This window comes from Lactuca sativa, chromosome 5 (genome assembly GCF_002870075.4).
Source record: "Lactuca sativa cultivar Salinas chromosome 5, Lsat_Salinas_v11, whole genome shotgun sequence".
NCBI classification, from domain to species: Eukaryota; Viridiplantae; Streptophyta; class Magnoliopsida; order Asterales; family Asteraceae; genus Lactuca; species Lactuca sativa.
Window position 1 is genome coordinate 145,176,299 of NC_056627.2, and position 72,089 is coordinate 145,248,387.

General features: G+C 36.2%; 3 protein-coding genes across 3 annotated transcripts; all 3 read left to right on the forward strand.

The window, feature by feature from the left end:
• The first annotated feature begins 32,282 nt into the window (after positions 1 to 32,282).
• LOC111895030 (receptor-like protein kinase HERK 1) lies at positions 32,283 to 33,989 on the forward strand. The gene is made up of 2 exons (XM_023891118.3): positions 32,283 to 33,357; positions 33,446 to 33,989. Exons 1-2 carry the CDS (start codon positions 32,443 to 32,445, stop codon positions 33,875 to 33,877), a joined length of 1,347 nt encoding a protein of 448 aa, XP_023746886.1. The 5' UTR covers positions 32,283 to 32,442; the 3' UTR covers positions 33,878 to 33,989.
• An 18,440-nt stretch (positions 33,990 to 52,429) lies between these two features.
• LOC111895020 (uncharacterized) lies at positions 52,430 to 52,980 on the forward strand. The gene is made up of 2 exons (XM_023891107.1): positions 52,430 to 52,633; positions 52,711 to 52,980. The coding sequence occupies exons 1-2, from the start codon at positions 52,430 to 52,432 to the stop codon at positions 52,978 to 52,980; spliced, it is 474 nt and encodes a 157-aa protein (XP_023746875.1).
• Positions 52,981 to 70,019: 17,039 nt separating this feature from the next.
• LOC111895025 (probable serine/threonine-protein kinase PBL23) lies at positions 70,020 to 72,004 on the forward strand. The gene is made up of 3 exons (XM_023891113.3): positions 70,020 to 71,019; positions 71,196 to 71,262; positions 71,392 to 72,004. The coding sequence occupies exons 1-3, from the start codon at positions 70,111 to 70,113 to the stop codon at positions 71,811 to 71,813; spliced, it is 1,398 nt and encodes a 465-aa protein (XP_023746881.1). The 5' UTR covers positions 70,020 to 70,110; the 3' UTR covers positions 71,814 to 72,004.
• Positions 72,005 to 72,089: the final 85 nt, after the last annotated feature.

Below are 72,089 nucleotides of genomic sequence, written 5' to 3' on the forward strand. Positions count from 1 at the left end.
TACCGAGAAGATTCAATAGATTTGGAAACGGCTGCAAGCCGCTCAGAGTCGACAGAAGAATTAGGCCGACCGGCGCCACTCCGAGTTAGAGTTTCAGGCCGGTGATATGGTACTCCTGAAGGTCTCGCCTTGGAAATGCGTGATCCACTTCAGGAATAGGTGAAAATTGGGTCCCTGATATATTGGGTTGTTTAGGATCATTGCCAGGGTTGGCATGATAGCTTACATGCTAGAGCTACTGGAGGAGCTTAGTCGGATACACAACACTTTCCACGTTTCGCAGCTGCGAAAGTGCATTATGGATCAAGAGGAGGTGGTGTTGCTGGATGATATTCAGGTTGATGAACGCCTGAATTACGTAGAGTAGCCTGTGGCCATACTGGAGAAAAAGATAAAGATTCTGAGGAATAAGGAGATACCTTTGGTGAAAGTATAGTGGGAGCATCGGAGGGGGTCCGAGTGGACGTTGGAGATGGAGGCTGAAATGCGAGAGCATTACCCGGAGTTATTCGTTGCAGCAGACTTTGAGGACGAAGTCTAGTTCAAGTAGGGGAGAACTGTAATGCCCCGATTCTCAAGTATTGATTTAATGTGTGAGTTCTTGATTTCAAGGGCTACTTGACGAGTTGATTGCCCTACTCGTCGTGTAGCAGTGGGTTGGTCCACGTATTTTAATGACCTACTCGCCGAGTCCAAGAAGGGACTCGACGAGTAGGAGCTGGCAGATGAAACCCTAAATCTAGGGGTTTTGCACCCTATTTAAAGGATCATTGGCCTCCCCCAGCCTCCCCTTTACTGCTTCTTGTCCATCTCAAACACTAATTGAGTGTGTGTGTGTGTTCCATTTGTGTATTTTTGAGCTTGGAAGAGGATTTTGTGGAGAAGGGAGCTTGGAGAGCAAGTATTTAGAAGCAAGGAGCTTGTGGGATCCGAAATCTACCTTATTGGGCATCTTCTGGAATATATAAATCGTTACCATGACCTCATTTCATTCTAGATCCCTTATTTGGACAAATTCTAGGGTTTTCATGGTATGATTGGAAGCTATTCTTGTGTGCAAGCTAAGATCTGAAGTTGCAACTTCAAAACTGAGCTCCCTTGGGCTTCTTAGTCCATAAAGTTTCCAGCTTGTGCAAGGATGAGACTCTCCCAAGGTGTAAAGCTCCATTGGAAGCTTAGATTGGTCATTTAGGGTCTTTAGAGCCTTGCATGTGTGTAAATTTTGCAACTTTATGTGATAAACATGCCTTAGAAGCTTGGATCTGTAATCTGGAACCTTGCCATGGCTTAAAAAGCATCTGGATGGATAAAGGTCTGGAAGGACTCGGTGAGTCGGGTGAACAACTCGGCGAGCCCGTTGAAGATGGTCATGAAATCGACGAGTTGGATGAACAACTCGCCGAGGCCATTGAAGATTGCCTTGAACTCGCCGAGTCGGCTAGGTTTTCTCCCAATTCTTGGATACTTATGAACTCGACGAGTTAAAGGGGAACTCGACGAGCCAAGCAAGGATTTCACGACTTCTCGAGTTCTGGAAGGACTCGACGAGTCAGTGAACTGCACTCGATGAGTCGAGTCAACATGGACTGTTGACATTGACTGTGGACTTTGACTTGGACCAAGGGTTGACCAGTTGACTTCTGAAGGTATTCAGGTAATTTGGAGATTTATGAAAAAGGGTTTTATGGTAACTATAGGTGGTGGAGCTCGTGTTGGTGATCCGGGAGTTGAGATTTCTAGTTTCAGACGATAGTTGCAAGGTGAGTTATCCTCACTAGGGATGAAAGTGGGTCCAAACCCGGACCCGATGGACCCGGACCCGGAATACCCAGAACTGGTTAACGGGATTTTATAGAACCGGAAACCAGACCAGTATATAGGAACTGGTTCCGGTTTGGTTCCGGGTATGGTTCCGGGTAAAGTGGGTCTAGAACCGGAAAACCCGGAAACATCAAAGTGGGTAGGTTTGAACCGGATAAAGTGGGTTTAGACCCGGAAAACCCGAAAAAACCGGAATTTTTTGGTAATTACTTACAACTTAGTGGGTTGAACTTTGAAAATTTTCATATTGATATCCCCACTTTGGTGGGCTGTAACTTATTGAATAAAAAACCACAATTAACAAAATTAGAGTCTAAAATCATGTACAAACTCTAAAATACACTCTGAAAAAACCCGCATGTCAATTCGAATTTAAACGAATGAGATATACTTGTGTTAATATTTTCACATAATACAAAGTACAAAAACAAATAGCTGAAAAGTTGAAAATTTTCAGTTTTGATATCCCGACTTCGGAGGACTGTAAATCATTGAATGTTAAACTATAAGTTGGAAAAAACCACATGTCAATCCGACTTCAAACGAATTAGATATGCATGCTTTAAAACTTTCACCGAATACAAAAAAACTAAAAAACTAAAAACTTTTAGCTTTGGTATCTCAACTTTTGAGGACTGTAAGTCAATGAATATAAAACTAAAAATGAAAAATTTATAGTATAGAATCATGTACAAACTCTAAACTACATGTTGAAAAAAATCGTATGTCAATTGGAGTTGAAACGACTAAGATATGCATCTTGTAAACGTTTCACAAAAAGTGGTTTCGGCCCTAAAAGTGATTCCGGTTCCAAAAACCGGTTCCGGATTTTAGACCCGGTTTACCCGGACCCAATGGACCCAAACCCGGATTACCTGGAACCCAGATAAAGCCAATTTTCAAACCGGGAACCGGACCCGGTTCTATATATTCCGGTTCTAACGGGTCCGGTTCCGGTTCCGGTTCGGTTCCGGTTCCGGTTCCGGTCCGGTTTTCCGGTTCTAAATCTCATCCCTAATCCTCACTATACTAAGGGGTCTAAGGTACCAAGACCGGCCCATTGGATGTGTTATCCTAGCAGTATTGGATGTTGAGTATGAGTCAGTGTTGCATGTTAGTGGTTATTCCAGTTAGGTGGATTGGTAGGACTACCTATGATGTTATATGATTATTGCATGCTCAGTAGTTATGTTATATGTTACATGTTATGTGGGATGGATTGACGTTGTACCGCTCCGCGCGGTAGCCAACAAACCCTAGAGTATTCCAGATATGAGTTAAGGACCCGGTAGGCATTCCAGACTCATACTAAGGACTCAAGAGCATTCCAGATATGAGCTGAGGGCCCGGTAGGCATTCCAGACTTGTACTGAGGGCTCGATGGCATTCCAGATACGAGTTGAGGGCCCGGTAGGCATTCTAGACTCGTACTGAGGGCCCAGGGGTAATCCAGCTTGTAAAGTTGTGGACCCATTGTATGTTGTTTCAGTTTGCTGTGATATGTTATTACTGATATGGTTATGTGGACTGTATGTGTATCTGTATGTTGGGGGTAACTCACTAAGTGTTCGGGCTTACAGTTTCAATTTATTGTTTCAGGTACAGCAGGGGATCGCGGCAAGGTGAAGGCATGATCGTACAGCTCCTCATATTATGTTTATGTTTCTAAGAATACTCTAATAAAGAATATTTTAAAAACAAAGTTGTAATGTTTTTATGAACTTGACATGTTTTAAAAGTTTAAATTTGTTTGAAATTTTTGGGTGTTACAATGACCCGCTTCCTGAACCCGATGACACTCTTCCAAGGTGATACCTTCAGGAGAACCATATCTCCCACTTCGATCTTCAAATCTGACCGACACTTGTTGGCATAGCTCTTCTGCCGAATCTAAGTTGTCTGAAGCCTGCTCGGAACTTGTCGAATCATCTCAATAATCTTGATTACCACCTCGTTACTCCCCCATGTTTCGCTGACTGACCTCGCCCTAACAGACCGGGGTCCTACATTTCCTCTCTTAGAGCCTCTCAAAAGGAGGTCGATCAATGCTTGCGTGATAAATTTTGTTATACGAAATTCCGCTAATGGAAGATATGTATCCTAACTCCCACCAAAATCAAATATGCATGCACGCAACATATCCTCTAGAGTCTGAATCATCTGCTCACTCTACCCATCGGTCCGTGGGTGGAAAGTTGCCCTGAAATGGAGACGAGTACCCATCTTGTCATGAAACCCCTACCAAAATCTGGAAGTAAAGCGAACATCTTGGTCAGAAACTACTGACACCGACACCCCAAGACGTGCTACCACCTCTCGAACATAAATCTCGGCTAGCTTCTCTGCAGAATTACTCACCTGGATCGGAATAAAATGCAAGCTCTTGGTCAATCGATCCACGATGACCCAAATATAATCCACTATGTGCGCTGTCCTGGGGAGCTTCGTAATTAATCCATCGTCATGTCTTCCCATCTCCATACGAGAATATCTAATGGTTGCATCTTGTCGTGAGGTCGCTAATGCTCGGTCTTGACTTTCCTGCAAGTCAAGCACCGCTCCACAAACCATGCTATATCCCTTATTATGCTGGACCACCAATAAGTAGGGTGATATCCCTATACATCTTTGCCTCCCCGGGATGAATGGAGAATCTCGACTTTTGAGCTTCCTCCATCAGAATTTGGCACAAACCGCCCCAATAACGAACACATACCCTCTGATGAAGGGTCAATAATCCCTGGCTATCATAGTCAAAGGAAGTCACCTGACCCACAATCCGCTCACACTTCGACGCTCCTACTTCATAGCCTTAATCTGAGCTTCCCGAATCTATTCCAGCAACAGAGTAATCACTGTCATCCTCAAACATATATCCCTTATCGAAGCCGTGACCGCTTTGCAGCTGAGAGCATCGGCCACCATATTGGCCTTCCCGGGATGTAGAAGATCTCACAATCATAATCTTTCACCACATCCAACCAACGACGCTGCCTCATATTCAGGTTCGGCTGGTCCGTCAAATACCTCAGGTTCTTGTGGTCAATGTAAGTAGTACAATGAACCCCATAGAGGTAATACCGCCAAATCTTGAGGGCAAAAACCACATCCCCCGGCTCCAAATCACGTGTACGATAATTCGCCTAATGAGGTATCAGCTGCCTCGAAGTGTAAGTGATCACGCGACCCCGCTGCATCAAAACTGCACCCAAACCCATGATCGATGCATCATAATAAACCAAAAAACCAACAACACCCTCCGGCAGGGTCAGAATCGCCGCCTCACACAATAGCTGTCTAAGAGTGTCAAAAGTTGTCTGCTACTCTGTCCCCCAACGAAATGTCACCGACTTATTTCTCAGTCGGGTCAATGGAACAACAATCTTGGAGAAATCTTGGATAAATCTGCGATAATTACCCGCCAAACCAAGAAAACTCTGAATCTAAAATGGAGACCTCGAAACCTCCAACTGCATCATGACCTCGACCTTGTCCGGATCGACCAGAATACCCTTCTGATTGACAAGGTTCCCCAAGAACCGCACCTCTCACAACTCGAACTCGCACTTGGAGAACTTTGCAAAAAGTCTATCCCTCCTCAAAGTCTCCAACACCACCCTTAAGTGCTCCTCATGCTGCTCCTGTGTCTTGGAATACACCAATATATCATCAATAAAGACTATTACAGACCGATCCAGCATCGGTCTGCACACGCAGTTCATGAGGTCCATGAACGCGGCAGGAGCATTGGTGAGCCCAAATGACATCACCACGAACTCATAATGGCCATAACAAGTCCGAAAAGTTGTCTTCTGCATATCCTCGTCCCTGACTCACATCTGATGATAACCCGATCACAGATCAATCTTGGAGAACCAAGATGCACCCCAAAGCTGGTCGAAAATATCATCAATCCTCGGGAGTGGATAACGGTTCTTCACCGTTACCTTATTCAACTATCGGCAGTCAATATACATCGGATGGGATACGTCCTTCTTCTTTACAAACAAAATCGAGGATCCCCAAGGCAAACTGCTCGGTCTAATGAATCCGTTGTCTAATAACTCCTGCAGCTGTGTAGACAACTCCTGCATCTCGGGAGGAGCCAACCGATACGGTGCTTTGGCTATCAGAGCCGCACTTGGAATCAATTGATCCTGAACTCTACCTACATCTATGGTGGTACCCCAGGCAAATGCTCTGGGAATACATTCAGATACTCCCACCCAATCGGTACATTGTCCATGATTGCCTTAGCCTTATCTTGGGTATCCATGACATAGGCAACAAAACCTGCGCAACCTTGATGAAAGTAGTGTCTGGCCCTCACTACAGAACACATGACCGGCCAACGCCATGGTCTCTCACCCTGAATCACCAAATCTCCCTTATTTGGGGTCCTAATCTGAACCAACTGCTACTCACAGTCAATCACTTCCCCATTAGGATTCAACCAATCCATGCTCACAATACCCTTGTTCCCGCTCAAACCAATCCATGCTCACAATACCCTTGTTCCCGCTCAAAGGAATGGGAACCAAATCCACAAGATATTGTTCGCTTAACAACCGAAGAGTACAATCCCGATGAAACCTGGCAAACCTGACCGTCCTATCATCAATAATCTCCATATCAAAAGGATGATCTAGCTCTCCTAGAGCTCCAACAAATCTCTTGCTCAAGGCAAGAGATACAAAATATTGGGTAGCCCCCAAATCGAATAATACCAAGGTAGAAATACCATTCACAAGGAATGATCCTAAAATAAACAAATAACATAAGAAACAATTCCATATAATTAAAGAGATAAGGAGAAGCTATATACTTGTCACATAGTCGGGAGATACACGTGCCTCCTCTGTCGTCAGATGGAATGCCCTGCTCTTCGCGCCTGGAGCATCTGCTTATTCTCGAAGGCTGTCAGTAATCCTCAATGTCGTAGGAGTTGGTGCTGATAATGGTCCTGACGTAGCCAAACATGGAAAATGGACCTTCTTATGGGCCCTCTGATTGCACTGAAAGCAAATCAGATATGATATTGGAGTGATGGGGGTGGTAGCAGTACAATATTTGTTGATGTGACTAGTCCAACCGCACTTGAAGTAGCCAGAATCCACCCCTCTGCACATCTCCTCGTGCGTCTTTCCGCACTTGCCACAACGGCTACGGCCATGCTGGCCTCTATGCCTAGAATCAGATACCTTGGGCCTCTTTCCCGACCCCTCAACACTCACAGCAGAATCTGGCTTCCTTTTTCTCTCCATCTCAAAGTCAATCTCCCCGTCCCTAGCCCTCGCTATCATGTCTTCCAGTGTCTTGCAGCTGGATCGTCTCACAAACTGTCGGATATCGCTCCTCAACATCTCGTGGTATCAAGCCTTCTTCATCTCCTCGTCCGCTACATACTGTAGAACCAGGAGTACCCTCTCCCTAAACATAGTGGTGATCTCAGTCACCGTCTCAGTAGTCTGACGGAGATCCTGAAACCCTCGTGCCAGCTACTACACCTCGATCACCGGTGCAAACTCGGCTCAGAACTTGGTCGAGAAATCACTCTAGGTCATCGAATCAATAGCATCACCACCCACAATACACCCTACCTCCTCCCACCAATCACGAGCCCTATCCTTTAGGAGGTGGGATGCTAGTCTGACCTTGTCCCCCCTCAAGAAAACGATTGGTATGGAAGACATTGGCAACATCTGTCAACCACGTGTTGCTCGCAATGGGATACCTAGCCCCATGATAGCCTGGCGCTTCACATGCCCGAAACTCCCTAAATGTTAGAGAGCGCATCCCAATCAAAGCCACAATCTCAGTGAAAAAAGCGCTCAATCTCTCATCAAGAATCTCAATAAATACCCTCCTTAACCGTGCCAAAGATCATAGAATTTTGATCAAGGATACTGCGCGTAATCTCAGACGAGATAAACTCCCTCGTCTGGTCATTAAGGTGCCCCGCTCCATAACCTGAGCATGAACCCTCCCCGACACCGGAACTGCTCACTGGCCTGCCTCATAATACCACCACACTGACAATAGACCACAAAACTATCAGAATAAGCATCAATGCGCATATCGGGGAAATGGTAACTACACAAGCTTCCTGGCCTCATTATAACCCTCCTTTAATCGAGTCTGAATCCTATGCTTCCAATAGTACGGGCCCATACTACCTTCCACATATATTCGTACTTTCCTCAAGAAGTGCCTTCACTCAGCCAAGTCACTCTAACCAGCAGATCGCACACAACTAGAGCTCCCCGCACTAAATCTCATCCTAGGTTTTCCTAGCGTAGATTCCACACCACTATCCGCCATCAGCTATAGAAGGAACTCATGCTATCCATCTCTAACTAGCTCACGAATTCAATTACAAATTACAAAGACTAGATAATTCTTCGAATGAGAGGTCTCTCCCTACAATGGTTGGACTCAAACACGAGTTGCGCAATAGGGCTAAACCTAACCTTCTGAAATTATTTGGTTTTCATAATATGTAACTTAGCATGTTCACTTATTAACTAGTTGAGGTTAGCAAGAACTCATAAAAGCACAAAGCAAGCAACATTCGAGCATCAAGTAAACATAACTGAACATAACCTAATCAGGTCGTCCCATTAGTAACCGATAAGTACTAGCATGCAAATCTATAAGCTCATATAATAGCCATACACAGGCATTTCTCTTAGATTCTTAGCCCAAATCTAGCATGCGATTCACAATTCACAATTTACAATTCAGATCATATATAAACATGCATAGGTATTTTGGGATAACTTACTTGAGCTCGGATGATTGCACCCACCACACTGTTTTCTCTTTTGGAAATCCTTTTATAAAAATGCTTTCTTTTGAAAATTTCAACCAAGTCCTTAGTTTGAGTTTAGACACACCCAAAAGTGTGCCCGAATCCCTCAAACAAGGCTCTGATATCAACTTCTAACATCCAAAAATATGGTCCCAAAATTTTTCAATTTAAATAATAGATAAAATAGTAATTTCCCATATCATCCAAACATTGGAAATAAGCCAGTGTATCAATTTGTCATAAATCAGAGTAAAACATCAAAACAAAATCCTAATGGTGTGTGCAATGTAGTGAACCCAAGTTGTTCCCCTTAGAACCAGAAGTACCTTAAACATAAACTGAAAACTGTAAGCACAAATCTTAGTGAGTTTCCCTAAAATACCACATACCAATCATACAATATCATATAGTGGGCCCCGCTCGACTTCGAACCTCGTCCAGCATCGAACCCCGCCCGACATCAGGTTGAGCTCGGAAAAACGGGCCCTGCCCAACATATAATAACATATATCAAAATAAACACACACACATGCAAAAATCACAGAGGTACATATCATACAGATATCCATCAGGCCCCGCCCGACATCGGGCCTTAACCTGGAAAAACATATAAACACAGCACATGCAAGAGTCACAGAGACAACTAGCATACTATCAACATAGTTTACACATGGGCCAACCTTAGTGCTTTCGACCCACTAAACCTAGTAAGGAAACTCACCTCGAATGCTGAATGGTAACTGCATAAATCCCGGCCTCGGAAATCAGCTCTACTTAACCCCTAAACAGAAATAATCCCTTAGATATCGATCATTATTTGAAAACCCCATAAAGGCCAAACTTCGTCAAAGTCAACATTCCGTGTTGACTCAACTCGCCTAGTTGTTCTTCAACGCGCTGAGTTTCCTAACAAAATCGCGAAAAGCCGGTCCAACTTGCCGAGTTCACCCATGAACTTGCCAAGTTTCCCCTTTAGCCAATAGAATTGGGAAAAGTCGATCCAAATCGCCGAGTTCACCTATGAACTCGCCGAGTGCTTCAGAAAACACACCTTTTAATCCATTAAGTCACCATTCTTGAAACTAAAAGGTTCACCACTCAGATATAGACTAAAATATTGACTAGAAGGGTAAAGTTTACGACTTTATCCTTAACAACCATCCTAATGGGTATAGAACTGAAACCCTAAGCTTAAAATGTTAAGGCTTAACCAATAAGAACATATTCACCAAAACAAATCCCTAAAATACAGATCTAGTCCTTAAAGGCTGCAAACCCACGTAAAGTTTCCAACTTTACTCTTAAGCTTGCTTGGAAGAGACTCAAATGCTCAAAAGAAGACATAAGATGGACTTAAAGCATGCATGGAGCTCTTAAGACCATAAATTCGGCCCCTTTATGCCAAAAGAGCTCAAAAGAACCAAGCATATGGAATAATAGCACTTGGGACGACATTCAACCCCACCAATCACCAAAAATGGCTAAAAGCCTCAAAACTAACCCAAAAAAAGATCTAATCAAACATTGGGAAATGTTAGAGCTTTTTACCAGAAATATGTAGCAAATGAAGCAAATAATAACGATCTTGAAGGCTTCCAACTTGAATCGCCACCTTGCACCAAGCTTCTCTTTCTTCCAAGGCTTCAAATACACCAAAATACACTCTCAAAGGCCTCATAACACTCAAAAAGGATTTAGGGTTTCGAGATTAGGGTTAGGGACTTTGGACGCTGGAAATGAGGCTAACACATGGGACTTAAGGTGTTTAAATAGGGTACAAAACCCTAAAATTAGGGTTTCCTCCAGAGCAGTCAACTCGTAGAGTTTCCTCATGAAACCCCGCGGCCAAAACAACTTCAACACGAGTTGGGGCCTCCAACTCGACGAGTTTTCTAGGAAAAGTGCAACACTTTGAATTAAAATTTATACCATAAATAAGGCGCTACAATTCTCCCCAACTTGAATTACAATTTATACCATAAATAAGGCGCTACAATTCTACCGTCTTGAACAATCCTGGATAATGCTCCCTCATTTCCTCTTCGGGCTCCTAAGTCCACTCCGATCCTTTGCGGTGCAGCCACTGCACCTTCACAAGCTCCACCACCTTATTCCTCAAGGTTTTTGTCTTCTGATCTAATATTGCCACTGGCTTCTCAACATAATTCAAGCGGTAATCCACCAGAATATCCTCCAAGGATAAAACTGCAGAATCATCCACCAAATACTTCCGTAGCTGGGATACATGGAATGTGTTATGAATCTGGATGAGCTCAGCTGGAAGATCTAGATGATACGTAACCCGGACCATCCGAGCCAAAACTCGGAAAGGAACGTTATACCTTGGGCCCAGCTTGCCCGCTTCCTAAATCGGATGACATGTGAATTACATGTGATTCATATGTGAATTACACATGATTTACATGTAAATCACATGTAATTCACGTATAAATCACATGTAATTCACATTTAAATCACATATAATTCAAATGTAAATCATATATTTCCATGTCAATGACATGTAATTCACATGTAAATCACTTATTTATATGGGATTTACATGTTAATCACATGTAAATCACATGTAAATTTGTGATTTACATGTAAACTACGTATAATTCATACGTGATTCACTTGTGATTTACTTGTGAATTACATGTGATTCATATGTGAATTACATGTGATTTATATGTGAATTACTTGTGCTTCATATGTGAATCCAACTCAATTGCATGAACAAGTAGCACAAGTAAGCAAGTGAGTGAAGATTATAAGCAACTTTTTATTGGAAAAAGTTTTTCTAATCTTTTTTTTAAAATAATAAAATTGGCATAAAACAAAAAAAAAATACCTTAACTTTTAAAAATGGAATGCATCCATGGAGAAACATAGGAAGTAGCCCAACACCAAGACCAATTACAACTACCCTAAACTGGAAAAGTATGTATTTTTTATTCCAATTCCAAATTGAAAAAAGAAAAAAAAAAGTTGCAAAAGTTCTTACTGTTGTTCCAGATGATGTTATTCTTTCATGGTTTGAAGAGACGAGCAAAAAATCCAAATATTATTCCAGAATGATAAGAACTTGCTAAATATCCATGATCAATATTTTAATTTTTGTTTGAATCTATTACATCAAAAAACCAAAGCAAGATCAAATTTTGTTAGACAACATAGTAGTTGAGTTTTTTATACTCTACATCATCATCAAATTAATACATGCATGTTTTTACTGGATGCGGTTTAAAATCATATTGTGGTGCACGGATATGGCTCTCTCCTCCTACATTTCTCAAAATATAACTATAAAAATTGTTCAGAATCCTAAATTGGAATTGGTTCATCATTCATGAAGTCAAAGAGAAGTTAACATGTGATATTTCTCATTGTGGCATTTCATCGAACATGTTGAGTGCAAACAAATATCTATATTTTTCTATAACACATGCATCTATTTTTATACCTACAATCAACATAAGGATTTAACTCTTTTTAAAAATATAATAACTAAACAGGTTCAACTTAACGATTAGGCAAAAGCAATCAACATAAGGATTTATTCTTGAATCTGTGTTGGTTGAAGCTTGGCAGGAGGATGAAACTATGTATAGTAAGGGAAGATTATCTGTTTGTCTGCTTTTCAACAACATGAATTTGTTGGATTAGTTTCTAAGTCCATAACTATTTTGGTATGTACTTGACCCGATGGTGCATGGTCCTTTTGGGTTGCCTTCACCAAAGCAACTTGATAGGATGAATTATGGAGACAAAGTGTTAAATATGATTTATTAATATATTATGGGAATAATATATTAAAGGAGAAATCATATTGTTTAATTAATATTAGTCAAGAGTTAATAAGAATTAAGTTTGTGACTAAAACAGATTAATTAAACTTAAGGGACTGAAATTGTAATTATAAGATAATTGCAATTTAGGCTATGGATTGCCTTATATTAAGGAGTGGACGAATTCTATGGGGAAACCCATTAGAAATCGTCCACAGCCTTTAAGGAAGGAGTTCATGGGTTGCTTAGGGCTTAAGCATCCAAATTAGGGTTTCTTGTTAGACAACCCTAATAGCCTCACTATATATAGAGCCCTTATGCCCCAAAAACGTGGACAAGCTTCCTTCTAGGGTTTCCACATGTTTTCGGCAGCCTCCTTCACCTCTCCTCTTCATCCTCTTGCTCTTGGTGTTTGTGAACCATTAGAGGAGTGACATTTGTGACTCTAAGCTTTCTAAAGTCAATACAAGGAGGATTTGAGATTGTTATTGCTATATAACAATCAAGGTATGATCTAAACCCTAATTATATGTTATATTGATTATCATATGCTAGATCTAGGGTTTATAGTCTTGGATAAATTGCATGTACAATAGAGAAACCTAGGTCCAAGCATTAGGGTTTGTATGAGCACATAGGATGTTCTTATAGACAAAACCCATCAGTGGTATCAGAGCCTTGATTGGTTTCTATTGTATTGATGCCTTGTTAATTTGTTCATGCTTAAAAAATTCGATTTTTGTGAGCCTGCCTGATGAACTCGGCGAGTCCCATTGTGGACTCGGCGAGTAGGCCCCTACTCGGCGAGTCCATATGGGTACTCAGTGAGTTCATGCGTCAGAAAGAGAAAATATCAGGATTTCTTGCTGTTTGTCTTTGAGATACTTGCCTTTATCATATTAGATCAATATAAATCCGATTTTATGATATATATGAGTATATTCTTAATCTAATTGAAGATATTTATCAATTAATAAAATACTTATTTCCTTATGTGATAATTGATTAATTATTTTGATTAAATTGGTAAATTGTTTTGCAAGAAATTATTAAATAAATCAAATATGGATAATTATGTTATTAAATGTTAATTTAGATTATTTGTTATTTGATCCCCAATGTTTTGAAAAGGTTTCAAAACTTGCCCTCAAGTTTTGGAATTTAAATTTTGATTAAAAGTTTAATTTTGATGTATATTTAAATTCTAAACCTAAATGTTTTGAAATGTTTCAAAACTTGCCCTCAAGTTTTGGAATTTAAAAGTTAATTAAAAGTTTAATTTAGGAATGTTAAATTCTAAAACCGTAGTGATGTTTTGAAAAGTTCATATCACACCCTTATGGTTTTATTAATTAATTAAGGTGTATAATTAAAAGAGGTTTAATAAATCCACATAAGTTTAGGTTTACAATTTAATTGAATTAAAAGTATAATTGTTAAATTTGACCTCCTAGTATTTTAAAAGTGTAGAATACACCCTATACTATATATAACATTAAAAGTCTAACATTATATATATGTATGAGTAAAAGTCAGTCTTACAGTTAGTAGGCCTCATTCACAAAGCTGGTTTATAAGGGGTGTTTAAGGAAATTGCCGATAAAATGGCGATTGAATGGGTATCCACTCTTACCCACCGCACTCTTGACTAGTGGAGGGTCGTTAGCCAAATGGGTAGGATAGGACAAAACCTTCCATTATATGTATAATGAAGTACAAAAGTAACTAAATGTTTTACTAATTCCCTATCTTAGCTACTTAGGCAAAAGTGAATTGATGAAATTCCATGAAATTACACTTTGTGCCCTTACGAAGACGTTAGTGGAGCGTGTGTGGTTAACCGGCACACTAAATGGTTCTAAGCGAAGGTAGCAAAGGGTGACTCAATGATTGTCATAGTTCGGTGGAGCGTGTGTGGTTTACCGGCACATCGAATAGGTGACTGTAACATGTGAGGGCACCATGTAAGTTTGCATGGTTATTCACACCCGTTTTGTGATCCTCGGCATCCCAGTCACAAACTAGAGGGGCATATCGAGATTTAAACAAGCCATTGAAATGTTCAATGAATCTCAAAGGATCTAGGAGTTTTCATAGATTTAAAACTTAAATTTCTTTTTCATGGTGGAAATTAGTGAATCGTCATTCACTTACCATCAAATATTTTGCAACTAGATTACGACATCCCTTTTCTAGGTTGTAGCGTATTGTGTTGGGTCCTAGCATTAGTATTTCATTTGGGTGATTTACTAAGGACTCAATCAATCAACTAACTTGAATTCGTTTTCTCCCGTTTTGTAGATGTCAACGTACGACAACTATGGTCTTCCCAAATCCCGCGGAACAAGCATTCCACATGAAGATGATATTCCATGATTCGATCGAGGAACAAGAGATCATGCTTCACTCCCTCCACCTCCTCCAATTATTCTCCCTAATCTACAAGTTCGAAGGCTTGAAAAGTTCAAGCTCACTCAAGCCCTTTTGGAAAGTAAACATAAAGAAGGAAAGTCGGTGTGTGCACACGTCCTAGGGATGAAGTCACACATTGATAGGTTAAGAATGTTGGGATCCGTTGTCTGTGAGGAGATGGCTGTTGATTGGGTTCTTCAGTCACTTCCTAACTCGTATAGTGAGTTCGTAAGAGAGTACTATATGATGAACTGCGACGTGATCCTTATAGATCTCACCTATATGCTAATTGCTACTGAATCAGCAATGGTTTGGCACAAAAGAAAAGCAATGTTGATTGATGAATCTGCCTTCAAGACCTCTATGGATATAGACAATGGCAACGAAAGACATGCCATGATCGAAGAGTTTGATCATAAGAGAAAGGCAATATCTGAAGTAGTTCCATGTGCTGTTCCAAAACAGTCTATTTGCTTTTATTGCCAAGAGAAGGGGAATTAGAGACGAAGCTGCCCTATTTACCTAAGAGATCTAAGAGATGGGAGAGTCAAAGCATATGGCTCTGCTTTAGGTAAAATCCATTGACTAGCTCTTTTAATCTCCTATTCTAGATTCTTAATACATAATGTGATAAGATTACAATTGATGTTTTGTAGGATCAAAGAAAAGAGAGGAAGCTTAAGGGAAGAAGTGAGCAGAATCTAACCGAGAAGGAATGGATTTCAATCGCATTACTTGAAGATTAGATTCTCGAGCTACTACTTAAAGTTAGAATTAGATTGCTAAGAAAGATGTATTAGCATAGTTTTTCAATGAATTGCATTGTAAGGACAAATTTTTCCGTAATAAAATAAATTTTGATTTTTATATTATTTATTTATCCTTGCAATGGCGTATATGAAAAATTGATGTTTGAATGTTTCTATTATTAGCAATAATGGATTTGATTCTTAATTATATTATTTGTGGAAATGTCGAGAATTTACCAAATAAGGAGAGTTTCTCATCACCCAAGTTTCAATTGGACAGAAACTTGGAATCATGCAACTTGGTTGCACGATGAATGAGAAATTTTATATTTGGAAATTAGACTAATTCATTGACAAAGTGTCAAGTGAAGGACTAGGAGATCGAGTACACAAAGTTGCGTGTTGATCAAGTCCACCATAAGAGTAACAAAGATATTCGTCATGATTTGCTAAAGGTTTAGTAAATATGATTATACTTATAAGATTAAGTGTAATTCTGAATTGATTGAAAAAGTTTAAATCAATAGCAGAACGAATAAGAAGAATCAAGTAGGCAAAAAGATAAAAGTTTATCCATTCTAAGAAGAAGGGAGAGTACCTTTTATGCTTTATGATAGGTCTTAATGATTAAGAAACATATCTCAATTGATCCTCTAAGTGAGTCTTAATACAATTGTGTGTCTAAGAAAAGGAATTGAAGAAATGGTTAAATCAAGAAGTCAATCATACTTCGTTCCAAAACAAGTCTTAGAGTTAAGATTGTGAAATTGAGTGATAAGAAGGTTTACGACATTCATCAAATGTGGAAAGTTGTGATGTCTTGGATAAGACAAAGACCAACTAGGACCAATTTATGAAGTGTTTTGATAAAAACTACACTAACTCTTGAATATTTGTTTGTCAAGAAATGTTTATTGACAAGAGAATCTTATATGTCAAGGAGTCAGTGGGAGTCTTAATGGTCTTGAAAGTTTTCAAGAACAAATCAAAATAAACCTTATCGATCATCACTAGCACACGAGTTGAGGTTTATAACCTATCGTGTTGACACTATTTTGTTTCTGTGCCATTCCAATTGAGTTAATTATGCATGTGACTTCTATGAGTTCTCATTTGAACGCATAAAAGGTAGGCACCTTGATCAACGGAAAGTACATTGATAGGAAAGGGTGAGCTGCTTAACTACTTGGAAGACATGGTAGGCAGCTGTGTTACCATAAGGCAAGAAGTCAAGATTAAAAAAGTTCGGTCCATATGAGTTTGAATTTGTCGTGAACTTTGACAAATTCACATGGATAGGAACACATACACCATTAAAATCTAAGTGTCATAAGATTCCCTCCTTCATGAAAATGACTGTGAGGAAATGCTTTCACTAATAAAGATTTTAAGAAGATAGTGATTGTGAAATTGTATTCTCAAATTCGATTATGGTTACGATATCCCTTTCCATGATTTGAATTGTGAGATTTGGCAATTGGTCTGAATTGTTTAGACACACATATGAACTATCTAAGGCAAAGGTGTATAAGTTTAAGAAGCCTTGATAAAAGATTATCAAAGCATTCGGTATTAGAAACATGAACTTAAGAAATTTAATAAGTATTGTTTTTCTAGAAGTTAAGCTGGTTTCTGAATACATGTCAAAGCTAGTGGGAGCATAAGTGTTATGTTTATAATAATTATCGTGATAGTGGGAGCATAAATGTTATGATTGCATGATTATTATGGAAAGTATTGCAAGTTAGCAATATTAATTATTGAAAACAAAAGTTATATTTTGCAAGTCGCAATAGTTGAAAAGTTGTTTTGCTATAATTAAGGGAGAGAATATTATGCTTCATTTCAAATCTAAAGGCTTAGGTTGTGGAATGTTAATAATTTAGTCAAGGAAACATAGTGTGTTCACAAATTTCGATTATGATTACGTCATTCCTCTTCATAGTTCGAATTTTGAGAACGTAGCACATAAAATATCATGGCAGAAGATTGATAAAGTATCGAATCTTCATGTAAGACATTATGCATCGCGTCCCATACGCTTCGGGTATAGGATTGATTGCAAATGCTATAATATTTGACCATTCTAAAATTTTCCAAATGTCTAGCGCATTTAGAGGGAAAAAGGACCAGAATCAGTTTTGACTAAGATAATTAAACAACTATCAAGGACAATCCAAAGTTCGCCTAGGATTGGTCGCTTGTGAGTAGTTGAAAGTATAGTATTGGATGGACCATATCGACATTATTATGAATAGAAAAGATTTTATTAAGAATGAATTGTCATATGGTAAGTATGGAAAGTTTTCCATATTGGGAATTGAATATTGAAAAAAATCTATGTCTAGATTAGAAACTTTTATGCAAATGGATGTTCGAAGGAATGTACTTTGAGTGAGAGACATCATATCTAAGGAATTGTATTGTAACAATCTCCGATAGAGGACTTTGTAATATCATTGGCAATAGTCTTTGTGACTTTAGTGCAGTGACATTACAAAAGGATCATTGCATAAAATGTTAGAATCTAGCATATTCCATAAGTGGCAAGAATTTGATATTCTTTCACTTGTGAAAAGGATTAGGAGTTGTGAAACGAGTATGATTGGAAATGTGTTCATTTGATCTATTTCACAAAGTAAGAACCATAGGTAAACATTGTGTGCATGCTAGGAGCATGGGATAAGTGTAATAATAATTCAAGTAAGAAGTTGATTACCCGAAACAACAAATAATGAGTAATCAATATGGTGATAAATAAAAGGTGTTTTATTTATGCTCAAAGGTTTGAGGCCATATGGGATTAGTATTATTCTTGTGTTTCACTTTGCATGTTTTGACTTCCTGAATAATTTAATTGGTTTAGAACAGTCAAATTATTCGAACGGGCCACAGTCGTTCATACGTTGGAAGTAGGTATGAATAAAGACTATCGTGAATTGGTGTGTGGATTGTCTAAAGAGTATTAGACATAAGCAAATGTTTGCTGCAACGTTCATGAGTGCTTATGAATATGATTTGAGCATTGGATTAAACCCACGCTCACTTGGATCACTCCATGAATTGTATCACAAGTGATTGGTGAGACGATAATATCTTATATTCTTGAAACCGAGATGTGTGAGTTGTATCTTGCAAATCGGTTGCACATTTATAATATGTAAATGCACCAGTAACTTGGTGTCATAAAACATATTGTTGTGTGTGATTCGGTGAGTGAGTGCAAGCGAGCATTGAATCAAAGTTTATCTGTTCCTTTTATCCAAAGTAGGATAAAAGCGATATCTTTGGGCCCCTCGATGATTTAGTGATGACAAACGTAAATGCTCGGCCGGGCTAGGGCTAATTTGATTTGTTCAATTAGTCAATCGTCATAAATCGGAAGTCGAGAAATAGTACAGAGAGAATGATTAGAAATCATGTCTCATACGATATCTAGAATGGAGGAATATATGATCCCTTATCTAAAGGACACACGTATCTGATAGGATCAGAGTTGATAGCGGCTTTGGAAAGCTACGATTACAGATCAGGATCTGAAGTCATACGCATAATAGTTATTAGACTTATCCAAGTGGGAGACTGTTAGATTAGTGTCTAAGTCCATAACTATTTTGGTATGTACTTGACCCGATGGTGCATGGTCCTTTTGGGTTGCCTTCACCAAAGCAACTTGATAGGATGAATTATGGAGAGAAAGGATTAAATATGATTTATTAATATATTATGGGAATAATATATTAAAGGAGAAATCATATTGTTTAATTAATATTAATCAAGAGTTAATAAGAATTAAGTTTGTGACTAAAACAGATTAATTAAACTTAAGGGACTGGAATTGTAATTATAAGATAATTGCAATTTGGGCTATGGATTGCCTTATATTAAGGAGTGGACGAATTCTATGGGGATACCCATTAGAAATCGACCAAGGCCTTTAAGGAAAGGAGTCCATGGGTTGCTTAGGGCTTAAGCATCCAAATTAGGGTTTCCTTGTTAGATAACCCTAATAGCCTCACTATATATAGAGCCCTTATGCCCCAACAACGTGGATAAGCTTCCTTCTAGGGTTTCCACATGTTTTGGGTAGCCTCCTTCTCCTCTCCTCTTCATCCTCTTGCTCTTGGTGTTTGTGAACCATTAAAGGAGTGACATTTGTGACTCTAAGCTTTCTAAAGTCAATACAAGGAGGATTTGAGATTGTTATTGCTATATAACAATCAAGGTATGATCTAAACCCTAATTATATGTTATATTGATTATCATATGCTAGATCTAGGGTTTATAGTCTTGGGTAAATTGCATGTACAATAGAGAAACCTAGATCCAAGCATTAGGGTTTATATGAGCACATAGGATGTTCTTATAGCCAAAACCCATCAAAATTAAGCATAATCAATCAACTTCTAAAACACTACTAATCGAATATCATTGCAGGTTTATGCTACCAACATAGCCTACCAGATACAAAAAACAAAATTAAATGGATAGAAGCACTGATTATCAAAAAACAAAATTAAATGGATAGAAGCAGTTGATGGATCGAAATGTACCTGAGATGAATCAATTGGAGTTTGAAAATGAATTAGATAGATACGTTTTGCTAAGAAATGAAGAGTGGAGAGTCGATTCGAGTCTGTACTAACACAAAACGCGAGTGAGGTTGCTATTCAAATAAACTATGCACCATGATACGTTGCTTTTCAATTAATCTATGCACCACGACATCATGAAGAACAATACGGTGGGTCACGATGGATTTACCTCGATTTTGTGCATCTGATTGAAAGTTGTAGTGATAGTTGTGGAAATCAAAGGTGATTGTAGACGATCATCAACCTAGAGTTGTAAATCCACCGAGACGCGAATCAATCGCTAGGGTAAAAAGGAGATGAGAATTAGTCATCGAAGAGGAGGCAAAGATTGATCGCTAGTGACGGTGAGATAAGGTGAGGCAGAGATAACAAATTGTGGTCTGTCGTCGAAATCTGGATCGATGTTTACAAGAGAGGTTTCTGATTCTGATAAACTAGATCTAGAAAAACAATCTTTTATTTTTAATTTTTGAAATTGTTCCAGGTCAGAGACATCACCAGAGATCATAGATCAGGAAGCTTTGGTCGTTAGAGAGAGGAATGAGAGTCTATGGAGGAAGAATTCGATGAAGAACATGAGAGAGAGAGAGAGAGAGAGAGATGAGAGAACGAGAGGATGAGAGAGACTAATTTCTGGATTTTTTTTGATTTACTGATAATTTAATTTTTGCAATATTCTTTACTATACCGGATTTACCCTATGGTCTTTTGATAAAACCTAAAGTAACATTAACTTTATTCATATTTACAACAATACCATGATTAATCCAATCCGTTCAAAATTTGATCCAATGCTCTACCTTTAGTTCTCGGGTTCTCATTAAACTATGAGTTCTCAAATGATCATTCCTTTATATATATATATATATATATATATATATATATATATATATATATATATATATATATATATATAATTATCTCATATTATTTCTTCCTATAAACATCCTATTAGTTAAATCATGACATTTTTCTTTTTTATATCATTCCATATAATTATCTGTTATATCCCTAAAATACCCTTAAGTAATTAAAAATAAAAAAGAAAAAGAAAAAAAACCTCACATAATCGCTACTTCAATAGACGTTAGGTCTCTTCTTTATCCTCAGTACATCTCAAAGCCCTCCTTCTCATCCATTAATCACCACTTCAACCGGAAACCGCTACTTCAATCGGCCATGGCTACTGCAATCGATATATTCAATCACTGCCACCTGGTCTTCAATCTCCATCGCCGACCGCCGATCGCTTCCTCCTGATCTTCAAACGACATTTGAACAGCGCCAACCAATCTTCAATCGCCACCGCCAATTGGCATTTTCTTATCTTCTATCGACATCGGGGTCACCATCATTGGATCATCCTACCTGAACATCGCCACCTATGTGAGACTTGGATAAAAATCTACAACCTTTTTGGATCCTGCTCAATATGATACAAAGAAATTGGATAATTATGTATCATCGCAGAATGCATAGATTATTAGGGTTCTACCGATAGCCAAACTTTTTACCTTGTGGGGTTCTTTGAAGCAACATCAACAGAAGCGAAGTCAAACCAGATGAAGCTTTAGTTATATTGTAAATGAGGATACAAATTCCATTAGTTTCAATGATTAAAGTGATTGTTTTGTTGAAATTGTTTGATCTTTTAGAGCAATGTACGTATATGACAATGGTTTGATATAGCAAAGTACTTACATGAGTTGTATCTTTGCACCGGGAATAAAATGTCTATTAGGTTCAATGATAAAGTACAATTCTTTGATATTTTAGAGTACTAAAAAACTGTAGAATCTGTTTTGTTGTTTGTTAAAGCTTTTGTATTGTGTACAAGTTTGTTCTGGTTATTTTCTTTGACAAAAATACCACCATTGCAGGTTAGCTTTTGTTAAAAAAAAGGTGTTCACTAGATGTTTGATTTTCTTGAAAGAAAAAAAAGTAGATTGTATTATTTGACTTAGAAGAATATAAGATTCGTTTTAATGCTAATATTTATTTCTATAAGCAAACTTATAAGGTGACAAAACTTTTGACCACATAAAGGTGTAATCAATTTGTTTCATAAGTATACAGAATTGTGTTTCATGTTTTGTACAGTTTAAGGATCTTTTTTGATGTGTTAGAACTGTTGATTTAATTTGTTTTGTTTTTAGTTCTTTTGTGCACTTGACACCAACACATATATGAAACAATGCAAGTACCCGAAGTCAAAGAGTGTAAAAGACATGTCTACCCTTGTGCTTTGTCATAAGTAATAACATGCTAATATTTTATCTGTGTAAAAGACATTTTTACCCTTTTATTTTATTTTATACTTTTATTTAATAAATTTCCATATTATTAAATTTGAAATGACCCCACCCCAACCATATCCCCAAAACCACTACCACTACTGTCCAACTCCACTAACCATTTTTCATATTAAAAGATGAGGAACAAACTCATAAATTACATAATCATAATCGATCAGACCCTATAACATAATAAAAGGATCAAAATACCCTTTCCTCATGTTCTTGCAACATCTTTTGATCATAAAAAATAAATCACAATGCCAATCGGTTCTTTCAAAACCATTAATCGTAAAATAACTAGAACTAAAAATCAATCTTTTGTCATATTTTATACTAATTCCACCTGCTCCTCAGTCTTCTTGTTCAAACCGGTACATTGAGATCAAACCCGTAGCTCGGCTCCTCATTGTACGAAATTGCTCCATGCTCACAACTTGAATCCGTTTGATCTTGTTGTATGTTTTCCGTTCTCTCAGGTACCTAAAAAAATTCAGTTATTATAAACTATACAAAAAAATAAAAAACTAAAAATTCTAAATAGAAAAAAATGTTACATTTTTCTTTCTTTTCTTCTTCATAACCTGTTCTACTCTAGATTCCTTTCTCTTGGATGGTGGACGACCTTTACAAAGTACTTGCAAGGGTGGTAACAACTTTGTAGTCGAGTCTGAAAAACGAACATCATTGACTATCAAATTTCCATTACTACTACAACCCCAAATTGAATCATCATTTAACTTTTCTTTTTCTATATTTATACAATTTAGCAAGTATTCATACTTTTCGCGAGAATTAGCAATACGTGCAATCTCGTAAAAATTAGAACACAAGTGGTCAAATTGCTTAGCACTTTCAATACTCATCAAATCGTCATAACAATTTATCACTAAATAGTGTCCATGCTTCACATCTTTCCTCCACCGAGACAAAATATATCGTGGATGAATTTCTTTAACATCCTTCTCAATCAATATCTTCACAACATGTCTACAAATAATTCCTTAAAACTCAAACAAATGACAAGAGCATTATATATCACATGCAATCTCATCATAACTAACCATATAAAGAACTCGGTTTTTAAAATCTCCATGTTTCCCTTCCATAATATCTGTGATATGAAATACATATCGTGTACCATCCACTTTGACCAATGAAGAATTACAATACAACATACCTCGTAACTCATCTTGAAAGAATTTAAAAATTGCATTTGTGTATGCATTGTGAAATTGTCTCTCAAAATACCAGTTACTAATTTATATGAAGAATTAAGAGACTGAAAATCAACCTTAGTTTCTTTCTCGATCTTGCTTTTCAGCGTGTTGTCATATTGCTCAACAAATTGTCATAATGAGGTTTTTGACATACACATAAAAAAAAAAGCATTCATGCTTTCACTTCTTTGTGTAGTATACATCCTTACCCAAAAGTTTACTTTTACATATACCGACACCCAACGCCTTCGATCATTAACTAAAGAACATAACCACTCATTATTTTTTCAAGTTTGTAATTTTCAACCAGCTTGCACCACCCATCTTCAAACTCTTGAGAGTGTGTAGACTCATATAGAAGGGTCTTTAGAGTTTTCTTTATTACTTTATATTAAGCCAACCTACTTAATTTTTCAAGAATTCTTTTTCATAATATGCCAAAGACAAAGACGATGATGAGATTCGGGGAATACCTATGCCACAACCCCTTGCATCGATCGACATTGATATGTTATTATTGCTTTTGGTACCCGTCCATTCATGCATTCTAACCATGACTTGAATAACCATACATATGTTTCTGTATCCTCTCGTGAAAGCAAACCACATCCAAATAAGATAGATTGTCCATGGTGATTTGCTCTAACAAAAAGGTGCAAACAACATATTATATTTTTTTGTCAAATATGTGCTATCAAACGAAATAACATCTTCGAATGACTTGTAAGCTGCCCTAGACCTTGCATCTACCGAAAATACATTTTGCATACGACCCTCATCATCCATGTCAATCATGTAGAACAAATTTGAACTCCTTTTTTGCATATGGACAGAATAATTACAAAGTGCCTCAGTATGCCCAACCCCAAGCCTTAGTTGTCTTACTTTTGTGATGTAAGATCTACAATCTGTCTCACCAAATGGCAAATTGTCATAACCTTCTGCTTCAACAACTAAAAAATGAAAACTTTTGTTTAACGAAATTCCAGCATAATCATTTAACTCAAGTCTTCGCTTAGCATATGAACCCATTTTGTTATGTGATTGTTGGAAATGAGATTTTTTGGGACTTGAAGCATGCTTATGTTCAAGAAAAACACGAGATAGTCCATCTTCCATCACCACATACAATTATGCAAATTTTTGCTTTACAATTTGTTTTAGAAGACTTTTGATATATATGGTTTGTTTGTCTTAGGCACATATACACCACCTCTGGTACATCAAAGTGAGTAGTATGTTGTAGAAATACAATCTTTTTTTCTTGTACTACTTTTCCGTACATCAAGTCTAATATGAAATGCGTATTTTTTAAAGTAATCATATAGTTCATTTTCTAAATCAAACATCATTCCAACTTTAGGAATGTTTTGATCTTGAGGATTGAGAATTGTATACCCCTCAACTAAATTTGCATCCCCTATTCTAATCAAAGAATTTATCAACAATAAAATAAAAAATTTATTAACAATTAACAACAAAAGATATTAGTGGCAATGACAGAAAAAAAAAATTACCTGAGGCTGTTGATGTCGTGATCGATGTTGCTACTTTTAAACTTCATAACCGAACAATGTAATTGGCGCACTGATGATCGATGTTGGGGATTGGCCGATGGGGCAGCAATGGCAGGTGTGCAAACAAAGACGATCTTCTTCTTTCTTTTGTTTACATGATGTTTTTTTTTTCCTTTTCCTTTTCCTTTTTCCTTTTATTTTCAATTACTTAAAGGTATTTTTGGGATATAACAAAAAATTAGATGGAATGAGAGAAGGATGACAAATGTCATAATTTAATTGGGTAGGAATGTTTGTAGGAAGAATTAATAGGAGATAATTTAATTTCTCATATATATATATATATATATATATATATATATATATATATATATATATATATATATATATATATATAGAGAGAGAGAGAGAGAGAGAGAGAGAGGTTTAAATATACTAACTAAATATTGTATGAATGTAGGAATAAATATAAACCAATCACTCTAAAAGGGTAATTATGTAATGTTACATTTAATTAATATTTTTAAATTTATTAATTTGATATTTGTACCAAATTAAATCCCTTTATATTAGGTAGCTATTTATGAAAATATAATTGACTTTTTCTAACCCTAAATTTCTCCGGTTTATCTATCAGATGAATACTCGATCATAAACCATTCTGTGTACCGGTGATATTGAAGTCGAGAACTGGAACGTCTAAAAGGAACGAGAGAAGCAAAGAAGATGATGCATGAAGGAGAAGCAATGTCGGAGTTAGTCCCATTCGCCAACAATTATGGTGTCGCAACCTAGGAAGGAAGGATGTCGATGTTGTGAACAGTAAGCTGATTTCCATTCCCACCATCCCTAATTTCCATTTAATCTCTATGTTGGCAAATTAAGCTGGCCCAGAGATCAGCCTCCTTAAATCGAGTGCACACTTAAACCAACTTGAATCATCCAACTTCAAGGGGTAACAACCCATCTCTTTCTGCCTAGGGCTTGTTTTCCTCTTTGAATCTATCTCTGTTTCTCCAATCGACACCTGCACGGTATGGACGCCCCGCTTCCCATCACCGTCAACGCCTCCAACTCAAGTAAATGTCTCTCTTCTTCCTCTTTTGTCTCTGTTCTCTTGTTATGATGTGCCTTTTTTATAGTTTGTACTTTGATAGATAACAATCTCAAGAAATTAACAGTAGTATATAGAACAATGCATAAATTTATGAAATTATCTTGTGTTTACATCCAGAAGAATAACACACCTTCTTTCATTCATGTGGAAGCGGGGGCGGATCTAAAGCAAAGGGAATGGGGGATGTGCCCCAACGATCTAAAATTTTCTGTGTAGAATTTTTAAAAAAAAACATATCAATGCTTTGTAGACATGTAGTGCCCTCAATGGATCAAGCAAGTAGCGGTGGTTCCCTAAATTACTTAGATCTCAATTTTATCATATCATAACTATTGTTGGTCTAAAAAGTAAAAATAACGAAGGAATTTAAAATCCCAAAACTAAAGCAAGTCCAGGACTCGTGAATATCTTTTTTTTTTAACCGGCAAATAATATATAATCTACTCCTAAGCTAACACCTAAGTCCACCTACGTCCACAACGGGACTTGAACCCTCGACCTTAAGGAGGGAGGACACCACCTGATACCGCTCGGCTAGAAATGCATAAAGCCACAAATGCATATATTTAGACAAATTTACATAAACAACCCCTATTTTTTAAACAAAAGTACATATGGCTTATTAAAAATACTTAAATTTTAAAAACAAGTTTAGTCCCTGTGTTTTAAATAAAATGGCATATCCGCCACTACGGACAATATTCCTAACTAGTGCCCCCTACGAATAAGATTCTTAGATCCGCCACTATGTGCAAGTTGATATGCATCTAAAAATTACCAAAAAGACATGGTCATGTGAAAAGGGAACAATAAGTCTTTTTCTCATATTTTAATGGTATAAAATTTTTGGAGGTGCTTTTTTGTTCTTGATCATTCGGTATATGCTACCAGCAACATAACCACTTTTCCATTAATCTGTGGAAAATGATTTTTATGATTAATAGTATAGTAAGAGGTTTACAGAAAAGTTTATGTGGTACTTTCTCATGCATATGGTCCGATTTGCACAATCTTAAAACAAAGCCATATGTTATGCTAATTGGATCTTATAAAAGGTCATTGCTTTTTGTTGTCTTTTTTGGTTTTACCATTTCCCTTCTCTTTTTTATAATTATTTTGAAAATGATGTTATGTATGCAAATGACATGGATTCCTTTATACAAATATGTTGGTTGGTTGGGTTTACACACTTCCGAGTCAAGAATTCAACACGAGGACGATGGTTATATATGACCATGTGGTATGCATTCTATTAGAATTACTAAAGTTTGTTTTATAATTTTGTCATATAAAAGCATTCTAACGGACTGTTATTATTACATAATTCGATTTCATTTCAGTTATTCTCATAGAATGTTTGAAGGGAACATGGTGATCAAGGACATGAAGGTTGGATGATGGTGTGTTTAATGGAGATAAACATCGGTCATGAAAGAAAGAACTATTCATCATTATATTCTGACAGAATAGTCTACAATAGAATAATAAGACTATATATAATATATATATTCTGGTAGAGTAATCTATAACTTGTGTTTATTTTTTATTAGTGAGTGTTTCATTATCATAGAATAAAAAATATATATTTTTTATTTTTTCAAGAATGTAATAGAAAAAACTGAACTTGTATATAAAAATTTGATATTTTTCGAGAAGTAAGACACTTTATTAGTTTATGGTCTGTATTTTCATAGAATATAATTATAAAAAGAATGATATTCTGACAAAATAAAACCTAGTATTATTAAAAATTATGTTAGAATTATCTAAACTAAATTAACTTTTAAAAAAAATCAAAATTCAAAATTATGATAATCAAATATCCATTAAAGTCCGAAAATTTCTTTTTTTAAATTTGTGTTTGCTAATTTTAAGGCAATGCAAATGTACAATATTACCCTTCTTGTAGTTAAATGACATTATTCTATTTTTTAAATTTAATAATATAAGGTAAAACATTTTTCTTAAAATAACTAAAATGATTGATCAATATTCATCCTTACGTCCATACAATAATTAGTTAAAATACAATAACCTAACCCTATATATATATATATATATATATATATATATATATATATATATATATATATATATATATATATATAGGGGACAATCCACTTGAGATAAAAAAAAAGTAGAGATCTTGAGATTCAACCCCAGCCACATATTTCTCATTTGCCACTCTAACAATTCAGCGTAGTGGCAGCAACGAGGTATGCCTAATCATAAATGATTATATGACAGAAAAATATAATCATACATAATTATACATGTGTATACTTATATGCCTAATCATAAATGATTAAAAATATATGTTTGTTCACAGGTTGAATAATCATATATGATTATGATAGTTAGTGGCAGAAAAGGTGATTGTGGCAGGGGTAGCGGTGGTATAAGTAACGGAGGTGGCAGTGGTGTGATCAGTTGCTGTTGGAGGTGGTGGTAGTGGCGGTTTGTGGTGGTGGGGATGGTCATGGAGGAGAAAGAAACGGACTACGCTATATAATCAATTATGATTATTATAGGCCTGGCACGCCGGTACGCCGGAGGGTTAGAGTGACAGATGTTGAATCTCAAGATCTCTATTTTATTTTTAATCTCAATAGAACTTATATATATATATATATATATATATATATATATATATATATATATATATATATATATATATATATATATATATATATATATATATATATATATATGAAAAATTGAATATACACTTAAGGGTATATAGGCTTAGGTATCCAAACTCTTCATATTACGCCGTTTTATATCATATATACACATTGTAATTGTCTAATGTTTTTCTCATTCAACTTTTAACTTGATTTAATTCTAAGATTTTATAAATTTTACATTTATCTTCCTCTTACATAATTTTCACTTTCAAATAATAATATATATAGCCTAGTAACGTTCTTCATAAAGATGTTATGCAAGAGGAAGATAATAGTGAAATTTTGAAAATCTAGAATGTAAATCAAGTTGGGGTTGATATTTAAAAACATTATAATGAATATATTAAACAAAACGATGTATTATGGTGGATTTGGGTACCTAAGCTTATATACCCTTAAGTGTATATTCACTTTGCTCATATATATATATATATATATATATATATATATATATATATATATATATATATATATATATATATATATATATATATATATATATATATATATATATATATATATATATATATATATATATATATATATATATATATATATATATATATATATATATATATATATATCCATATTATAATAAATGAATAGTTTTAATCTTATTTTGCCAAGTGTCACTCTAATACAATTCCTATTTAATATTATGCCATGTGTCATATAGATATATTAAGCAACTTATTCCAAAATTCAAACTTACATTTTCTAATTATATGTTTCATTTGAAGTTATAACAAATTTAAAAATTTGATATATCTTTTAATAAATAATTTATTTAAAATGATTTATTTAAAAAAATTGATTAATAATTATAAATTTTTATACTGAAAATTTAATTAGTCTTATAATCCGTGGAAATCACTGGTTAGAAACTAGTGTGTGTGTGTGTGTATGTGTGTGTGTGTATATATATATATATATATATATATATATATATATGTGTGTGTGTGTGTGTGTATAGGGCTAGATTAATTTGTTTATTATATTTATTATGTGTTAGAATGCACGAATAGGAATTCAGTTAAATTAAATAATTATTTAATTAAATAAATATAAATATTAAATGATTGCCATAATTGTATGTATATTAATTGATATCCATAATTATAATTCTATTTTTATGGAAACTAATTAAATTCGTTATTAATGTGAACAATAACATTATTCGTACATTTTTCTAGATACAAATATATTCTGAAAAAATATTATTGTTGACATTAACGATGATTTTAATTAGTTTCAATAAAAATAAATATTAAGAATGGATATCGTTTAATATACATATAATTTTAGTAATTTCTTATTGGTGCATTGAAACATACAATAGATATGAGAAACATTTGAATCTACCACTCTCTCTCTCTCTCTTTTTTTTTTTCTCTGTGTGTGTATATATATATATATATATATATATATATATATATATATATATATATATAGACACACACACAATTTTGCCACATGTCAATCTCTTATAGGTTTTGATACTTGTCATTTTGTAGTACTTTTAGAATAAGTAATATCCACATGTCATTTTCTGGATTTTTTCAAATTTTAAAATTAAAATGTCACATAATACTTATACTCATGGTTTTAAAACTCGTCAGAAGTGTACACCTTGAGGCGCGCCTTAAGGTGAAGCGGACCATGGCCGAACTAGAGGTGCCGCCTCTGTGGTCGGATTTGAGACGTACGCTTCGTCCGAGTGAAGCGTAGATGAATCGGTAGAGGTGGTGCGTTCTTCAGAAACGTATGCCTTGAATTTTTAGTCTAATTTTGACTTCTTTCTTTTCAAATCGCACCTGGTCTGCATCGCATCTTGCAATTCTTCCTCGGTTGATGAAATTGATGTTCTATACATTAAATTGAGTCTACCAGATGTTGTTTATATATCTAATTTGAGAAACATACGCTTGATTTTTAGTCTAATTTTGATATTTTTCTTTTCCAATCAAACCATTCTGCATCGCATCTTGTAATTCTTCCTCAATTGATGAAATTGATGTTACATACATTTTTAAAATGAGTCTACCAAATGTTGTTTGGATATCCAATTTCTTGATTCCCACATACATTCTTGTATAAATTGGAAGCATAAGACCAAAATTTATAAAAATATATGTTCTGACCCTTGGAGATTCAATTTTATATTATTGTAGTATATGTTTAGTATTTTATTTTTTATAAGATATATAATTTTTATATTTATTTTTTAATTTCGGCTCGGACTTACGCCTCGCTCCGCATCGAGGCTTACGTCTCGTGAGGCGAAAGGAAAACGCCTCGAGGCGCGATTCCGTTCTTTTAGGGAATATGTGGCTGTTATGTACCTAATATTAGATATAGAACCATCAATAACTACATAGTTTTAACAAAATGCAATCAAATCTCTTTACCATCTTTCTTATATTCACTATTAGGGTAGATGATAGACTCTGTACATATTTTTATGGAGGTTTAAATATTTTATTTAACACCACAAACCATGTATAAAAATACATTATCAACTACCTATAAATCTTCATATTCAAATTTAATATAGAAAGTTATAGTGAAAAATTAAAATTGTTCATTAAAAACCCAATAAACTTCTTCTCATAACACATCAAAAAGGACCATGCAAGTATATATATGGTAGGTGTCAAAGAAAGCGATAAAGCCTACTAGAGGTCTAATAAAAACAACTCATTCGAAATACATAGATGTTGGAGATAAATTATGAAATCAGGAATAATATGAGCTTAAAAGTAATAGGAAGAAGCTAACAAAGAAAAAAATTATGTTTTTTAATCAAAATGAATTCAATTTTAATGGTTTTATACCTAATATTACATACATGATAGCCATATATTCACTTTTCCCATATATATATATATATATATATATATATATATATATATATATATATATATATATATATATATATATATATATATATATATATATATATATATATATATATATATATATATATATATATATATATATATATATATATATATATTGTAATAAATATGAAATAAATTGCAATTAATATGTTTGGTCCTTATTTATTATTTCAAAATTTAATTTTAAAAATATTTAATGTTATACTTTAGTATTTTTTTAATCATGTATTACATGTGCTTAAAAACCTAGTATATACATAATACACATTTTGCCGGCGCACGACTCGTTTTAGAAGTAATTAAAGCATCAACTGGGTTATAAAAAAAGTGTTGACTAAAATCATAAGTTCTATATATTCCTTCGTCCTTTATACATTATACATTACTAGCTTAGCAACAACATATCGAATCCATATCATTGCTTTGTAGGTCTTAGTATCAGTTTCGCTGGGCCTTTCAGTTCTTCAATCTCTCCAATTATAACTTTTCTATCACAATTCCAGTCGACCTCACATATAAACAACCTCTTCCATGGAAGAGTTTGAGCACCTGAGAGTACCACTTCACTTCATTAAACTTGCCACCAACAACTTTGGGGCTTCCAACTTCATCGCAGAAGGTGGATTTGGCAAGGTATACAAAGGAGAATTCAAAGCAGAATTCTTTCAATCTGGGGATCCGATCGTTGGTGCTGTAAAGCTTTTGGATAGATCAAAAGATCAAGCAGATGTTTCATTTTGGAGAGAGATCATGTTGCTTTCCAGTTATAATCATAAAAATCTCATCTCACTTCTAGGATATTGTGATGAGAGTGATCAAAGGATCATAGTGTACGAGTATGCTTCAAACAAAAGCCTTGATTTTCATATATTTGGCCCCAACCTCACATGGATTCAACGTCTAAAGATATGTGTCGGTGCTGCATGTGGCTTGCAGTTCCTTCACGATCCGAGGGGGAGCCAACAAAGAGTCCTCCACCGTGATATAAAAAGTGCCAACATCTTGTTGGACGAAAACTGGAATGCCAAGATTGCTGATTTTGGCCTATCCAAATATGGTCCTGCGAACCAACAACACACGTTTCTTTTTTCTGATGCGAAAGGCACTCTTGGGTATTGTGATCCCATGTACATAGAGACAATGTTATTGACCAAAGAATCAGACGTCTACTCTTTTGGCGTTGTACTATTTGAAGTCTTGTGCTCAAGGCCTTGTGTCGATTATAGTTTTAGTGATCTACGTCGATCACTACCACTATTGGTAAAAAAGTGCTATCAAGAACTAACTTTACACACAATTATCGATGCTAACTTAAGTCAACAAATCGAACAAAACTCGTTGGATACGTTTGTAGAACTTGCATATCAATGTTTGGAAAAAGATCGGACAAAACGCCCGTCAATGGATTTGGTCGTCAGCAAGCTCCAAACTGCACTCAAATATCAAGTAAGTTGCTTTTTCCTTTTGTTTTTGTAAAAGCATCTGAACATATTTTTTTATTCAAACTGAAACTCTTTCACCCGCTTTTGAGCAGGAGGAGTTTGAGGGTAAACAACCAGAGACAAGAACCAGTGTATCTCAAAAGAATGGAGATGATTCAGATAAAGAACAAGTGGCAGGGTTGTCATTTAAATTTAAAAAAACGAATAAACCCTCTTGGGAATATGAGAAAATATGTCCACCTGGAGGACGCGATTTGATTATTTTGTACACAGGATGCTACACACACATCCCGAAGACATTCTATGATTGCTCAAGTATTGAATCTTTACTCGACCTTTATAGAGTTTCATACGAAAAACGAGATCTGTTATGGAACACGAGTTTCAAAGGTGAACTAGAGGAGATGTTGGGTAAAGATGTGTTACCACCAAGGCTATTTATAAAGGGTAAGTACATCGGTGGAGCTGAAGAAATTGAATTGCTGGACGAGCAAGGGAAATTGCAGCTACTACTTTTAGCATAAAACATATGCAAAGCGTGTGCAAGAGATGGATTTGTGATCTATTGTAATTGCAGATTATGGATTGTAAATGATTGATTTCCAGCCAATATATATTTTAATCATTACGCTACGATGTGAGAGTGTTAGTTGACTTTCTTGATATTCGAGTGTTTTGGCTGAATCTGTTGGGGTCTTATCAACCTTAGCTCTATTTTGTATTTTTCATCCTCTTCCCACTAATATTAAAAAATACTTTTCAATCAAATGTTGTTATTATTATAATAAATATGATGAACTAATGACTTACTTTTAATTAATAAATATAATATAAATAATTAATTAAAAAAAAACTAGTTGTATTTTTATAAATAATAAAAAACAAACATTATATGATACAAGTAATAGAAAAATAAATTAAAAGCATAGTCCATTTTAAAAAGTCCACTCTATAAATAACCCATAACATTGATTGCTAACCTATCTTCTCTAATAAATGAATGTTTTTTTGTCACATGTCACTCTCTCATATATTATGCAACATGTCATTTTGTTATAATTTTAAAATATTTATTTTCCACTTGTGATTTACTTCATTTTTCATTTTTCAATTCAATTTATCACTAATTTAGTTTCTATAAATTAAATATATCATAATTACTATATTAATGTCAAATTTCAAATTTCAAATTTAATTTTAAATAAATTTACAGTTTAAACCTTTATATTTAACATTTTGTTATAATTAACACGTTTAGTACACGGGTCTAACAACTAAACAAATAATTTTAATTTTTTTCATGTTTTTTTTCTTATAATTTTATACTTATTTTAAATTTCAAATTAAAATATACTTTCCATTTAATCATTCGTATTTAACATTTTATTTTAATCAACTCGTATAACATACGGGTTTCACACCTAGTTGTTGTATATTAAAGTAAAATAAAATTTTGTATTTTCTAAAGGTTATTATAAAACTATTAGAAAGAAAAATTTAGAAGCTCATTAAATTTTAGACAAAATTATAAAAATGGTCCCTGTGGTATTCATTTTTTTGGGGTTTTAATCCAAATCATGAATTTTTTGGTTTCGTTGTACTTTTGAACTAGTTTGTATGTGAAAATAATCCCTCTATAAATTGAAATGACTATAATACCCTTAGGGTATTTATTTTTCATTTTTCTTTCATATTTTTTATATTTAATATTTATTTATTTATTTTAATAATTAAAAAATAATAGAGGACCTCTCTCTCTCCACATGTTCTTCTTCCTCATGAACACAACACCAAACACAGAACCACCACCACATCCATGAAAAAACGATGTGAATCTCGAGCACCACCGCCACCAAAATTGTAACACTACCACTAATTCGAAGCTACCTTGAAGGAAAACAAAAGTTTAGGAGATCTCAGTCTCTGTATGGATGGAAAAATCTATAAATCTCGAACCATAGTGTTAGTTCCTTCGAGTGTTGACCAACATCCATTCTGAATTAAGAAATCAGATGAGAACTCGATGATAAGAATAGAAGGATAAGCAATTTCAACACCCATCCTACCCTATTAGCCCTGCAAATTTAGTTTCCAAATAGATCAGCGAATTGCTCCTTTTAAAATACGTATCATCATCCCTCAACTGTGTACCATCATTCTGCCTTCTTCCACCTCCACTCCATCATATCTTTTTCCACCATTACTACAACATCCGCACAATCGGACTACCGTCTCACCATCATTACACCTCTAGAAAACCTAGTTGTCACCATTATTGCACCTATCTCAGCCACCCCCAACCCAGAAATGCAGCACTGCCATGCCTCTATCTTTCGCTCAGTATTCATCATTTCGATTTGTGGTTATGCAGATAGGTTTATGCCTTGATGAGACGTGCTGCAACTTCTGATGAAGAAAAACCTCCGACATAGCCTGAATTGAAAGAAATGCAGCTCGAATTTGAATACTGAGAGTTACATTCCCCTTACAGATTACAGAAGCAAATGATTAAAGCTGGTTGATATTTAGAACACCTGGCCAAAGCACGCCCAGCTCCACTGAGTTCATCCCTTAAACAACAAGATCTTGTTGTCTGACGGAGTGAAGATTCTCAAGGATAACAGTTTCCCGGTGAGAGAAGGGGGGGGCTCACCTAACCAGATGCCCACAAGCGGATTTGAGAACCGCCACTGATACCGTCGACGCTTTGACTCAGATAGCAGCGAAGGTTAAGATTAAGGGGGCAATCTTTGGGTGAATGTTTTGAATCTGGTAGGTAATGGAATGGAAGCACGATGTATGTGTGTGTGTTTGTATGTGAGAGAGAGAGAAAGGTGGACCCAAATTAATTATTTATTTTCTTTTTCATTTAAATTAAATAGAAAAAACATAAAAAAAAAATATATGAAAAGGACATTATAATCATTTCAATTTTACAAGGGATCAAATCTACGTACAAACACAGCCAAAAGGACCATGAAGCCAAAAAGGTTGGGGTTTTGACTAAAACCCCAAAAAAATGCATACCACAGGAACCATTTTTGCAATTTTGTCTAAATTTTAAGAATCCATTGCATTAGCCCACTTTATCTAATTAAATCTCGTTGGATTTAGATATAATTTTGGTATAATCTAAAAACTAGTTGTTCCATTATATATATATATATATATATATATATATATATATATATATATATATATATATATATATATATATATATATATGTTTTTCCGTGGCCGGCTGTAAGTTACCAGCGTTTGGTTTGTCTCTGTTTTTATTTGTCGATTATTCTCCTCTCGACATGTCTCTCTTTCTCTTTCTGTTGGTGGTAGTCGACGATATGTCTACGGTGAGCGGCGTCGTTATTTCTTGTCATCGGTGGTAATGTCTGTGGTTGGAGGACTCTTTTAAATTATATTGCAATGGTGTTAGCCTGTTAGAACATTTACATGTAACGCCCCATTTCTGGTTTGCGATTTAAATAAAGTAATTTTCAATTCTTAAGGGGTAATCGTCAAGTAGAGACGGGATTTGCACGTGGTTTAAGTTGGCTACTCGACGAGTCCATATTCTTGGACTCGGCGAGTCTGCCAATCTGGATGAAACCTTAATTTCAAGGGTTTGCACACTATTTAAACAACACTATGCGCCCCAAACCAGCCTCCATCACCCTCATAACGTCCCTTACTAAACCCTAGTCTTCCTTTAAGCATTCTTAGAGTATTTGTCATCTTGTGAAGGATTTTGATGTATTTTGGGGTTAGAAAAAGAAGAGAGAAGAGGGGTTTTCAAGAGGAGCAAAGAAAATTTGAGTTTCTTGTGTCATTCCAGTTTCCATTGAGGTATAAAGCTCGAATATTTGCTTGTCATCATGTAGATCTCGTTAAAAGCTTGCTTGTGTTGTTTTTGAACCATTTTCTAGAATTTGATGTCGATTTAAGAGTAGTAAGATGATTGGGTTTCAGATCTAAGCATTTCAGAACTCCTTAAGCTTAAGGTTGCCACATTTATTGAGCTAAACTCCCATTCCAAACCTAGATCTCCTCTTTTAGCTCTTTATTGCGCATTTTAACTTCTTATGAGCATGCATGCACGTAAAGTTAGAAACTTTATGTGTGAAACCAGTCCTAGGAACCCAGATCTATGAATTGGATGCACTGGAATCGAGCAAAATTGACTGTATAGTAATGGCATGCTTGGGACTCGGCGAGTTGTTCTTCAGACTCGACGAGTCGAGTCGCGAGTCCCCGATTTTTTCCCGTTTGAGAGTTTAGGGTGAATCAGTGAGTGGGAATGGACTCGGTGAGTTAGAGTTCAGATCTAGTAATGGAGGGACTCAGCGAGTCCGGTCAACTAAAAGTTGACTTTGACATGGAAGTTGACTTGGATCTGGAAGTTGACTTTGACTAGGGGTAAAATAGTCATTTTAACCTGAGAACAGTTATCAGTATCTGATTTAGTGTTTATGGGATTGTAGTCGGGGAGTTCCGGATCAACAGTCAGTGAGTTTCAGAGTTCGTACCTCAACAGCTAGCGTTCGAGGTGAGTTTTCCTTCCAGTAGGAACGGGTCTACGGCCACAATGTCGGCTTGTCTATTTAGCAGTAGTTCCGGACTTCGGTCCGATGCTGTAGTTCAGTGTACTTGACGTCTCTGTGATTCAAGCATGTCTTTGTGTTATGTGTTCCGGACTTCAGTCCAATGCAGTATGCAGTATATGTGTTGATGCTAGTAATTATGATTATGCTATGCTATGTTTATTCAATTTCTGGACTTCGGTCCGATGCAGAGGGCAAGGCCCTGGTTAGTTCCGGACTTCAGTCCGATGCAGTTTCCGGACTTCGGTCCGATGCAGAGGGCAAGGCCCTAGTTAGTTCTGGACTTCGGTCCAATGCAGTTTCCAGACTTTGGTTCGATGTAGTTTCCGGACATCGGTCCGATGTAGAGGGCAAGGCCCTGGTTAGTTCTGAACTTCGATCCGATGCAGTTTTCGGACTTTAGTCCGATGTAATTTCTGGATTTTGGTCTGATGCAGTGGGCAAGGCCCAGTATGTGTTTTATGTGTTTTGTATGGTATTTGGTAGTTTGGGGAAGCTCACTAAGCTTTTTGCTTACAGTTTTAGTTTTGGTTTCAGGTACTTCCGCTAGCAAGGGGAAGAGCTCGGGTTGATGGCATGACACACACCACAGTTGCAGTTTATTCTTGAGAGTTTTATTCAGATATTTTGATATGATATTGACTTCAGTTTTGAATTGATATACATTTACTATGACATTTTGAGACATACGATTCATGGTTTTATTATATAACATTTGATGTTGTGGTTTTTAGTAATATTAAAACAAAATTTTTGGGTTGTATTTTTCGGACGTTTCATTACAAAATTTGTATAGTGTTCAATTAATGTTATCTTATTTTTTTATAATAAAATATGAGTAATTAATAATCTGTCAGTTCTTTTTTTTTTTTTTTGCATATAAATTTTGAACTTCAAACTCCTTTAAAGTAATGTGTTTGTGCTTGTGTGAATTATAAAAAATGCTCAATTATTTGGACCTCTTTTACATTCTTAAAAGACTTTTTAATAATTACTTTAACTTTTTTCTTAAAATAAACTAATCATTTCAAAATAATTATATTTTTATTAATTATGATTATATAATATTATATCCCTCATGATTACTTTATACCTATTTAAAGTCATAACTAACTAATCATTGATATTAATAAAAGGTTATGGTTATATTGGTTTCCGAAAAAATAATTTTCTCTTTCTTAGTTTTTTGTCTTCTTTTTTCTCTGTTTATATATATATATATATATATATATATATATATATATATATATATATATATATATATATATATATATATATATAAAAGTTGACGTATTTAAAACTGAAAAATAATATAGAGAATAAGTTTTTGAAAATTTCTTTTGTTTAAATCATTAATTTTTTTCAAACTTTATTATTGTTTTGTTATATTCAATTAAATTTTACTAACTTTATTATTTTCTAAATTTTCTTTTAAAGGTTCTTACAAGATAAATGGTTATAAATATCAAAATTTAGAAGAAAAAAAACATATATAAAGTAAATGTCTTGAAAAATGTTTTTAAAAAAATAAATAACTTAGGAAAAAAGTATTCATTTTTTTGGAAAAGATAAACAACTCAGCAGAAAACTTCACCATAACATTAAATAAAAAAATAACATTATATAAAAAAAACATATTAAAACGTGTTTTTCATTTAATGTGTTTTTAGAAAAATTGTTGTATTTTTAGAATCCCAAATTTTTAGTGTTAACAAACACGTATAATAATAAAAATATTATAAAAATAAATTTAAGAGACATATTTGCAAAATAAAATAATAATAACTATAAAATAATAAATCTGAATATATTATTTAAAAAAAATGTTAAAATTATTATTAAACAAGTTTTTTACATCGATGGAATCATATAAACATTTTCTATTCTTTTATCTAACTTATAATCTAATGATAAATATATGTCTATTATATAATTTAGTTCTATTATTCTTTTTTTTTAATGTATGTGTTTTATTATAATAAAAAATATAAATTATATATTTATTGCATGTGCAGTATTCAAGTATTCAAGGAATATATATATATATATATATATATATATATATATATATATATATATATATATATATATATATATATATATATATATATATAATAGTAAAATATGACTTTAATCTTTATTATAGAAAACACCAAACCATATAAAAGAAAATCTATGATGTTTAAAAATAAAATGAAAAAGAAATACAAATAAAAAAAGAAATAAAATGAAAAAAGAGGTGCATCAATAATAACAAAAAGATGAGTTTATGTCTTTTAGCCTAGTAGAAGATAACCAATAAAATTCAGTTAAAAGATGATTAATGTAGAGGTTGGCTAAATGGACATTTCATTTTTAGACACCCCATATAATTTTTAAGGTTTTTTTATTGATTAAAATTACATTGTTTTTGAAAAAGATGATTAAAAATAGTTAGGGTTGGCTAAATGGACACCCCATTTTAATGTAGATCAATCACGAAGGAGATGGACAGCCTCCGACGAATCTACTATAATAAATGAAGGTTTTTTTGCCACATGTCCTCTTCTCATTCATTTGGACACATGGCATTTTCTAGAATTTTTAAGTTTTTTATTTTCCACTTGTCATTTTATTGTATTTTTCATTTTATTAAATTAAAATTCCACATTTAATGTGTAAGGTAATATATATGTAAAGTATTTATTAGAAAAAGTTTATATATGTAATGTATTCAATACATTAAAGTCTCATTAATTTTTAATAATTCAAATTTTTCTCATTTTTCTTATAAATTCAAACTTTTCAAATTGTTAAAATTTTATGTTTATTTATTTTAATTAAACTCATGTAATACATGGGTCTCACACCTAGTCTTGGGAATATTGAATCAATGATGGGTGTTCCCAGGAGCATGGAACCATTTAGTGCTGCAAACGAACCGAGCCGAGCTCGAGCCTGATCAGGCTCGGGCTCGGCTCGTTTAACTATGTATAGGCTCGAGCTCGAGCTTGACTCGTTAAGAATTGTACAGGTTCGGGCTCGGTTTGGGCTCGGCTCGTATACGGTATACTCTAATTTTCTAAAATGGTATTTATTAAATTATTATTTCTTTTAATATATAAAAATAAAAATAATTTTTTTATTATATATATGTAGGCTCGTTTAGGCTCACAAGCCTGATATTAAGCTCGAGCTCGGCTTGGGCTCATTTAAAATCGATTTCGAGTCGAGCTTTTAACAATTCGATCTCAAGTAACTCACGATTAGCTTGGATCGTTTACACCCCTAGAACCATTCAGCGAAGGAGATAATATAACGTTTGGAATTCCCACACATAGGAATGTGACAGGTACGACTAATATCGAAACGAATACAATTCTAAAGGATGGTGGGCCAAATAATAACATCGCGTCATTGGGGTATATTGGGCCTATCCCTGAGTGCCCCCAGCGGCCCAAGGCATGTTCACAGCCCAAAGAGATGCCATGTCCTACAGTACAGAGCATAGTGCTACTGTAGTGCTGTCCCTCCACGAGTGGTGCTTCTCCTTCGCGCAGAAATCACTCTCCTCTCAACAGTAATGGCTCTTGCTCACGCAACAATAATGTTTCGTGGGATCTCAATAGAAACCCCAATACCATGCCACGATTTGGGTGTCACGATTCTCAAACAATGAATTTCCTGTCATTAAATGTAACGGGGTGGGGGATGATGTGAAAGTGAGCTGGGTGAGAAGGCTGAAAATCCATCACAAAGCAACATTTATAGGGCTACAGGAAACATAAATATCTGATCTCTCAAACGTCAACATAAAAGGATGTTGTGATTCTAACGACTTCGACTTTGATGGAGTTAATTCCAGTGATCGGTCGGGTGGCATTATATCTATATGGGATAATAGATACTTCCAAATAATTGAGGTCATTAAAAACTGCCACTTCCAAAATTCATCACGTCATATTTCAAAATGTCCCAATATTGTGGTAACGGCTCATCCGTGAGAGCTATCTGACCAGAGTCCCATAACTCTTGTGTCTGTTGTGTTTGATTTTGGTCCAGTCCCATTCAAACTATTTAACTCCTGGATTCTAAGAGAGGGTTTTGATGAAAATAGTGCATGATGCTTGGAATCGGTTTGCAGTGTTCGGAACTCCTGATGCTTACCTGGCTGCCAAACTCAGGTTCTTAAAGGAACAGATTAAGAAATGGAGAAAGGATGTAGGTAAAAAGGAAAATAAAGAGTGTGATGATCCAATTGGAATGGTTAAAGAACTAGAGAAACATGCAGAATCAAGGCCCATTTCGGTTGATGAAATGGAGATATGGAATAATGGGATCAAAAAGATAACAGAGCTAGAAAGACTGTCGAATATGGATATGAAGCAGAAAGCAAGGATTAAATGGATGATTTACGGGGATGAAAATAGTAAATTCTTTCATGGGTATGTTAACTGCAAAAATAGAAGGAATTTTATGCACGGGCTCTTGAATTGATCAATGGTCGCTGAACAGCCGAGACTAATGAGATCAAAGATGAAGTTTTCAGATTCTTCCGGGACAAGTTCTCGGACGACCATGTCTCTAGGCCCAAACTTATTAATCCGATGTTTTAAACTGTTCCAATGATGGATGCCATTAGATTAGAATCACCCTTTGGTGTTGAGGAGGTGAAGGCTGCAATTTGGGATTGTGGAAGCAAAAAAGCCCTGGACCTGACGGTTTCACCTTCAAGTTTTTTAAAAAATATTGGGACATTTTGAAATATGACGTGATGAATTTTGTGAGGCACTTTAAAGAGTTTGGCTCGCTAGCTAGGGGGTGTAACTCCTCATTCGTTACACTTGCTCCAAAAATTAAAGATCCCTTATCTTTAAATGATTTCCGACCGATAAGACTAATTGGGTGCTTGAATAAGATCATAAGTAAGGTACTTTCTAATCGAACGAAGTTGGTAATTGGGGGTATTATTGGTGATGAACAGTCAGTGTATATGGATGGGAGGTGTATCTTGGATGGTCCCCTTATGATTAACGAGGTTTGTTCATGGGCAAAGCGAACCCGGAGGAAAATCCTACTCTTCAAAGTAGACTTTGACAAAGCTTTCGATTCGTTGAATTGGCAATATCTAGACCCGATCCTTGAACAGATGGGCTTTGGGAATAAATGGCGGAGGTGGATTCAGGGGTGCTTAAATTCATCCAGGGCTTCAGTTCTCATAAATGGCTTTCCAACTAAAGAAGTTTCAATAACTAAAGGAGTCCGGCAAGGTGACCCTCCCTCGCCATATTTATTTATTATCGCTATGGAGGGATTAAGTGTAGCTATTAAATCTGCCTGCGATAAAGGGATTTTCAAAGGAATCCAAATTTCGGGCAACGGACCATCACTATCTCATCTATTCTATGCGGACGATGTGTTGTTCATTGGTGATTGGTCTCGAGATAACCTTAAGAACCTTGCGTGCATACTCTGATGCTTTCATATTTCATCTGGTCTAAAAGTTAATTTCACAAATCAAAGGTATTTGCTATTGGTGCTACCTCGCAAGAAACCGCAAATTGGACAAACCTGTTGGGGTGCGATGTTGGGGTTCTTCCATTTGATTACCTTGGAGTTCCGGTTGGTGCCAATATGAGTTTGGTTAAAAACTGGAAGCCGATCATTAAGCAATTTCACTCCAAACTCTCTCTTTGGAAGGCGAAAATACTTTCGTTTGGTGGAAGATTAACATTAATAAAGTCAATACTTGGTAATTTACCTACCTACTACTTATCATTATTTAAAGCTCCAAAAGGAGTGGTGGACGAACCGGAGAAGATTAGACGAGCTTTCTTATAGGGTGGGAGTCTAAAAGCAAAATACCCTTCTTTATTTGAATTGGAATCCAGGAAAAGATGTTTTGTCTCTGACAGAATTTCAGGAACAAATTATGAATGGAGGTGGAAATCTCGACCTCTTGATCTTGGGCTAGAACCCGCTTTCAGAGCTCTTACTAGAGATATATCAGCCATCCTGCTAAGGCAGGGAGCAGACCATTGGAACTGTAAGGTTACAATGGGGTGTCAAGTCAAATGACAAGAAAAAAATTTGAATTTTATGCTTTATAAAAATCAACCCATACCATTAAAATCGCAACAAATAGTTTGTTGATTTTTGTAAATATTTATTTATTGATTTTTATAAATATTTATTGTTGACAGAGATTTAAAAAGGTGTTGTTTATAATCATGTTTTTAAAGAAAATTGATAAACATTATTTGTAAAAAATTACAAAAGAAAATATCTATATAGTTAAAGGAACAGCATAAATAGTTACTAAAGACGTAAAGTTTTAAAAATTTAATTTGAAACTATACCTATTAGTAAATGTTTTTGATAATATTCTTTTTAAAAACATTCTTTTGGACAAAAACTCTTCTTTGGGCCAAATACTTTTAGGATTTTCTAACATGTGCCCAAGAAACATTAATTATAACAAATATTACCAATATATATATATATATATATATATATATATATATATATATATATATATATATATATATATATATATATATATATATAAACCGTATTCAAAACGATGGAGAACAACTGGACGATGGTACGCCGGAGGAGAAAACCAGTAAACAAACAGGAGACCACGTACTTTGTTACAAACCTACCAAAGGAAGCGGCGAAAGGAGAGCTCTGGAAAGCCTTCGAGGAATATGGAAACCTATCGGATGTATACATGGGTCTAAAACCGGGAAAAACAGACAGTATTACGCGTTCATCAGATTCAGAGGGGTTAAGAACGACAAGGAGTTGGAAAGAAGATTGAATGGTACTAAAGTTAGAGGGAAGATACTTGCGGTTAATGTCGCCTTGCATGAGAGGAAAGAAATGGTAAGGAATCAAGACTACAATGAGAAATCCAGGAGATTGAATGTTGGACAGACAGCCGCAGCCAAAAACAATGGGATGAGGACAGGATGCAGTCTCCGCGACCATCGGTCGTATGCCAACGTAGTGAGACCGGAAAACACATCATCTGTCCATCCCCCTGGCCCACCACCTCCGACACCCATCCCCCTCCACCAGGACCTGACCACTCTCAGTTGGTTGAGGAAGTGTTCACTTGTTGGTGAAGCAACTTTATTAGATCACCTGGGTCACCTGCCCAAACTACTCCATGCAAAGGGAGAAACTTGTATTGAAGTAAAATATATTGGAGGATTAGTGGTATTATTATTATTCGATCACTCGGTGACTGCCAAGGAATTCATGGAACAAGAGTATAGGTGGAAGGAGCATCTTAAATGGGTTAGATGGGGGGACAAAGTGGAGACACATGGAGATCGTGTGGCATGGATTCGAATAGTGGGTCTTCCCCTGCGTCTTTGGGGGCAACGCAACTTTCAAACGATTACGGAAGGATTTGGGATGATAATCGCTCCGTTTGAAGACATTCCCCACAGAGTGGATCTCTCGCACGTCAAGATCGGCTTACTCACCACCAGGAAAGCTCGTATAAATGATGAAATCCGTGTTGCGTTTGAAAGGAAAGTATATAAACTGGGTATCATAGAATTCGATGAAGACTGGTTCCCCTTCAGATTTGATGATGCTGAAGATTATGTTGAGTCGGCAGGTATCAAAGAGAAAACTGACGAGGTGGTTCAGAGGGCAAAAGAAAACGATGAAATGGAAGAGGGGTAGATACGACCTGAATCCAGTGGAACGGAAGCGCAAGGACCGGAAAATTCTAGGGTTCCGGCGAATGATTCTGAGAAGACAGAGATGGAAGACGAAGAGTCTCATGGGGAACCGACATGTGTGGAGACATCGAGAAAGACAGACGAATCGACACTCCGGATTAACTCTATTGCTAATGGTACGGTTCACCCATCTTGCCACGTGGATGGAACATGTCGTGTAACTCATACCACCCCAAACTCAGTATATGATGGGCCAGACATTGGGCTTCCACCAATTAATTGTTTTGGGCCCTTCCCTTCTCCAATTGCATGCGGAATAAACAACGAAACCCAAACGTTTAAAGTGGGCAGATCCAATGGGAAAAGGAGACGAGTCGTGGAATGCGATGATTTAACTCCCAATATCATCCCGTTGATGGAATTAGAAGATGATATCCCTCTACCTCATACAATTCCCCTTCCAGAATCCCCACCTGCCAATTTTGAAGGTAACCAAATTGACCTTAATACCCCTCCCCTACAACAATGCGAGAATACAAAAGAAACTCCCCAAAACCCCCCAGGCATCGGAACTTGTCAAAACTGTTGAATTAGGAAAGGAATTGGGATTTGACATTAGCCCTGATAATCCTATCCTTCATGAAGCCATGGGAGAAGAAGGTGAGTGTTTCGTCCCTCAATGAACTGTCTCAGCTTGAACGTGAGGGGAATCGGCGAGGTGCACAAAGTCAGTTGGGTGAAACGACTTAAGATGCGTAATAAGATATCATTCCTGGGACTCCAAGAAACTCAATTGACAAACACTGATGCTATTGATGTACATGGTTACTGGGATTCAGATGAATTTCAATTTTCTGCAATTCAGTCGTCTGGCAGATCAGGTGGGCTGTTGAGCATATGGGACGTGAACATTTTTGAGGTAAGGGAAGTAATCAAATCAAATCATTTCTTGATAACCATTGGTGATTGGGAAGGGATTCCAAGGGATACGATAGTTGCCAATGTATATGGTCCTCACGACCCGGTTGAAAAGAAAAGACTATGGGAAGAGTTGCTACATTGGAAGAAGGAGAGACCAGGAACATGGGTTTTATTTGGGGATTTCAACACAATTAGAAGACGAGATGAACGAATTAACTCTCAATTTTTTCCCTCCTCTGCATTCTACTTCAATAGATTCATCTCTGAAGCAGGTCTTCATGACATCAGAATGGGGAGGGGGGGAGCAGATATACTTACTTTTGCCAGACTGATATAAAGCTTAGCAAACTCGATAGATTCCTTCCCGTCTACCTCAGTCACTGCCCTCCCAAGAGAGCTATCAGATCATAGCCCAATAATACTCCAAACTTCCTTCCCGGATTTTGGGAAACCCCCATTCCGGTTATTCAATTCTTAGCTCGATCGAGAAGGTTTTGATGCGGTCGTTAAAAAGGCCTGGGGTGAATTTAAAGGGTACGGTGTGCGAGATATGTACATGATGGCGAAACTGAAGTATCTAAAAATGGGATAAAAATATGGAGAGCTACAGATCAACCTAAGGAAGCGATAGAATTACAGGATACAAAAAGAAGTGTTCATGAGATTGACCTGTAGCAGAAGAGCTAATGCTTTCGGAAGATGAGATAAGTGAAAGGAGGTCCGACTTTCAAAAAATAGCAAAAATGGAGAGGTTCTTGGTTGACGATATTAAACAAAGGGCGAAGATTAAGTGGGTAACTGATGGAGATGAAAATTCAGCCTTCTTTCATGGTTTTGTTAATAACAAAAAGAGAAAGAACAGGATTGCAGGATTGCTTGTTGATAACCAATGGATTACTGAACCAGAAGCAATTAAATCTGAGATTTTCAGATTTTATCAAGAGAAATTCTGAGAAAGGTGGCCATCCAGACCAAAGTTCTTCAGCTCCCGGTTCACTACCTTAGACCCGTTGGCAAGCTCAAGTATTGAAGTCCCGATCACAATTGAAGAAATAAAAGAGGCAATTTGGGCATGTGGAAATGAAAAAAGCCCAGGCCCTGATGGATTCTCCTTCAAACTTATAAAACGGCATTGGGAGACAATGAAGCATGACATAGTGAATGTGGTCAAACACTTTGAAAGACACGGAGACATCAGCAGGGGATGTAATGCTTCATTTATTACCCTTATCCCGAAGATGAAGGACCCGCTCATAGTTGGGGATTACCGGCTGATAAGCCTCATTGGTTACATGTACAAGATCATAGCAAAACTACTATCTAGTAGGTTAAAAAGGGTAATTGGTGGATGTATCGGAGATGTACAATCGGCATTCCTTGAAGGTCGGAATATACTTGAAGGACCCTTAATCATCAATGAAATGTACTCATGGGCAAAAAAATCGAATGAAAAGATGCTACTATTTAAGGTAGACTTTAATAAAGCCTCCGACTCGGTCAATTGGAAATATTTGGACCACATACAAATGCAACTGGGGTTTGGTGAAAAATGGAGGAGATGGATACAAAGCTGCTTAAAAACCCCAACACTATCGGTCTTAGTTAACGGGTCCCCGACTAAGGAATTTGGAATGGGACGTGGAATAAGGCAAGGGGATCCTTTATCTCCATTCCTATCCCTAATAGCGATGGAAGGGTTGCATATTGTAATGGAAGAGGCTTGTGCGAAAGGTATCTTCAGAGGGATGCAAGTCCCTAACAGTGAAGTACGCATCTCACATCTGTTATATGTAGATGATGCCCTATTTATAGGAGAATGGAGTGATGACAATATTAAAAACCTTGCAAGAATACTTAGGTGCTTCCATGTATCTTCGGGACTGAAAGTAAAATTTAATAAGTCAAGGATATTTGGAATTGGAGTGGATCGGCAGGAAGTATCAAGATTGGTGGAGCTGCTAGGATGTCAACCGTTTGATTTTCCATTAACGTATCTTGGAGTACCTATAGGGGCGAACATGAAGTACAAAAGACATTGGATGCCGGTGATAGAAAGATTCCAATCCCATTTGAACATATGGAAATCTAAAACATTATCCCTCGGGGTCGACTAACATTAGCGAAGGCTGTTCTGGGCAGCCTCCCTACCTTTTATTTTTCGTTGTTTGTTGCTCCTACAGGTGTTATCAAGAAATTGGAAAGCATAAGACGAAGATTTCTTTGGGGAGGTACGGATGAGAAGAAAAGGATCAATTGGTTGGCATGGCAATCAGTGACTGCTCCTAAGGAGACTGGTGGCTTAGGAATGGGGTCTCTCAGGGCTCTAAACCTGTCACTAATTACGAAATGGATATGGAGGCTCAAAGTAGACAATTCAGGTTTATGGAGCAAAGTTATTAAAGGAATTCACAATCTTCATGGCAAACCTGCACAACATATCTGTAAGAAAACACCACCTGGAGTATGGAGTCGAGTGGCCGGAGTGCAAGATGAATTGAAAAAATTTGGAATTGACATTGATGAAGTAATAATAAAGAAAATTGGATTAGGAGATGAGACTATGTTTTGGCTTGACAAATGGATTGGTGGCTCAACGCTGAAGGATTTCTTCCCAGAGGCATACAAACTGGAATGCCATAAGCATTGTAAAATAAGTAACCGTCTACAGCATGGTACCATGAACTGGGAATGGAAATCAACTCCAAGAATGGTGGATCAGATTAGTGAGGTTAATATGCTCACTAACACAGTCAGTGATTATCAGCTTATGGATGGAAGAGATAAGTGGAGGTGCACTTTATCTAGTGATGGTGTTTTTCATGTCGATGCTCTCAGGTTTAAATTTGATTGCTGGAACATACCATCGATGGAGACTCACTTAAGATGGATTCATGAGATCCCATTAAAGGTGACATGCTTTATATGGAGGGCAAATTTAGACAGAATACAAACCGCATGCGCTCTACTCAAACGAGGTATTCAACTGGATTACCCCTATGCACCTATTGCGGGACTGCAGAAGAGGATGCATCCCATGTGATCCTTCGATGCCCAATGGCTGTGCAGGTTTGGGATTGGGTGTTCCGTTGGTGTGACATCCCTAATGTTCAACTCGCATCTGTGGAGGAATTATTGAAGTTTTCATCGCAGTGGGGGACATGTACAAAAAGGAGAAAAAGCTTCATCAGTATCTGTTACGGAACGGCATGGCTCCTTTGGAAAGCAAGGTGTGATTGGGTCTTCAAAAAATCAAGAATCTCTCCTGTTAAGGTGGCTGACTTGGTGAAATCCACAGTGTTTCTATGGATCAAATATAGGAGAGAGCATTGTAATTTTCAATGGATTGATTGGTGTATCAATCCTTTTTTGTGTTTGTAATTTCTTTCCTTCCTGCTTGTACTTATTTGCCCTCCCTAGCGTCTTGCTAGGGTGTGGTCTTTTAATGATATTTTCCGTTTCCAAAAAAAAAAAACAAATATTACCATAATTAAATATGAAATGCATTAATTAAAAATATTATCACCATAATTAAATGGGAGATACATTAATAATTTCCATAATAAATACATTTCATATTTAATTATGGTAATATTTTTCATAATTAATGTTTCTTATTATATGTGCCGGTAGGGCACATATTAGAAAATCCCATACTTTTAACTAATTACTAGGACAACAAATAATAATTAAAGCCAAAACATTTAGATGCTGACTAGTCAAAGAGAAATTAAAAATCCTTCTATATTTTATTCTTATTATCTTCCTATCCATATTAAATTAAATGGTAGCAAGTGGACTAAAAGATTATCAATTTCATTAAATGTATAATTAAATATAATACATGTTAACATTTGATAGGGTAGAAAGATAAATTGGAATAAAATGTAAAAGAATATTTAATTTCTCCTAGTCAAAACATAGCATCTTCAACGCTAAGTAGAAAACAATGTTTGGAAAATATCGGCTTCATTTGTTATTCATTTGTTATTCACATACGAAATAACTACTATTTTAATAAAAAACATTGTGTTTTGAAAATAAAGAATGAATGGATTGTAACAAAAATTCTAATAAACATAGACATCCTTTATACACTCTTAAACACCAAATTTAAAAGTCAAATAGCTTTTTGTATTGGAAATATAGATTTTTGAAGATTCAACAAAAATTTCAGGAAACATATTTGGATAATTTATAATTTAGCTCTTTGCAAAAAAACAAAATGACAACATTACCTTTCAAATCAAACTCATTGCATTTCAAACACTTTTCAAACCTGACTATACGATATTGATAATAATTATATCCACCTCAACTTTTTCTTTTAGTGTAAATTGTTTTTTTTACCAACATAAATTTCAATTAAGCAACCAATAACCATTTTTTGAAGACTATGTCTTTAATAAGAATTAAATTGATTATACTAAAACTTGTTCATAATCAATCACTAATCACCTGTTTAAAAATTTTCTTAATTTATAAGCCAATAACACAAGTTAACAGTGAACAAACAAAAATCAAGATAAATAATATATTCTAAATCTGAAATTAACTTTTGAAGTATTTATCATAATGCCGCCACCTTCACCGCTACTGGTGGTCCGACGGTGGTATACCGACGAGTATACATATAAGTGTCAAGAATAGAGTGTTCCGGCGATGAGAGTGGGAGAGTGGAGAGTGGAGAGTGGACAGTTCTATCGAGAATCGGAGGTTCCATCATCATGGTCAAATACCAGAATTTTCGACCATGGTCGAATACCAGTTCTGATGCTGACATTGTCGCTCCGACAAGTATAATGCCTTCGTTGATTGTAAAAATGCTGACATCAAAAGTTCCACCACCATGGTCTTTTCACCTCCGTTCTTGTCAAGACCATATGCGATGGCAACAGCCATGGAGTTCGTTGAAGTATTCTATATAAATGAAGAATCGGAGGAGTTGGCGGAGGGAAAGAGACGACGACAGTGGTCGACGGGAACATAGGTCTGATGAGCAGCAGAGGTCTGATGAGATGGAGGCAAAGGTCGTTCCGACATCTTTGATTGTCATTCCACTGAGTCAATCCGACGGTGGTGGTTCGTCTTTTTTGATGGTGGTGGTTTGTCGTGATGACGTTCATTTCGGTAAGAGATAATGGAGAGTAGTGACTTCCTGTGAGAGTGTGGAGAAAGTAGAAGAGAGATAAAAGAGGCAATCTATTTTGGACCGGTGGCTAACTAATTTTAGGGAGTTTTTTTTTATTTATACAGAGACTAGATTGAGTTTTAAAATTGGGCTACGAGATGTGCTAACACATTTTCAATAAAATGGGTTGAAGTAAAACTTGGACTATCACGTTTTTTACACTAAATTTTTTATAAATCATATTTATTTTTAAATCAACATTTCATATATAATTTTAATTTTTATAATTTTTTTTTCTACAGTTCTTAACAAAAACTATGGAAACCGAATGGAAATAATTCAAATGAAGGCGTTGAAAACATGACGGCAACATCATCGTTTTCTACCTAGCTGATATTATATTTATCATGATATTAACATTTTTTTTATCATTGTGTAAAAATTTATTAATATATTTTTTTAAATATGTGTTTGAGTCTCGTAATGAGTTGATGGAATGGGTGTAAAACATTGCATTCTCTCTTGGTCATCATGATGAGAAGATAAAAGACAGATAAAAATAGTGTGGTGTCTTATATCACACTTATTTGTGATCGTGATCGTGAATACGAAAGTAAAGCAAAAATTAAAAATTCTGGCACCTAAAAAATTAATAGTAACTTTCAATTGGTAGTTTCGCATATCAAAAAATATGATGGTTGGACCCTCAGGGTGATATGTGATCAACATAATCATCCACCTGCATAATATATGGAGGGACATGTTTTTGCTAGTCGGTTGAAAGAACACGAGAACCAATTGGTTGTTGACTTGACTAATCAGAATTTTAAGCCACATGACATACTCTCAATATTAAAGGAGTGTGACGAGAATAATTTTTCTACACTAAAAACCATATACAATGCACGTCTCAAGCTTCGCTTGTCCAGAAATTTCGGAAAAACTCCAATGAAGGTTGTATATCCAACAAGTATTACTTTAAATTTAATTTATATATTGAATTTTTATTAACTAACAATATTTTAATGTAGGTTCTAGTGGAAATTTTAATGGAGAAACATTTTGTTATGGAGTTCTCCGTAAACTATATTTCAAATGAATTGGAAAATCTATTCTTTGTTCATTCACATTCGTTGAATATATGGAAAACATTTCCACACGTTTTGATTATAGATGCAACATACAAGACCAACAAATATTGTATGCCTTTTGTTCAGATTGTTGGTACAACTTCAACCAACAAGACATTTAACATAACTTTTGCCTTCATCATTAATGAAAAGGAGGAGAGCTATAATTGATTGTTAACGTGTCTAAAGTCCACACTAGACAAGTGCATGCACCCACGTGTTATAGCGATAGACAGGGAATTGGTAATCGCATGCCAACAAGTTTTCCCCGATGCCACTCAGTTAGTTTGTAGATGACACATTACTGAAAAATATTAGAAAGCATTGGAGGGGTACACTGAAGTTAGACGATGAGTGGAAATCCTTTCATTTAATATGGACTATACTTGTTGACTCTCCAACATGGATATTGTACACTAAAAACTACAAAACACCCCAATCGATGTTGAGAAACATCAAGGTACAAATCTTCTTATTTTCTTACTAATTATTTATGATTTTAGATTATATTTATAGATAAATAACATTTATATAATTACATATGTTTTAAATTATCTGGATGAAGTTTGGTTAAACAAATATAAGGAAATGTTTGTCTCAGTATGAATCGATCAACCGATCAACATCTCAACTTTGGACAACGAACTACAAATAAAGTTGAGAGTGCACAGTCAAATCTAAAGAAATACTTGGATGGCACAAATTCTTCTCTTGATAAATTTATCGGCTGTCTTGATCAATTTGCGAGGTCTCAACTTACATCGATACATAGTCCTGAAAAGAGTAGAATTATTTATAAACAGGAACACGGATTGCCATGTTTTAGATTATTGTGGGGTTCATTGTCACATGAAGCTCTCGATAAACTAGTTAGGGAACTTTATCGGTTGAGTGAAAATCATATGGACTCTTCAAACTATGGTTGTAAGCGACAACATAATTGTGGGTTACCATGTGCTTGTCTGTTATCAATTTACTTGAACTCGAGTGATTATATTTAACAAGTAGTTTTCAAATTTAATTAGTATATTGAATATTTATATATTAATAGTATTTAACAAGCTTGATTTATCAGAGTCAGTTTCTGTAGCAAATTAGGATATTCGTTTTGAGGATGATTTAAAAATGATTAACGAAAACTTCTATCAGTAGTCAAAAGCAAGAAAAATAATTATGATAAGAAAGCTAAGAGATATGTTCCTACCAAGTAAAACACACATTAAAGAATCCGTAATTCAAAAAAAAATATCAATGGACGACCAAGATTGAAGAAACAACAACAAAAACAAGTTGATTCTACAAATCAAGCTCCCTGAAAGGCATAGCTATCCAACCACATCAAAATATGTTGGATTGGATCTAACAGGGTCGGACAATCAACGGGCAAGACATAATTCATATGTAACTGCAATTTCAGGCACAAATGAAGCAATTCCAGATATGAATGAAGCAATTCCGGACTTCAATGAATTTCTGGATTTGAACCAAGGGCCTCAATCATGCTACATTCATCCATTAATGGTTGAAATTCCACTTGTGTTTCATCCATACGTTTCACATATACAAAATGTTGAGGGTGATGGACATTGCAGATTTCAAGTAATATCTGTTTGTCTCGGGTATGGCGAAGATCAATGACTCTATGTTCAAACACAACTAGTAGACAAGTTACAGAGTGCATCCAATGTATATGCTACGGTTTTCAAAGATGGAATCCATGAATTGTGGACTTCATTGTATTTCTTTGGATTACGTGCACCAACAAAACATTGAATGCTTATGCCTGAAACAGGTACTCTGATTGCCAACAGATTTCGTGCCGTCCTTACTTTCTTAACCAAGCATGGTTCTTTAACTTTCTTTCCTCTTTGGAAAGGTCCAGATGAATTTTTAGACCATCAGATTATTACAATTTCTCTTGTATATGGTAATCATTATGTTATGGTACAATTAAAAGAAGATTTTCCGATGCCTACCATTTCAGCTTACTGGATCCACCACAAAGCCCCGTGTATAGGTGGATGGGAATCCACTTTCGCATTTAGGGCTTTCAGATCATTCTGAGTGATAGGGGCATCATCATCACTCTCTTCTTGAATTTAGAAAGGACTGTAATGAAAGGTATCAAAATCAAATCCCACTACCCCAAGAATGTCTTCTAAACCATGATGTTGAGGAGAAAAGGGAGTTGTAGTAGTAGTGGTAAAACCTGAGGTCTTTTCCCCCGCATCAGATACGTTGACATCAACAGTAAGTCCGATTGTGGTGGTGGTAGTAGTGGATTCAGAAAAAATTGGGTTTTGCTGTAGAGTAGAAGTGGGTGGTTGGGTAGAAACTAGAGGTGGACATGGAGCGATAGTAAGAGTAATAGTAGTATGAGTAGTAGAAGGAGTTGGAGAGGGAATTTTGTCATCAAGATTTACCTCCTAGTTCGGTGATGGTGGAGGCGAATGACCATGGAGCGAATCATCAGATTGGGAGTCCTCACTTTCGCTTTTCTCAACAACATCCTTATCTATAGGAATGTAGTCACTGTCGCTTGGGGAAGAAGTTTGGGGCATTGCCATCTTCTTGAACTTTCGCTTCTTGGGAGTCGAAGGGTCAACACTTTGACCGTTTCGCTTCTTAGGAGTAAGGACTTAAGAAGATGGACCTTCTTTTCCCTTTTTGCTTTATCTCCCTTCTTGCCTCCTTTATTTTCCGTATCAGATTCGTCCAATGACTTTTGCATTTTACGAGTTATCACTCTGGGACCCGAAACTAGTTTCGTCTTGTATGACTTAAAACTTTTAATTGCCCCAGACACACTTTGATACATAGACTCAGGAATTAAAATTTGGAGTTGTGTAAAATAATGATCTTCATCATGTGGAATGTGGTGATCGAAGCCATCAAAGAATCTGCCATGATTTGAATATTGAGCTTCTGAAGAGACATGTGCTCCATAATGGTCCAAAAACGACCACAAGAAATATCGGTGTGTCGAGAAGATTAATTCATGCTCTGCACCAACTGAGCCCACATCACAGAGCCATAATCAAGATTAATCCCATGGTAGAGATCATAAAGGATTGTCATATGCAATTTGCTGGCACAGTCCGACCCAACAACTCTCTCAGAAAAAGATCTTTGAAAAGTAAAGTGAACAAACCATTCCATTGAGGTGGGAGAGAGGATTTCTTGAACTTGGTAATTGTGGTGAGAATTTCAGTATACCCCATGTGATAAAACATCTCGAATATTTGAGCAGTGGAGATGGACTCTGGATTTACCATGGATGCATCGTAGGATAGCCCTAGAAAAGAGTAGAACCGAGCCTTTATAATCGAAAATTTATTGTCTAAGATCTCGAAGATGATCTTTTCCTCATCCTTCAGGTATATCGCAGGTGAATAAGCCTTTGACAACAACGATATTGCAACTAACTCAACCTTGGTTAGGGAAGTGACAAGAGGTGAGTATTACAGACATTACATGATAAGCACCAAGTAGGGATTGTATTTGAATGGTGCTAGATCCAAGATCAGATTTTGATTTGGATTGATAGTGAGAAAAGAGGATTGAGCAGCTTGTTCTTAAACTGATGAAGATCTGGCCGTTGCTGCAAGCGCTTAGAGAAGATGAACAGTAAGACAGTAATCGTCTTTTGCGTGCTTGAGAGTTTTTGTGAGTGGTAAAGAAGAATAAGGGCTGCGTGAGGATTTCTTGAACTTGGTAATTGTGGTGAGAATTTCAGTATACCCCATGTGATAAAACATCTCGAATATTTGAGCAGTGGAGATGGACTCTGGATTTACCATGGATGCATCGTAGGATAGCCCTAGAAAAGAGTAGAACCGAGCCTTTATAATCGAAAATTTATTGTCTAAGATCTCGAAGATGATCTTTTCCTCATCCTTCAGGTATATCGTAGGTGAATAAGCCTTTGACAACAACGATATTGCAACTAACTCAACCTTGGTTAGGGAAGTGACAAGAGGTGAGTATTACAGACATTACATGATAAGCACCAAGTAGGGATTGTATTTGAATGGTGCTAGATCCAAGATCAGATTTTGATTTGGATTGATAGTGAGAAAAGAGGATTGAGCAGCTTGTTCTTAAACTGATGAAGATCTGGCCGTTGCTGCAAGCGCTTAGAGAAGATGAACAGTAAGACAGTAATCGTCTTTTGCGTGCTTGAGAGTTTTTGTGAGTGGTAAAGAAGAATAAGGGCTGCGTGAAAACCCTTTATACAATTACCCAGAAGAGAGAAAAATTATGATGATGATTGTGTGATCTTCTTTGAAATGGCACCTGAAAAAGCGTAATTGACAACTGTTCCTCCTAAAAAGTTGTCAGACGGTGTGATGATAGTGGACGTTTCAAATTTCACGTGTCTTTTGATTTGAATTCTTATCCTCAACTTTGCCTCATCAGCATTAACTTGCTCCCAACGTTTCAATTTCCAATCTTCACAATAGGTCACCATATACCTTTTTGCTTGAATAAAACTTGTTGAAGAGAACATCAATATATCTGCAAAACTGAAAATGCCATAAGTGCCATGAACAAGACTTTTGGAAAATCAAGAGATTTTCATGCAAGAGTGTGCCAAAGAAAAAGAAATAAATCAAGTTATATCTGTGGGATTTAAGTGATGTCATTAGAGACACGAAACTGTGGATCCCAGACACGAATCGCTTTCTTCAAAGTCAAAAGAGACTAAGAAGTGCTTGTGTGGTTTCCCGTTGAAGTGCGATCAATTGTTTGTTAAGAAACATTGAAAGGCATATTTTAATTTCGGCTTTAAGGGTGGCTTTCGCTTCAACCAAACTACGAAACATCACATAAGTTCAAAAGTTGGTTGAAGTACTTGTGTGGCCAGTGTAGCCACAAACATCAAGTAGGTTGGGATATTTGGCAGTAACTACGAATATAATAGAAATCTCAAAAACAAAAAATGCAACTAGATCTTATGGGGAGAAATGTCTCAGTTTCAGAACATTCTATAAAGATCTCGCAAAAATAAAGGAGATTTCGTGGTACAAACCATGAAAATGGCTTTCGTTAATTCGTGGGTGAAAATCTAGAACTTTCAATGGTTCAACGTCAATTCATTATGGTGTTAGATTTTGGGTCTCACTTAGCACGTGGTGAAACGAAACTAAGATCATCAACATAAATGTTGTGTAACCATAAACCTCAGTGGTAAATTCTGAGAGTCTCAAGGGTTACATTGATGAAAATGGAATTAATGGAGAAATTGTGAGGTGGTTCCAGAGAAAGCGAATGTACCTCTGCTGTGTTAGAGTGACTAAGTAGATAACTCTTAACTCATTGTGAGAAGAGTAAGGTTGCTCATGACTAATGTGAATTTAGCAGCCTAATTAGGAAGAAACGAATGGCAGAATCGATTCATTAGGGCTTCACATAGAGTCGAATGAGGCTTCAGACAACATACAGCAGCATGCTTCTAGGGACACTTAGCTAATACATAGAGAAAGAAGCTTATACCTGCCCCATCAAGCGAATTAGAGTAACTCTGGATATGTGTTGTCACGAGTTTTGTTATTATCTATTTTTGGTATTTTAAATTTTTGTGAAAAAGAAATAAAATTAAACGCAAAGGAAAATATTTTTGTTATTTTTATTTTTTTGAAAAAGAAAAAAACAGAAAGAAAAGTAAAATATTTTTGGATTTTGGTTGTTCTGAAAAAGAAATAAAAATAGAAATTTAAGATATGCTTAAACAAAATAGTATACATAATGTACAAAAAAATGATACAGGAGTTCCAAACCAACAAGAAGGTTGATTAAACAACCGAGAGTTCGCTTATAGAGAATGAGTGAAGCGAATTGGAGCGAGAGTTCGGTTCATTTCGTATCCCAAGATAATTGGAAACGAAATAGAGCGAGCGTTCGCCTAATTTCGCATTAAAAATACTTACAAGGCAAAAACAAAGGTGATTCTCATGAAAACGAAGGTGGTTTCAAAACAGATTCAACTTCCATCATTCCTAAGCCTTGGAGTATTCTATTAAATGATGCTTCAAGCAAGGCTTTCGTGAATATGTCAGCTAGTTGATCAGCAGATCGTACGAAGTGTATTTCAACATTTCCATCTTATGTGTGATCCTTGATAAAGTGGTACTTCAGTGCGATATGTTTTGTGTTTGAGTGTTGCACTGGATTATGACAAATGCGAATAGCACTTTCGGAATCACAGTATAGAGGGATTCATTTCATGTTCAGGCCATAGTCTCTTAATTGACTTTGAATCCAAATGAACTGTAAGGCACAAGATGAAACAGCTATATACTCAACATCGGATATAGACAAGGATACACATGTTTGTTTCTTGGACTACCAACTGACGAGTTTGCCATCAAGAAATTAACACCCACCAGTAGTGCTTTTTCTATCTAAACCATATCCTCCAAGATCAGCATCTGAGAATGCTTGAACGAAAAACCCTGATTTCGCTGGATACCATATTCCAAGAGAAGAGGTTCGTTTAAGGTGTGTGAAGATGTTCTTGACTGCCACCATGTGAGGTTCGAGTGGATTTTCCTGAAACCTGGCACAATAACAAACGGAAAACATAATGTCCAGTCTACTAGCTGTTAAATATATCAATGACCCTATCATCTGACGATAAGAGTCATATCAACAGCTGGTTTATCCAGAGATGGTGTTAGTTTCGTTCTGAATGTCATTGGGACTTTCACTCTTAAATCTCCCATCATGCCAAACTTCACTAGTAAGGTTTTGGTGTAAGCCTCCTAATATATGAAAATGCCTTCTGGTCCTTGTCTAATATTCAGCCCAAGGAAAAAGTTAATTGGACCCATTGAACTCATCTCAAATTTAGTCTCCATCAACTTGTGAAACTCAGTTGTTAAGCTAGGATTCGTAGAACCAAATATGATGTCATCAACATAAATTTGGACGATCATTAGGTGGTATATAACATCCATAAAAATTCAAGCCAATTTAAACTTTTCAAATACATTAACTATTACAAACTTGTTTTCAAAATGTAACATATCAGAGTATCCCAGAAACAGAGTCATAAAAAGTGAGGAGTTTTATGATCATGCCTTCGCCTTGCCATGAACCCCGGATGTACCTGAAACAATAAACTGAAACTGTAAGCCCGAAAGCTTAGTGAGTTCCCCCAAAATACCATTACACATACAATCCACATAACCATGTCAGCAATAACATAACAACTAAACATCATGTATTGGGTCCATAGCTTTATAGACTTCATTACCCCCTGAGCCCACAATGTGAGTATGGATTGCTTCCGGCCCACAGCTCACATCTGGCTTGCCATTGAGCCCACAGTATGAGTCTCCCTTAGCCTGTAACTGGAATTCTCCCGGGTTTGTTGGATTACCGCACGAAGCAATCTCACCTAAACCCATCCCACATAACATATCAACATGTAGCATAACTAATGCACATACAGATAATCATTCAATATCACAGGTAGTCCTACAGGTCTACCTTACTAGCATATCAACTAGCATACATCATAACCTAAACTCGACATATCAATGACTACTAGGATAACCAATCTAGTGGGCCGGCCTTGGTGCCTTAGACCCCGTAGTAAACTGAGGATAACTCACCTTGCAAATGTCGACTCGGTAGACAAACTCCAACTCTCGGATCACTGCCACAAACTCCACCACCTATTATCATAATATAATCATACTCGCAAGTTCCCAACCTTTCAAGGCACCCCATAAGTCAACTAGTCAACCCCCAACCAAAGTCAAAGTCAACGGTCAAGGTCATCAGTCCCTGTTGACCCTAACTCGTCGAGTATCCTCAGATACTCGCCAAGTTCCTTGAGATACGCGTCCACTCGCGGAGCCACCAGAGTGACTCGTCGAGTCCTGAAGGTTCGTGATCGAAGCTCTAAGGCCACTCGTCAAGTTTTCCTTCTTGCAACTTGACAAGTTCACACACATCCATCAATTGTGGAAACCTTAACCGTCTCGCCGAGTTGTTCATCTAACTCGTCGAATCTACGGCAATCTTCATCGGACTCTCCGAGTTGTTCATCCAACTCGTCGGGTTCATGCATGTCTTTATATGACTCTTCGAGTCAACCATGGGACTCGCCAAGTCCTTTCAGTCCTTTAGCCATACAAACACTTTTAAGCCATGCAAAGGCTCCACATTGCAGATACAAGCTTCTAAGGCATGTTTATCACATAAAGTTGCAAACTTTACGTGCACGCATGGCTAAAAAGGCTCTTAATGACAAATCCAAGCTTACAATGGAGTTTTACACTCAAGGGAGGCTTCATTCATGACCAAGCTCGAAACTTAATGAACCTAGAACCCAAGAAGGGTCCGGATTTGAAGTTTCAACTTCAAATCTAGCTCATACACAACAATATCATCATAAGCAAGCCAAAAATAACCCTAAATCTCACCCAAATGAGACCTAGAAAGAAATGAGGTAAAGGTGACGACTTGATACCTTCAAATGATGCTAACTGAGGTAGATTTCTTATCCCCACACTTTTCTTGCTTCTAGCCTCTTGCCCTCCAAGCTCTTCTTTCCAAGGATCTACTTTCCAAAGCTTAGAACACACAAGAATGAAGCACCACTCAGATTAGGTTTCTTTGGATTCTCAAGGGACTCTAAAGGGGCCATAGTATGCTTATGATTCTTTAAATAGGGTGCATAACCTCGGGATTTAGGGTTTCATCTGCCAGCTCCTACTCGTCGAGTCCCCTCTTGGACTCGGCGAGTAGGTCATTAAAACACACCGACCAACTCGCTACTAATCAACGAGTAGGGCGACCAAATCGTCGAGTAGACCCAAAGACCAAAAGATTCAACATAAATCAATACCTGAGAATCGGGGCGTTACATGGTAACCCTCTTTCTTATGGAAGAAAGTTGGGTCAACCGAACCTTTTTTGAATTTTAACATTTTAAGAAAGCGAGTTAGGGTTTCATACCAGGCTCTTGGCGCTTGCTTTAGACCATAAACTGCTTTGTCCAAAATGTAGTAGTGATTGGGAAATTTCTCGTTCATGAAACCCGGTGGTTGCTTGACATAAACAGTTTCTTCCGGTTCTCCATTCAAGAAAGCACACTTGACGTCCATTTGAAACACCTCAGAATTCTTGTGTGTTGCATATGCCAGAAAGATACGTATAGATTCTAACTTTGCTACAGGAGCGAAGGTTTCTTCATAGTCGATTCCTTCTTCCTGATAATATCCCTTGACTACTAGTCTCTCTTTATTTCTTATCACATTGCCTTCTTTATCCACCTTATTACGAAACACCCATTTTAGACCAACAATTGATGCATCTGGTGGAGTTGGTATTAATATCCAGACCTTGTTTCGCTCAAACTCATTGAGTTCGTCTTACATCGCTTGCACCCAATCAGAATGATCAAGAGTTGTGTTGATGGTTTTGGGTTCAACCTTAGAAACGAATGAGTTGAATATACAAAATTACACCTTAGAGAATACTGCATTTTGCTTCGCTTTTAACTGAGATCATGTAAGGACACCTGCAGACGATTCACCTATGACTTGAGCTGTTGGGTATTTTTGGTCCATTTCGTTAATGGAGGATAATTTGGATCATAAGAAGGATCCAGTTCAGCATCTAATTCTTCGAATTCAGACTGTACATCCGAATCATCATTCATTTCTTTATTCTCCCCCTTGAATGATTATGACTCTTCGCCCTCAGGTTCAGAGTGCTCCCCCTCAAGTGGATGTTCATGGGTAATGCTTGGAGATGGATGCTCCCCCTTGAAAGGCACTTTAGGTGTAGAAGACGAAGATTAACCCTCCCCCTGCAATGGTTTGTGTTATTTTATTGTTTCGCTTGAACTTGGAGGTTCATTTGACCTAGGAGGTTCGCTTTCCATATCTTTCACAACATCGTCGATGATTTTCTTGAATTCATCCTCTTTATTGTCTGATGCTTTATATTCAGAGAAAATGGCTTTTTTTCTGTGTCATCAAAGAGAAGCATAAACTCGTCATGTAGAGTTGAGATAGGAACCGTTACTGGACTTGGCTTTGGAAAGATCTCCTCCAATAGAATTTTGTTTTGCTGAATCTTCTTCAAATAGTTATCATCAAATGTGACATAGTAGATCTCCTCTGTCTTCTTTGAGCGTTTGTTGAGAACCCTAAATGCCTTAGAATTCAGCAAATACCCCAAAAATATGCCTTCATCAGCTTTCGCATCGAATTTCTTTCGGTTTTCCTTGGAATTGAAGATGAAACACCTGGAACCAAATATGTGGTAAAACTTAACATTAGGTTTGCGATTGTTAATAATTTCATATGGATTAAGATAGAATCACTTGTTCAGAATGGATCTATTTTGGGTAAAGCATGCAGTTGCAATAGCATCAGCCCAGAAATACAGAGGCAGCGCAACGAAGGTAAGCATTGTTCGAGCAGCTTCGCATAAAGAACGGTTTTGTCTTTCAACTATGCCATTCTGTTGTGAGGTATATGTAACGCCCGTGTTTCTGGGCTAGGCATTAATGTCAATGTAATAGTCTAGGTTAACCTTTGTAACTCATTTTGAAATAATAAGAATGTATTATTTGAGTATTATGTGTTTTATGCTTAATTGTGTGGCCTAATTGAATTAAGAATAAAATAAGTGTAAAAAAATGTTAGATAAAACCAATATTGATACATGAAGACGTGGTGGTCGTAACGAGGATTCTGAATATATAAAGAATGCCGAAATCCGAGTTAAAACAAAGAAGTTATGACCGGTCGAAGTTTCGCGATAGAACCGGCATGACACTGCGCGACGTTAATAGTGAGTTTACGATAGAGTGATATTTACCCTTAGTAATCTAAACAAAAGTTGTAGAGTTCGTTAAACTGAGAGTATGCATAAAAAGAACGTCCAAATCTGACTTCGTATGAGGAAGTTATGATTTTTCTAAGTTTCAGCTTAGCCATATGCAGCCCGAAGTTCGGATTTGAGATCGAATGATTTCTAGCCGAAACAATCTAAACGAGAATCAAAGATCTCGTTGATAGTAGTGCAACGGAAGAAAGACAGATGAAAACGGACGTCAGATCAAGAAGTTATGAATTTCTAACGGAGTTTTCCTGTCCCGGCCTACTAAGAATAATATAATAAAAATAAAGTCAAAGTTAGCCAACAGAGTCTAAATGAAAGTTATAGAGCATAGTCTCACCTACGTGTGGATATAAAGAACGTCGAAAACGGATATCGTATGCGAAATTTATGAATTTATGAAGTTCGAGGCACGCATCCCAAAGAGGGAACGCCCCACGTTCAATTGGGGAATGCCCTGCATTCAATACTTGACTCTGGAGTGGCCACGTTGATGCTGACTCAGCGGATACGTGACAAGATCGGAACCCCGCTCCTACGCCCCGCGTTCGAAGGGAACGCCCAGCGTTCGCGGCAGACTTGAGCACTATAAATAGATCACAAAGCCAGCCGAATTTGGTTGCTCAATCTCTTCTCTGTCACCCGTATTACCTCAATTTATGTGCAATTTATACCCTCGAAGCCCCGGTATCATCCCAAAACCCGAAGCAAGTCCCAAAGCCCCGAAGATCCCAAGAAACAGAGTTCCCGAGCCGAAACTCTGCCCGCAAGAAGCCCGGTTTTTGTGAAGATCTCCCAGTTTCATCGAAGAATTACTACTTGAAGAGTCGTAGTATTGTCCGATAAATCATCTTATAAAGTGAGTGTATAGTTACTTTCTTCTAACACATAAATACGAAGTATTTCCATAAAATACTTGCTATGCGTTTATATGTTATGTGTCATTTGAAATAAGTATTGATTGAATGTTTTATACATGTTTTATGTTGTGTGTGTGTGTATATATATATATATATATATATATATATATATATATATATATATATATTATCTACAAAGATGTTGGGTAGAACATGGGTAGATAGTGGATGTGTGATGATATAAAATGATGAGAGGCCTCGATGTTGTTGTTAATCTAGTCATCTAGCGGAGTATGGATGACGACCACATACTCTTTCTAGACAGTCCATTGGAACGCTAGCAGGTTCATAACGTGTAGATGTTGTGAACAATGTGTTCACCGATGTACTCTATCTCCCTCATGGTTGCCTTTAGGACATTTATTGTTGAGGAAGCCCCTTTGCAATAGTGTTTGTCCAGATGAAAAATCCTAGATTAGGTCACTTGTAATAGTTGTTTTAGGGACGTAAAGTGAGGATAACGGGAATGGGTAATCAGATTATTGTTGGTTGATGAAATTAAAATAATTATTTATTGTGGGTTGAAAACCCTATATGGTCACCAGGCTCCCAAGCCTGACCCACTCAGTTTCTTTGTATTACAGGTAGTGGCGAGAGCATAAGTTGGACAACTTGTGAAGATATGTTTTTTTATAGACCAGTAGTCGTAAATAATTGTTGTAAGGTCTATGTTGTATTGTTTATGCTTTTTGGTTTTTATCGGAACATGACATCCTGAGTTTTGTTATATAATGAAAATATATTTCTTTAAGAAATGATTTGATAAAATTTATTTTATCATATTACGTTTTGGGAACAAATTCCATAACTCTTTTAAAAAAATGATTACTCTGAAATTATTTTAAAAGCATAAATTAAACAGGTCTTTTCTGGCCGTGAATTTGGGGATGTCACAGTATAAGGAGCCGAAAAATTGTGTGTGACTCCTTTATCAGCCAGAAATTCTTCGAACTCCTGATTTTTAAATTCCAACCCATTATCGCTACGAATATTACGAACCAACTTTCGCAGCTGAAGCTCAACTTTCTTTATAAAACTCTTGAGTCTAGGAGTTACCTCACATTTCTGTTTAAGAAAGAACATCCAAGTGAAACGTGAAAAATCATCAATTATAACAAGAATATACTTACTACCGCTGACACTTTCGGTTGCAGAAGGTCCACAAAGTTCTATGTGTAGAAGTTCTAAAGGTTTAATGATTTTCATGTTTACTCGAGTTGGATGGCTTTTCCTACTTTCCTTCCCCATTTCACATGTTGCACATAAATGATCCTTATCGAACTTTAATAGAGGAAGCCCTCACACATGATCACCAAGCACGAGGTTGTTGATATACTTGAAATTTAGGTGCGAAAGTCATTTGTGCCATAGCCAGCTATCATCATAGTGAGCTTTCGTTAGCAGGGCATATAGCAGGTTTTCCTCTTATCGGGTTCAAATTTATAGGATACATTTCACCTTTCCTATGAGACTTCAAAAGAATAGTTTTCGTTTCCTTCTCTATAATCTCATAGCCTTCATCATCAAAGCTTACTTTCAAGCCTGTTCCCACAATCAATCGAGAAACACTGATTAGGTTGTGTTGTAGTCCTTCTACATAAGCCACCTTTTGTATTGAGAAATCTTTGTTCATAATCATCCCATAACCTTTCATCGCTCCAAACGAGTTGTTACCATACTTTAAATTTCCACCATTTTTCAGGGCACGAAACTCCCTTGCTCTTCCTTTCTCCCAGTCATGTGACCTGAGCAGCCACTGTCGATGTACCATTCGTTGTCAAACTGCTCGTCATGAATAACCTGCAAACATTAAGCAGATTTAGGAACCCAAAGTTTCTTGGGTCCTGGCGAGTCTTTCAAATAAGTCTTTTAAAGATTAAGCTGATTTAAAAGATATGAAACTCCAAGATAATAAGATTAAATTTTTCACTATTAAAAGGAAAGATGAAACCACTTTTTCTTTTAGATTTGATTTGATTTTTGAAGAATTCTCTCTTCACTCTCTTAGAATCAGACATCGACTTATTGGTTGGAGTTCATAAAAGATTCTCAACATGTCCTTATTGTCTTTGGACTTCATAAAAGATTCAATTTTGTCCAGTCCAATTCTGTAAGCTTCAGAGGTTCCGTCTGAAGAGACGATAGATTAACACTTGTAACAATCAGCATCAATCTCGTCTTCCTTAAATTCAAGGAAAGGCAAGATCATTTTGTGAATCTTTTTACCTAGTTCACAATCTAAACGCAACTGAGTAATATTTGAATAAAGTCATTTAGCAATCAAACAAAAGATATTTATTTGTTTTAAAAACTTCAAATTGTCTCTCTGCAAATAAATTGATTCAGCTCTAGACCTAGACAACTCAGACCCTATCTTCTCAATCCACATCCTTCGCTCCTCACTCTTGGATGACGTCCTGCTGATTTGATTAGTTAGGTTAGCATTCGCTAGACGAGTTTGTTTAAGACTATTACTTATACTTGAAAAGGTGAATGTTAGGTCGTTTAATTCAGTTTCATAGTTAGATACGGGTACATTAAGAGATTCAAGAATGGTGTGTACCTTTTTTATTAGTTAATCACACTCATTGATTTGCTCACCAACAGGTTTCGCAGCAAAACACTTTTCATCTCGTCTTCCCTTCGCATCCCCTCATCCACTATCAGTTTCCACGCCATTAGTCGCCATCAAGCACCTACCAGCAAACTTTGAGCTTTCTTCCTTTGCAACAAATGCCCTGTCATGTGTGGGCTTGCGGACTTCCTCATCTTCTAAGTCAGTTGACCAAATCTCCACTCCTCCAAACTCATCTTCAGCATTTTCTTGCATAATTAAAGTAGGCATAGAGTTGTCAGTGGTTTTCTTCTTCTCGATCTCTTCCAGGTTACGCATATAGTAAGTCTCATCATCCTCTCCATCTTTCTTTTCGTTCAGCCTTCTCAACATGCACTCCTTTCCTAGATGATTTTTACCATGACAATAATTGCAGTCATAGCCGGAATCACCTACAAGCTTGTTTTCTTTCTTCTCTTCTTCCTTCTTAGGAGCACTTTTATTCTCCTCCTTCACTTTCTCAGCACTATAACTTCCCTACCAATTTCGGTTCTTGGCAGATGAAAAATTCTTCTTGGCGAACCGTTTGGGATTTGTGATCATGAATGCATAATCTTCGCTAGAAAGATCACAATCAGAGAGCTCCTTTTCAGATTCTTCCTCTGTAATATTTTTTCCTTTTGCCACGAGAGCTAAGGACCCCATACCCAAAACAACGTTCACTTCTTTTGTCACCACACTTTCATGTGACTTCAGAATACCGACGAGCTTAGCCAATGTATAAATTTTGAATTGTTCGTATGCTTTAAAGGTAGACACGACAACCATCCACTCTGATCTGAGTCCATTCATGAAGGTAACTTTTTTCGATCAGTTCGTGTCCGATACCATGCTTCACCATTCTACTAAGAAGATGGTTGTAGCGATTGAACGTCCGACTCAAACTTTCTTCTGGCTTTTGTGTAAAGGCCCCAAACTCCGAAAGCAGAAGGGTTTGGGTATCATGCTCGAGATCAGCATCAGTAGAATAAAGCTCTTTAAGCCTGTCCCAGATCTCTTTTGTTGTACTACAAGAACTTACTAAGCGAAATGTATCAGACTGCAAGTTGAATCTGATTACCCTCATTGCTTTGATATTGCTAATAAGTTTGTCTTTTTCATCCTTAGGAACTTCCTTCACATCAATTAGCAGTTGGTTGTATTCCTTTTGAGTTTTGATGGTTCTTTGAGTTTCAATGTGAACAAACGAACCTAGAGTAATGGCTTCCTATATCAGGTAGACATTATCCTCGAATCCAACGACGTAATCTTTAAAATGTGATGCCCAGACTTCATACTCCAGAGGGAACAAGATTGGAATCCTTGTAGTCGATCCTATGCTACTTGTGATGTTAATGGAGTTTAACTGTGAATCGTCGTGTTGCATGTTGACTTGATTTTTAAACCTGTCAAGAACCAGACTTGGAAACATGTATTAGGTTGATATCGAGATCACAGAGTAACGTCAATAAATCAGTGACGACTCCAATAGATCCAATATTTACGGAAACCCTAATGATTTCTTAAAACAGAAGAGTTGCGTATTAAGTGCACAGCCTCCTACTCTGATACCAATTGTTAAGAATAAAATCCTCTTAGATCGATTAGATTCTAACAAGTAAAGTATTAGCACGATATGAAAACAAGAACACAAGATGTATCAACTGGTGTCGAATGATTAAAAGACACAACCTCAAAAGAACTCTATGAAGAATTGCTACTGTAGAGGCGTGTTAGAGTTACAAAGAAAAGATCACTCAACAGTTAACAACTACGGTGCATGCATGCACTATAAATACTATAACCCTAATAGTAAATACGGTTGGACAGGCCCAAACCGTGTACATAATGGACATATACAAAATAGCCCAATGATGCAATCCAATATTCCCAACAATTATTTCTCTAGAACTCAATCCATCTAACCTCTTATAGTGGCTTAAACTTGTCTTGGACATTTTCATGAAGTTACAACTTCATAGTCTCAACTTTTTCTCATACATGACCAATTTGCCCTTTTTCGTCAATATTGTCTAAAAGTTACATCTTTCTAAATTTTGAATTGTTACACGATGTAACCATAAACAACCACAGATGGAAAATTTGAGTCCATTTTGGGTTTTGCAAATGGACTTTAAAGAAGAGAGAGGGAGTTTAGGAGTGATGGGGATTGATTGAACTATGATGAAGGTAATGGTAGGGTTGGAGATCATTATTAATTTTTAGATTCTATAAATAAATGATAAATAGTAAATTATTAATAAGTGGATAATAGTTTTTTTTTTAGGTCAGGATTAAACATGCAACGAAAACATGTAATAACGAACGTCCAAGTTCAATACAAAAATTATAGTGAGGCAAACGTCCATCTAAGTAGTAACTTTCTGCTTTCTATGACGACATCGTGTTTGTTGTGCAAGTAATTTCATTAATAATATAGCTAGCCAGGGAAACAAGCTGTGTGAATAGTGTAACCAAAAACAAAATACATCAATAGACAAAAATTAACAACTAATCCCTGACAAGGACCGCATCTTAAGCATATTCCATTGGCTAAGAGGCATTTCCATAAAGACAACACTAAATATTAATATATTTGTTTTGGAAGTTTGCAACCGGCTCATTGTTTTAGAAAGAAATTAAGCATCATCTACTATATATATATATATATATATATATATATATATATATATATATATATATATATATATATATATATATATATATATATATATATATATATATATATATATATATATATATATATATATATATATATATATATATATATATATATATATATATATATATATATATATAGAGAGAGAGAGAGAGAGAGAGAGAGAGAGAGAGATACTAATCACTGGTAATTCTTTGGTGGTCTTAGTCTAACCTGTTTTCTATTTCTGATCATACATCAACATGATGCCTGTCCAGAAACAGTTTCAACACTTGAAAATACCACTAGAAGTTATATTATTAGCAACAAACAACTTTGGTGAAGACCATCGCATCGGGGAAGGCGGATTTGGGAAAGTTTACAAGGCAAAACTTCTTCTTTCAAATGAGCATACCACAGTTGCTTTAAAGCGTTTAGATCGTATACGTGGACAAGGGGATACCGAGTTTTGGAAAGAGGTCATGACACTTTCCCTTTACAAGCATGAAAACATTGTCTCCTTGTTAGGGTATTGTGATGAGAGTGGCGAAAAGATCCTTGCATACGAGTACGCATCTAATGGAAGTCTTGATTCACATCTCAACAACAATAATCTAACATGGTCTCAACGCCTTAAAATATGCATTGGGGCTGCACGCGGACTAACGCACCTTCATAGTGATGTTGGGACTCAACAAAGGGTATTGCATCGGGATGTTAAAAGTTCTAATATTCTTTTAGATGAAAAGTGGAATGCAAAGATCACAGACTTTGGTTTATCCAAATTTGGTCCAGCTAATCGGCACTACTCGCATCTTTACTCCAATCCTGTAGGCACGTTGGGGTATTGTGATCCGTTATATGCAGAGACTGGGCTACTGACAAAGGAGTCAGATGTTTACTCTTTTGGTGTGGTTTTGTTCGAAGTTTTGTGTGGAAGGGTGTGTATGCCCAACATACATGAGCGTCAATCTTTACTTACCTTGGTACGAGAGAGTTATAAACAGAAAAAGTTAAATGAAATTATTTATGGTAACATAAAGCATGAAATAAATCCTAATTCGTTGAGGGCGTTTATATCAATTGCTTATCCATGTTTGAGTTTAGAGCGTGAAGAACGCCCATTAATGGACATGATCGTGAGAACACTTAATACTGCACTCAGCTATCAAGTAAGTTGCTCTTTTCATTCTTGTTTCACTCATTTTATAGCAAATTATCCCAATCGACATTTTAATACTATCAATTACCAACCAATTGGGTAGTTAGTTTTTTCTATTGGTAGTTTTTACGTTCTAAAAGGGAATTTCGTCATGTTTTCTTTTGTGGTGTTATTTTTATCCTACAGACTTCTTTTGCCCCGGAAGTGAACATTCATGGTGATGCACGAAATCCAAAAGGGAAGAAAACTGAAGGTATTGTTTCCGGTTTCAACAATCAATAGTGGGTTTTTAATTGTGGTATATATGTATCTATGGGTATACAAAATTAATATGTTATTGTGTTGTGTTTCCCTTTGAATCCTATAAAATGTTCTTGTTTAGGTGTCACCATCACTATACATTCAGAACCGGGTGTGGTGAATGTGGTAACTGTACCACGAAATGTTAATCCAGAGAGAACAAGCAAAAAGCCTGCAAAAAATGGGAAGGATGATAAGTTTTGGGATAAAATTGAAAAAGAACAGATGAATAATCAGATAAAGAACATGCAGATTCACGGTGTTAAAAATAACAAAAACCAGCTGCAGAAAGGAGGACAAACGAAACAGAGTAAGCAACCCCAACAGTCAAAAGGGTCTCAAGATCAAACCATGCGATATTACAATGGGTATCCTGGTTATGGTAGTGGAGGTGGAGGAAGTAGCAGCATGATGAATCCAAGGAAGTCTGTGAAGTCTAAGGTGGTGGAGAGTGATGATGATGTGTACTATGATGGTGTGGATGTGAATGAGCACGTTATATAGTTGTATTAAAAATATGATTCAACTATTCAAGTAAAAACTATTTTTGCATTTTAAATCCCGGTTAAATATCACATTCTCTCCCTTTAACCGGATTTGGATATGTATAGAGCTTGATCACTCCAAGTTTACCGTGCATGTGGAGCTTGCCAACGCCTAGTAAGTATGTCTGCAGTTTGCTCTTTTGTGGAAAAGATTTCCACAATGATTTGTCCATCTCCATACATTCACAAATGAAATGAAACTTTGTATTTTATGTTTGCTTCTCCCAGTAGTTAC

What these genes read in the sequence shown, in the direction of transcription:
- LOC111895020 (XM_023891107.1), top strand. Translation starts at nt 52,430, where the DNA reads ATGGAGGGACATGTTTTTGCTAGTCGGTTGAAAGAACACGAGAACCAA. An exon ending in TCGGAAAAACTCCAATGAAG is followed by an intron (nt 52,634 to 52,710) that starts GTTGTATATCCA and finishes ATTTTAATGTAG; the next exon opens with GTTCTAGTGGAAATTTTAAT.
- LOC111895030 (XM_023891118.3), top strand. Translation starts at nt 32,443, where the DNA reads ATGGAAGAGTTTGAGCACCTGAGAGTACCACTTCACTTCATTAAACTT. An exon ending in AAACTGCACTCAAATATCAA is followed by an intron (nt 33,358 to 33,445) that starts GTAAGTTGCTTT and finishes GCTTTTGAGCAG; the next exon opens with GAGGAGTTTGAGGGTAAACA.
- LOC111895025 (XM_023891113.3), top strand. Translation starts at nt 70,111, where the DNA reads ATGATGCCTGTCCAGAAACAGTTTCAACACTTGAAAATACCACTAGAA. An exon ending in ATACTGCACTCAGCTATCAA is followed by an intron (nt 71,020 to 71,195) that starts GTAAGTTGCTCT and finishes TTTATCCTACAG; the next exon opens with ACTTCTTTTGCCCCGGAAGT. An exon ending in AAAAGGGAAGAAAACTGAAG is followed by an intron (nt 71,263 to 71,391) that starts GTATTGTTTCCG and finishes GTTCTTGTTTAG; the next exon opens with GTGTCACCATCACTATACAT.